The 72,089-nt window shown below is 37.1% G+C and overlaps 1 protein-coding gene across 7 annotated transcripts; it reads right to left on the reverse strand.

Moving 5' to 3' along the window:
* Positions 1 to 13,174: 13,174 nt before the first annotated feature.
* LOC105221799 (probable tubulin polyglutamylase ttll-15) lies at positions 13,175 to 48,334 on the reverse strand. Of its 7 annotated transcripts, none has more exons than XM_049448007.1 (5): positions 43,744 to 43,899; positions 42,512 to 43,692; positions 42,212 to 42,422; positions 16,734 to 16,810; positions 13,175 to 13,774 (listed from the first exon to the last, which is right to left on the reverse strand). In XM_049448007.1, exons 1-4 carry the CDS (start codon positions 43,759 to 43,761, stop codon positions 16,757 to 16,759), a joined length of 1,464 nt encoding a protein of 487 aa, XP_049303964.1. In that variant the 5' UTR covers positions 43,762 to 43,899; the 3' UTR covers positions 13,175 to 13,774; positions 16,734 to 16,756. The 7 variants fall into 7 exon arrangements, 6 of the variants coding, with proteins under 6 accessions (XP_049303964.1, XP_049303963.1, XP_049303966.1 ...); XM_049448008.1 differs by lacking the exon at positions 13,175 to 13,774 and adding an exon at positions 16,283 to 16,386; XM_049448006.1 differs by lacking the exon at positions 16,734 to 16,810 and having other exon boundaries at positions 43,744 to 43,898.
* Between the last annotated feature and the right edge of the window lie 23,755 nt (positions 48,335 to 72,089).

Raw genomic sequence — 72,089 nt, forward strand, 5'->3', positions numbered from 1 at the left:
CCCAGTGAGAATCGTCTTCCAAGTATCCGTGTTTTTTACTCCGGGGAAACCATCAGTACCTTGCTTTTCAACGAGTTTTAGAACTCTGGTTCCATGTTTAATAAATTGGAACTCGGTTATATGTTAATGTTTTTGCGAAATCATCTTGAGCACTTGAAGAATGCTGTCCATGTTGTATCCCGGGAGTTTTAACAACTTCTTGCATGTGTGGAATATGCTCCTTGTCCATTTTCTAAATGAACTGCTAGGTAGACAATTGTGATAAAATCCGCCATACAGCTGCAGATGTATGTATTAATGGTTTTGGGTTGACGTTATTGAATTTTACAACTCTGGGTGTAAAATTACTGCGACAGTGTTGCCTTTGATGTGAAGGCATCACGTTCTACGCGAAAATTCGATCAACACTGCCGAAGTAACACGTTCTGTCGGTAAATTGTTGCTCATCACTAACGTAACAAACGCATTATAAACATTTTGAATGCCCAATAAGATTGAGGAGGAATTGTGTATTAAATATTAATTTTATTTGATATAATATATTAAATGTAATAAAAGATGACATCAAGGTAGAAACCAATACTTTTGAAAATTCGTTTACTTTTATCACTTTTCTTTTTTCCAGTATTCTTTAAACAAGAAACGATTTCATCTACATCTTCTTTTCTTAGTATTTTTCATAAAATTGTCACATCCATTTTCTAACATTTCGTCAGCAATTATATACGTTCAAATTTACATATTTAAAAACAAAACGTTCTGCACGAAATAATTACTGCAGTATTGCAGCAAAGATCAGCTGAGCATCAGCAACAGCGCATGCGGTTTACTCATGTATGGTCTTGTGCGTGTACCGATCAATGTTCGCGAAAATGTTTAATTTTTTACGATCGGTGCGCGCACATGTGGTCGTGTATGGCGTTGTATGCGCACAAAATCTCATTCCTCTCGTGTCGACGAACAGTGAAGATCGCGACGAACAATGGTGAGTGTTAAGGGGGGAAGAAGTGTAAGGGGGAAGCAAGCTGTAGAGGCTTCAAAAAATTGATCTTTTTGAGGATTTTTTTGGGAGGGAAAGAAATAATTGATTCAAGTGAAATTTATAGGCTTTAGAGTTATATATTTGAACATCTTCCACAAATTTTTTGGATACGAAATCTTTGATATTCCACCTTTGGGAAGCAATTGCCAGATGCATTTCGCATGCGCATTTTTCGGACGACAGGCAGGATGCAGGTCGCAATTTCTTTCTGAAACCAAAAATTCAAAGAGATTCATATTTTTTAACAATTTATATTCTAGTTAAACTAAGAAAATTGAAAAAAAGTGTAAAATTTCAAAAATTAAAAATATTGAAAAAGTGGTTTTCGACCAAAAAGTTGTACTTTATGTTGATTCGTTTATTTGTTTGATTGTTAACTTTTATTTTAGTTTAAATAGAAGATATTTTTATGCCAATGATAATTAACTTTGCCCTAATTTCATACGACGTTTAGATTTTTTTCTATCCTGCGCGCCAATTAAGAATAATCGTAAAAATTAAAAATCGAGAAATCGCGCTTCGAAGTATTCGCTTTTTGCCCAAGCACTTATATATCTGTTAGACGTTTGGTCACTATTTCCTTTCTAGCTTCGACAATATTTCGAATTCCAATCTATAACCTTGGGGAAATATTGTTAGATAATTTTTAAAGAGATTTAAGCAAAAAAAAATCGATTGTTTGAAGTTTCTAAAGCATATTGATCTTATAAAAAATGAATTGGCAATTTGGCAAACGAAAAATGACAAATACATTAAAAATAAAATTGAGAAATATAAAAGTTGGAATAACGTATTAACCTACCTGCTACCTTAGAAATAAATTCGAAGAAATGTTCCGCTTGCCTGTCGCACATGTTCACTGTGTGAAGAACGAATGGAAAATGGATTTGTGTGTCGTGTATGGGCGAAACGAAGTCCCACAGATCGAACGCACACGTGTGTCGTGTATGGGCCCTATTAGATACATTTGCTTTGTTTTAAGATAGGGTTGTTGTGGTATTCAAACTCAAGGTTGTTTGTTTAGAATTGTTTGTTGTAGTGATAGTGCATTTCAATTGTTCCAACTCAAGGTTGTTTTCATGTTTCTTATAGGCTAGACAGTGAACAACGCAGAATCGTGCGCAATGTAACTGAACAGTGAAAAACGCTACTCCCTTCTCTCTGACGTGACGATGACGTGAGAATCCGCGACATTTGGATTTTGCCGCCGCAAACGCCGCAGCTGATTGCTCTGTCACAACGCAGGGTTGCCAATATCGATATACTGCAGTAATTATAAACTTTTATAATTCAATCTGTTCAATATGTTTGAAATTTTCTTAAAATAACTCAAAATCAGAGTCGAATGCTTTTATTTATAAATATATAAACTATTTTTAATAGTTTGTTTTTAGTTTTGATATTTTATATTGTAAAAAATGGTAATTGAAAACAAAGATGTGCTCAAAACTATATATGCGTATTGGGCAATGGCAACATTGTTCAAATGAAAACAAAGCAAAGATGGCCGATTTCTGCGTTTTTACCACGTTTTTGACTGTGCACACATTTTGCCGATAAGGAAGGAAAGGGAAGGGAGTAGCGTTTTTCAGTGGCTAGCCTTTTACTATTATAAGGAATACGTTCCTTAACTCGCTTATTACACGCGGCAACAAAAGTTGCGGCAACTCTTGGTTTATTGACGAGGGGGCGACGAGGAGAGGAGAATCGCGCCGAGTTTCCAGTGTTCAGCAACTCGCTTTGTGTTCTTATTCGTAGCAGTTTGCTGCGACGTTTTTCGGCATTCGTGTTCTTTCTTTCGTAGTACATAGTTGCATTTGCGTATATTTTTTTGAAATTAATATTTTGAATATATTTTCAAAATCTAATTTCATCTTTTGGTAAGTAATTTGCAAATATGTATACAGATATACATAATATAATATAAATATTTTAGAAAATGGAGTATGACAAAAAAATCGAATTAATTAAAGATATTGTGAAATGTATGGAGAGAGCCATACAAATTGATTCAGACGATAGTGAAAAGGGTGATATATGTGAAAGTCTGTCATATAATCTTTGTTTTAATTTTGAATTATAAATAAAATGTATTTCTTAATTGACAGAACTGATTAATATACATATGTGATAGAGTGGCCCAAATACCTATAAGGAAAAAGAAACGACAATGGGTTAAAGTAAAGTGAAAGAGAATGAAAAAAACTCGAACAGAGTTGCGCAACACAAGTTGCTCGTGTGAAGGTAATGGGCGACAGCAAAAGAGAATCACCCGAGAATTAGCAACTTTTGTTGCCGCGTCTAATAATGGACTAACTCTCCCCTCTGTTAAAGTGAAGTCTTCTCATTTCAAAACATCTGGGCTTGAAGTCGGCTTATAATAATTAATTGTTGTATGTGATTGACTCACTTTTTATGTTTATAATTAATACCTTTTTATATTATATGGTAAATTATTATTTTTGCATGTTTCTTTTAAAACTTTCTTTTTTTGTATACGTTCCTTAACTTGCACATACCAAATCCATGTTGGGGAAAATGTTTGATTTTTTGCGATCGATATGCACACATGTATGTCGTGTATGGCGAAATGATTTCATGCAATGTTCACACACTACTGATATACTATACGATACTCTTGACTGATTATTCTCTGGCTCTTTGTATTCGATGTCTATCCCTATCTCGGCTGCCTCACGCTCTACTGAATATTCTCTCTCTCTCTCTCTCTCTCTCAGCTCCATACCTATCCCTAAGCTGACTGAATCGAGCCTTACGCTCAACTGACGATTCTCTGTCCCTTTGAACCGTATGCCTATCTCGATCCCTGCCTGACTGAGGCAAGCCTCACGTTCCGCTGACGATTCTTCATCTCTTGCTGAACGTACTTTTCTGGCATTCACTGTACTACGATCTATCTTCAAACGACTACGTCTTCCAGACATGACTAGATAATTTCTTTACAAAATGTACTCAGCTCTTTATGTATGATTACCTATACACAAATTGTAAAAATATCTAAATACTTACCATTTAGAAAGAAATGATAATCAACAATCATACGAGTATCTACCTAGGTAGTACCTACATACCTACTTTATTCAGTTGTTGTTTTTTAACAGAAATAGGTACCTCAACTTAAACTACGATTTTAATTAAATAAAAAATACTTAAAAAATAATTTGCTACTCGTGCGACTAAATACAAAAAATAACCAACAATCATCAAAAACAAAAGAAACCTATTATATTAAGATCTTTTTCTGAACTTACATACCTAACCTTAAATTACAATTTTTGAAAACAATTTCCTTAATATTAAATTGATCTAACTCTAAATTTTAACAAAGTCTTAATAGAAAATTCCTATCCATAAATTATGTTTTTATTTAATCTAATCGTATCTAACCTTATGTACTTATAATTACTATAAACGCGATTTAAAAAATAACCTTAGAATTGAATGTCATTCACAATTTAAAAGTACTATCATACAATTATTTATCGTAACTTACTTATAATAACCGATACGTTGTCGCTCTGAAAAGCATGTTTTTATTAATCTGATCGCTGCTACATTCAAAGTGCTATTTGGAGAACCGCGGCCTCCGACGCGGTATTTTATAGCGCGCTCTCGCCGCCACGGCCGGTACCACCGTCATATGCTGTAAAGAGCCTCATATATATGTATCTACTTAATGTATTTAAGACATTGAATTGGATAAGGATTGATGCTGTATTGCTAAAAATCGATTCGAAAATTAGCCATAATGTATAGTAAAAAGTAAATGACAAAAAAATTTTATTGTGGGATATCCATAAATCTCGTAGGGTTCAGCTTGCGTTTGTTATGTAAGCGGAAAAAATGTAATTTTTTACGACATCACATTAGAAACATAAAAAAATAGTAATTCTTCACTCCACTGTTATTATACATATACACCTTTCTCTTCAATCACGCTAACTATTAAAAAAACGCATCAAGATCCGTTGATATATAGGGTGAGAGAAAGTGACTTTGTTTTATACAATGTAATATCAACAGTTGGGGTATTCACAGCGTGTCATAAAGCATCGTAAAATCATAAATTTTTATGCTAGTGTAAAAAATTTGTTGTTGGATTACATACTAAAATAAGTTTACATATATACAACTCTGAGCTTTATGAGACTATGTGAAACCCCTAAATAACTAAACGTTTTACTACTTATTATCGGAATTAGCAATTTCTTGAAGTTCTTTACTGAGCAACACTCCATGGCTATTTTTTGTCGAGAAACTTTTTATTTTACGTTCACTAAATTACACCTCATCATAATTTGTACAATTTCAATGATGACAGCTCGAATCCAAATCGTATAAATCACTTACCTCACTTTATAAAATTTAGAAAAGAAGATTAATTCTAGAGACATAACCTAAATATATTTATGGTATCATGGATGACGAAGATCGTCACAAAATAGAGTGGATATTAGAAGCAAACACAGTTAACGGCCATAATGCAATTGAACAAATCGATGATCAGAAAAATATTAATGAACAATTTAACTATCAAATTAAAGCTATTAGTGATAATCTAAATGATCTTTAAATGGTATTGGAATACTAACGAAGTTAGCACAGATTAGTTTTGTTAGTTCCAAGTTATCGAAACAAACAGTGTAATATTAATTGTATATAAAAATTTATAGTTTATATACATTCACACTGTAATAATAATAGTAGTCAACGATTACTCTCCTCCCGTCCAACCGACGAGTCATAAAAGGTAAGAGAGTTTTAAGCTTTGCGATCTTAAGCTGCTAAGCTTAAAAATTAGATTAAAGTAAGTTTATTATTTTTAAAGGTTCGTTTAACTCAAAATTTATTCTAAAATATTTTAAAAGTAAAGGTCTAAACTGCCTGGTAGATCGAGCGGGAACGTTAAAATTAATATCAGATAAGAGAGATGGGCTACAGACTGATCCATTCATACGTTTTGCAAGAAATATTATACCTAGCATATTCCTACGTCGGAGATTTATAAGTTTTAAACGGTTAGTATAAGGGAGAAGATTTAACCTGAATCCCAATGCAAATGATTTAAGGCAAAAAGTAAAAACTGTAATACTTAATAGCAGATGATATGTCATTAATAAATAACAAGAACAGAATTGAACCAAGATGACTACGTTGAGAAACGCCTGAAGGGCATTGATTATGTCAGAAAACGTATCGTTAAATATGATTTGTTGAATTCTATTACTAAGATAAGAAGCAATCTATTTTAGAAATATTGGTTTAAAACCAAAAAGATGAAGTTTATTCAAAATAATTGAATGGTTTACTTTATCATAACCTTTACTAAAATCTGTGTAACATCAGTTTACTTATTCTCCCTAAAGCCCGTTGATACATGTGATACAAATTCAAGCAAATTAGTTACTGTAAAATTCCCTTTACGAAGATCGTGCTGAGAACTAGAAATTAGTGAAGAAATCCGAAAGGTTATGTCGTCTGTTATAATTGCTTCAAAAAGTTTAGGTATTGCTATTCCCCTATAGTTTTCAATAGATGACCTAAATCCACTCTTATGTAAAGGAATACTAAATGACTTTTTCCCCATAGATGGAAATAAGCCTTGCTTAAGAGATGAATTAAAATCAATTCCCACGACAACCGGTTCTACGCACCGGAATTGACTCGGATTTCATCCGACCAAGGCTTGTTTTTTCGGCGATCTAACCCCGATTGGATCGGTGAGTACTAATTTGTGTTTGTCGTCATTGGAGCAATGCCTTGCAGCAGGGTTGCTCCGTATCCTCCTGACTCGTCCTGGCATTGAGCCTAACCCGTGCCCAGAGGAATTTTTCTGCTGCGTATGCGCAAAAAGGCTCCATCCAAATTCCACCTCGGTCAGATGTGATACATGCAATGGATGGAGCCATCTTAAGACCACGCGTTACGTGGCCCCATGTATCCTGCGACTGCGACACTAGCCTCCACGCACATAGTTCGCGCGACGCGCCGCCATTCAACCCGAGTGGCCAGCCTCCACGGTCCCCAGGAGCTTAAACAGGCAACATAGCTCCTACTGTGACTTGTCGAAGAGATAGTTGCACTTATGAATCGGGAACGCGTATCGATAGCTGTGGTCCAAGAAACCAAGCTAAACAGCCGCTCAGATCTTCTGAGTTGTGCCGGTTTCAACGTGTTACGGAAAGATCGCGAGCGACATAATGGTGGTGGCCTAGCCTTTTTATTGCGTAACACCATGCAGTATCGTCTAATCGATGAAGACATCGACCGCCGGGATACTATCCTGGAATGTCAGGGTATAGCTATATTATATATACATCCCCCCAGTTACATGTTGCCCTACAGGATATCACCCGAATATCACCTATATTACCGCTACTTCATGCAAAGCGCAAATATAAATTGTTAAGTATGTGAAAATAAGTGTGTGTTGTTTGAAATCGGACTGGCCAGTAGGGTGGGTCGATTCCGGAATTTTTTTGATTCGGTATTTCTAATAGTGCGGAAAAGTTGCCTTAGTACTTTCTGATTCCAATGCAACTTTTTGTTTTGAGATCGGATTGCATCTTCAACCCGAACCTCGGCCTTGAAATTTCGGAAATTCGCCTAAAATCGTGAAATTGTCTACCTAGCACCTGAAATACGCATCTCATGGCAAAATGTATAAAACAAAAGTTATTTGCACGTCATTTGCTACCGAAATGGTATATGTGATCATGGCCGTAGGACGAACCGTTCCCGAGATACGAGCGAAAAGGCGGCGCGTCACAGCGCAAGGTCAAAATTGTTGCAGCTCTCAGCTAACCTGTATTGGTCACCCAGAACCCACCGCGTGGAGGTAGCTGCTCTTCGGGTTCCTCCCAAGCCCAACCCAACCAACCAACCATATGTCAGGCTTGTTTTAGTCTGAATCTGTGTCAAATTTATTGATAAAATAAGATTTTGTACTAAACTTTGGCACTTGTTGCCTAGATTTCAGTGTAGAGCGTATAAAACGGTCACGAGATTGGGGGCCAATAACTTTAGAAGATGCCTCTGTCACCAGTTTGACGGTTTTCTCGACTGCCACAGTGTGAGAGGGGAATTCGCTAAATTTCCATACCTTTGCAGTGTCTCCCGACAGCCCTTTATTAGTTCTTCGTTAGAAACTGAACAAAGAACTGGTGGAACAGTCAAGGTAATAGTCTTCCAGTTAATCATATCGTAATAAGTATTAGCTTTGAAATTCAGCTTTGGCACTTTATTACATCTAACTCTTCCATTTATGGTGTCAGATTCTGCTTCTCTGCCTGCCAGAAGACGGTCAAGGGCCAACTCTCTGACTTCTATCCGTTCGTCAGTCATCATACTAAGGAGAATGTTTTCTGGAAGAGCAAAGAAAGCATTCTGTTGAATGGATGAATCGACAACCTTGCGCAGTTTAGCAGGTAAGTATCTCGACCTTTGAATTGCAGCATAGAGATGGCGCGATCCATCTTTGATTGAACTGTTGAATCTTATTGAGAACCACAAAGGTGAGTAAACTGTAAGTATGTACTTGACCAAAATCTTTATTTCCTTTGTTGGTTTGTCAGTAGAAATGTATAATCTCAGAATTCTATTTGCACAGGTGAGCCAGCGAGATTTGCACATGTTAGCTGGATGCATCGACGCTAAATCTGAGGAACATTGACCGGAAATAACAGCTTCTGATATTTTATAGAGATAAGCTTGGTCTGTGCTAAGTTGGGTCGGATTAATAACCTCAGAAGGTAATTGGCAGGATGGAAAACTTTCAAATTTGACAACAGGCAACTTCTCACAATAAGCGAGCAGTTTACCTATGTCGCCAGAGAATGTATTTGGACTCTTTGAGACACCATCTATGTGTTCGAAAAGAGCACGGAATGGAAGTTCGTTGAAATGTAGAAGACAAACCACTCACTGTAATGGCCTACCTATTCTTTCTTCTAGTTTCCGAATGATTCCACCTTTCCAACCTGTGTTCGTGTTGGTGCCATCAGCACTGACAACTTCTAGATGTTCCACATCAACTGAATTGTCTTGTAAATGTTGCCATATAGCTTGCGTCTCATCTTCAGTTGACCCGGAAGGAGAAGTGACGTGGCCAAAGTAATGACAACCAGGTTCCGCTATAAGAGAAACATGTTCCTCTTTGACAGTGTCGCGGTAGTACTTTTCACCTTCGCTGACTTGTGTAAGTGTATTGTCTTTGCGGCCGTCAAAATACAGCCCATATACGGAGTCAATACTTTCGGTGTTCTGGAGCTTAACTCCAACACTTATTTTTGCTCGACTAATCTTGCATTTGTCAGTGACAAAGCTAGCCTGATCCTCTGTTATCAAACCTGCTTTTGGCATCCAGAAAAGCCGATGAAACAATCAAGGCCGCTGCTCTATCACTTACTCCAAATCTTTGGGCAGCTAAAGCAGTGTGTTGTAATACTAGTGTGTTTTGTTTGGTTTTAGAGGATGGAAGAGAAAATTCATCATCAGCATCGTTTTTCGAAGAATCAATGTGCGACGCGCCTACATTGTTGTCGTCTGTATGAGAGTCTGGCTGATCTGAATGGCCACGTGTTCTAGCTGATACTTTTCTGGTAAGTGTTGATGTTGAATGATGTTTTGAAAGCTTTTCTTTACGTTCATTTTTCTTTGTAATCTTTTTTGTTTCAGGTAGATCAACACTTCCAATGCGACCAATTCTTGTGGTCCTATGGTCCAAGAGAAATGGTTGTTCATTGATAGGAACTTTCCTTTCCTTTGGACAAGTGCAAGAAGAAAAATAAATGCATTTACAAGCAGCGATGTCAAATAATTTTCCGGCAGAAGAGACAAAGTCGTCTCTTTTAGAGCTCAAACCTATTGGGTTCCTTAAAAACATTTTTTTAAGAGTCAGAAATTTCTTATGGTATGTGGTGAGCATTTGTACAACTCTGGTGTGTGAAACTATCGGAATAGATGACTTTTTGAAAGTATTTTCAACCTTTTTTGCAACTATTTCTGTAACCTCTTTACTCCTAGGTTCATAGTTGTCGCCTCGGAGTCGCCCTATACCAAATCTTTCAAACTGATAACACAAAAGAACATCCTGGTAAGTAGGTAACTGGGACTCAGAGAGATTGTACGGATATATGCCAAACACAGGACATTTCTGTCTAAATTTAAATTTAGATACAGACATTTTGAGTTCTGTGTTTTGTTGAGAGAATATAAGTGATAGCACCTGGCGAAATCAACGACAAGAGTGAAGGAACTCGATGAAAAAATATTTATGTGGAGACCAGTCCGAACGTGTCGTATGGCGCAGGGAAATGAATGTAAGTGATAGAACTCGGCGAAATCACCGACAAGAGTGAAGGAACTCGATGAAAAAATATTTGTGTGGAGACCTATCCGAACGTGTCCTTTGGCGTAGGTGAATGAATGTGAGTGATAGCACTCGGCGAAATCAACGTCAAGAAGTGTGGCCGCAAGCCGATTTTCACCTTGCGCTGTGGCGCGCCGCATTTTCGCTCGTATCTCGGGAATGGTTCGTCCTACGGCCATGATCACATATACCATTTCGGTAGCAAATGACGTGACAAATAACTTTTCAGGCGCTAGGTAGACAATTTCACGATTTTAGGCGAATTTCCGAAATTTCAAGGCCGAGGTTCGGGTTGAAGATGCAATCCGATCTCAAAACAAAAAGTTGCATTGGAATCAGGAAGCACTAAGGCAACTTTTCCGCACTATTAGAAATACCGAATCGAAAAAATTCCGGAATCGACCCACCCTACTGGCCAGTCCAACATAATATGCAAAAATAAATACATACATACATATGTATATATTTTATGCGTTTAAGGCGGCCTGCACAATCCAATATAATATGTGGAAAAAATTTTTGTTTTATATTTTAAATTATCAGATAATATTAAAATTTCTTTCAAATATTATTATCATTTTTCTATAAATAATCTTTCTTTCAGAGACAATTCTATTTGTATTTAATATATTTTTTTTCAGATAATATTAATCTTTTCTTTCAGATATTATTATGATTTTTATATTCAAGGTCTGTCGCAAAAGAAACAGGACTGTTAGAAAAAAACAACAAAAAATTAATATTTTTCAAAATTTATATTTTTTATTCAAAGTAGTTTCCTTGTACTTCGATACAGCATTAAGCCCGGTCAATTAGCATTTGAAATGAGTGTTTAAGATCATTTTTCGGAATGCTGTTGAGAACATCGGTCGTCGCGCCTTTTGGATAGCTGAAATGTCCTGAAAACAGTGTCCTTTCATGGGCAAATGAAGTTTTCCAAATAGGTAAAAATCACAGGGTGCCAGATCATATGAGTAGGGTGAGTGATTAATGGTTAATATGGAGTTTTTTGTCAAAAAATCAGTGACAAGCGTCGACCGATGACACGGCGCATATCGTGCAACAGGCGCCAGGACCCTGCCTCACGAAGGTAAAACACAGTATTGATCGTTTGGCCAGGTGGAACGAACTCTAGGTGTACAATACCCTCGGAATCGTAAAAACAAATCAGCATTGTCATTATTTTTGACTTCTGAAGACTACTTTTTTTTGGTGATGGCTCTCGTCCTCATGACCTTCTTGGAATCGCTTAAACCACTCATGCTCATTACTATGGGATAGCCACTGATCACCATAAAATTTTTTCATCATTTGAAATGTTTCAGTAAACGTTTTCCCAAGTTTAAAACAAAATTTAATATTTGCTCTTTGTTCAAAATGCATTTTACGACCGATGACCAAAAGGTGCTGTCTCTTTGATCAATAACAACGATTGTAGTTATCCAATGGTCTTAAAATTTTTACGAAATGTCAACAAGAGATCAAACTTTTTATTTCATATACCCACCAATAGGTGGCGCCACCAGAAACAGTTATATTTAGAAAGTTCTGTTTCTTTTGCGACAGACCTTGTAATTAATCTTCCTTTTAGACATTATTATCATTGTATATAATTAATCTTTCACTTTGTTTTAGATATTATATTTAAATTTTATATAATTATATTTAATTATTCTTTACTATTTGCAGATGTTAATATTTTTTTATTGAATATAGTTGTTATTCTGTAAAAATTGCTTATCAATAAAGAAAAATAAACAAATTTAAATTTAAAATATTTGTTTAGAGTTCTACAACAAATTTAAAACTAGGGATCAAAAAATGCAACCCTGCATCAGCTGACGATTAGGGTAATTAGAGCAGTTCAGCTATATTCTTACATAAATCATTTCTTTGACACTGCTGAATGAGCGCAATACTTTTTTAAAACCTACTGTTTCTCTCATTCTTTCACCACTTTTGGCTGGCAGGGATGCTGATCTTTTATATACATATATAGTACATACATATGTATGGCCACTCTCAAGTGAATGGCCATCAGAGAACTTTCCTCACTTGCGCGAACTTCTACACATGACTCCATCCTCCTTTTATTAGTCTATTTACATGATATTTACAATAACGCTGAAAAACTCTTTTGACCTGACGTTGGTAGAGTAATTAATGCCCATATACGAGGTGTGTTCAAAAAGTATCGCGAATCGTAACTGACAGTTTTTTTCGATTGCAGAGGCGTGGTGCATCATGAGTTCTTGCCACAGGGAAGAACGGTCAATAAGGAATATTACCTGCAAGTTATGCGCAATTTGCGCGAAGCAATCCGCCAGAAACGCCCGGATTTGTGGAAGAACAAAAATTGGCTTTTGCACCACGATAACGCCCCTGCTCACACACACCGTTGCTTGTGCGCGACTTTTTGGCCAAAAACAACACACTAATGATGCCGCAGCCACCGTATACCCCACATCTGGCAACCTGTGACTTTTTCTTGTTCCCAAAACTGAAGAGGCCCATGAAAGGTTGGCACAAGTGTATAATATCTCATGGGGATTACTTTGAAGGGGACAAAATAGATATTCATGAATAAATAAATAATTTTTGAACACAAAATTCGCGATATTTTTTTTCTCACAATATCAAGGCCTTGTGCTGAAGCTGTCATTTTGTTTTATACGTAACAATCAGTCGTTAGCTGGATAAAATAGCGGAGTAGCAATATAAAATCAAAATAAGGGCAGAAATTAACATATGTAAAAAATAAAAAATTATTATTTATTATAAAACTGAATCCCTTGAATAAATATCAGAGATTATGAATAATACCAAATAAATACAAAGCACTTGCACTATTACTATGCCGCGATTATCATCTTTGTGGTGGGGTTGTTAACCCAAGTTTTATCTGATTTACGCTTTTTATGCATTTTTATTTTGTTAGTTTTTAAAATGTTTCGGCAAAAAATAATATCTTAAATTTTTTCAATTTTAAAATTTATCTTACAAAGAGTAATTGATTCATTTCTTCGAGCACTTAACAAAATAGCGTTTCATTTTTATAAAGATAATACCTGATATTCATCAAACTTTGTGAGACATGTAAATCATGTTTAATATGTTGTGTGTGTTAGTAAATAACTGCAAAATATTCGACATATGTATTCTAGCTAAACCATTTAAGTATTTTAAAACGAAATAAAATTTTCTAATGACTAGCTGAAATCTCTTAACTAACACCAACTCCGCTCATCTTTACATTTTTTATAGAACCATCGAGTGAGCCACCCATCTCGTGTTGAAAGATTCTGTATTTCTACTTGTAGGTTGAAGTAGTCTGGGCTAACCTAAAAAAAATAGAAGGAAAACATATTTTACTCGATCAAGATCAGCGACAAATTTTAAATACAGATTAATAGTATACATATACACGATATTTTGAAGAGGTTTTAACCAGGGGTTTCATTTACTACTCCGTAGCAGCAAAATTTATACAATTACTGCTATGCTATCGCTACCGCTCTCACTATGTCGGGAGCCTTAGCATAACAATGTAGTAGTATGTTCTACTCTGCTCCGAGTTTGGTTAGGTAAAAAACTATAGCTGTAGAGAGAGCAAAAAATTAAATGCTGCGCTATGCTCTGGCGTAGCAGCAACAAAAAATTGGGAGCGGTAGCAGAGCAGAGCTAATGAAAATTTTCATGTGCTACAGCTCCCGCATGTGTTTGTTGTTTTTTTGCTCTTTTCTGTTACCATCTATCTACATACTTATGTATATAGTATATAAAAGAAAGTCGTATTAAATAGTTAGAACATTTATAACTTATGAACTGCTTGGCTGAAAATTGAAAATTGGTGGGGAGGTAGATTAGAAGAAGGTTATGGATATAATATACTTTTTATCTCTTTATGTTAAAATTCAATACAACTCATAAATACAAAAATTATATTTCAAATCATAAGCATTGCTTCAAAATTCATTTAAGAATCATTTGATAATTTTAGTAATTAAAAAAATAGAAAGAAATAGGTAAAATTTTTCATATCCATACGAATTACTGAGAACGTGCCTGTGCCTAAGCGAATTTAAAAGATGCCGGTTAAGAAAATGTCCTTTCGCGATAATGGTTTTTGTACAATAGAATTCTTAATTACCAGAATTTCATGTTTTAGCCTAAAAACTTAACCTAACATATTCAACTAGTGGTATGTAAAATATACGAGGGCTGTCCGATAAATAACCGACCTCAACGTGAAGCTAGCGGCACATCTGAAAAAAAAGTTTCTACTTCAAATTGTGCATATTATAATAGCTACTCGCCAAAATTTCAGAAATTTATCTTGCGCAATTATCTGTTGACAATCGTTTTTGTGAGTCTATTTCGGTGATTTCCCCAAAATGGAAAAAATTGAATATCGAGCTTTAATTAAATTTTTATTTTTGAAAGGCAATACGCCTTCACAATTCAAAGATGAGTTGGACTCTGTGTATGGTGACTCTGCACCATCGTTTACCACCGTAAAATTTTGGGCAGCTGAATTTAAACGTGGTCGCAGGAGCTTGGAAGATGATGAACGTCCTGGGCGTCCAAAAACTGTAACCACTAACGATAACATCGCTAAAGTTCATCAATTGGTACTAGACGACCGCCGGATTAAAGTTAGGGAAATATCTGAGATTATGAAGATGTCAAAAGAAACTGTTTGTCACATATTAAACCAAGATTTGGGCATGAGAAAGCTGTCCGCGCGTTGGGTGCCGCGTTTGCTTACTCTGTTGGCTCAGTTTAGAGGCAATAAGACCGAGTTTTGGCGCCGATTGATAACTGTAGACGAAACTTGGATTCATCATTATACGCCCGAAACAAAAATCCAATCTAAACAGTGGATTGAAAAGGGGGAACCAGCCCCAAAGAAACCTAAAGCTGTGTATTCGGCTGGGAAAGTGATGGCGAGTGTTTTTTGGGACAACCATGGAATTATTTTTATCGACTATCTTGAAAAAGGAAAAACTATAACAGGAGCATACTACGCATCATTATTGGACAAGCTAAAGGAAGAAATTTCGAAAAATCGGCCACATTTGTAAAAAAAGAAAGTCTTGTTCTACCAAGACAACGCACCATCTCACACCTCAGCAGTCGCCATGGCGAAAATCCACGAATTGCGGTTCGAACTGCTTGACCATCCACCTTATTCACCGGATCTAGCACCAAGCGACTTTTTTTGTTTCCTCAACTTAAAACTGCGCTTGGCGGCCAGAGATTTTCGTCAAATGAGGAGGCATTCTCTTTCGTGAACTCGTATTTTGCAGACAAAGACGCCAAGTACTATTTGGAAGGGTTGCAGAGATGGGAGCATCGCTGGGAAAAGTGTGTGGAGTTACAAGGAGACTATGTAGAAAAAAAAAAAAAAAGTTTTGAAAAAGTCGCGTCCATCATGGTTAGGTCGGTTATTTATCGGACAGCCCTCGTATTTATTAAAAACCAAAAAAAAAATGTCATTGCAAACTTAAAAATAAAGTGAAGCCAAAGCTTCAACACAAAAATTCCACTTCTCAAACAATGACGAAACTAATTTTGCTTACACGTTATATGGAAAAAAGGGCAACACCTTTAACAGGAAAAATTATTAAAAATAAACAAGAGTACCGCAACTGCTTAAGGTGCATTCTTATTTGAATCTAATTTGTTTTTTTTTTTAAGATTTCTAATTGCATTAGCTCATTTTTCAATTTAAGCGCAATTAATTCTTGCTCATGTTTTTCCTGAGCCCGGGTATTTTCATCTGCAAAAAATTGTTGTTGTAAAACTGTCAACTTAATTTTTTCTTCCTCCAAATTTCTCTTGCGGGTCCAGGACGGTCAATCAAAAGTTTGGACGAATTTTTACTTCTCAGTGCGTTAGGTGTCCAAGAAGACCACTGTTCTTCTTCGTGATCAACATTCTTCACATTTTCCTATGAAATTAAAAATTAAATTTGTATATACAGCTGGGGTCACATAATTTACACTATATGAATACCGTAAAAATACAAATAGTGTAAATTATGTGACCTCAGCTGTATATGTTCATATGTATGTATAAGTATTCCAAATATATACAGTCATTTTTTTGCAAAATTCAATCACAATGTGATTTATCTAAATATTAATCATTCTACAAGAAACAATATAAATTAAAACTTCAAACTTTGTACAAAATTTAAAAATGTAATTTATATCACATACGTACATACATATGTAAGAGAATGAACTATATGAAATGTTAGCGAATTCATAAACATTAAAATACATATATACTTGCCTGGTTGAGCTCGTCGGCATCAGTTATATCTTCAGCGTGGACAATGAATTTTTCCCTTTCCGGAGTACTAGTATCAACTATAATGAAAAACATTTATTTTGAAAACATTCATATTTACTCGTAAGAGAATGCAGTGTATTTTGGCGCGTAGCTAGTGCCAACAGTTTTGCCAGTGCCACTGTATCGCTAGTATAAAGAGTTTTGCAAGTGCCGCTGTAACACAGGTGTGTTCCACTAGTGCCATGTATCATCAATGAAGGTCTTCGGCAGCGCTTCAAAGACACTCAATTTAGGAAATATGAAACAACGAAATTACTTACTTGCATCACCATCAAAGGTATTTTTCAATCCAGTGGCCGACTCCCCCAAAATAGCAGCAACTTTTTGCGTTACCATGCTGCTACTTTCTACAGCAGCCGAACCGCCACCTGTCCGATAACGCTCTCGGTTGCCATTTCTGCCTTGGACTTTCGTTTCGGGCTTTCGAACTTATCCCGTAAAGTCCTCCACTCTCGATTAGTCCCAATCCTAGCTGTGAAACAATCCGCCAACTTTTCCCAGGCCTCCTCCTTCTGGTGCCATGTGACAGCATCGAATCTTTTATTCTCCAGAATATGTCGTTGTTCATCCACCAACTCCACTAATGCATCCTCTTCTGGGGGAGTGAAGTTCTTTCCTCTTTTTCTTTTTAGCAGTGGTCTTTCCATCATAATTTTTTAATTAACAGCTGATTTTGTTTACGTTTTGCTTGCATGACATTGCCAACATGCCAATTTTATAGGCAATTGTTGGATTTTAATTTTGGCCTTGCCATAATTTCGAAATAACAAATATATTTTTACAGGCAAGATGAGAAAACGAAATAACTTAAATCGCGCTTTTAAGTGAGGAACAATTTATCCTCCCAGTTAGTAAAGGGAGCTTTATTGCTTACATAAGAAAACGGCCCTTAGAATACATAATAAACTCGGGCCTGATAGAAGGATTTTTTTTTTAAATGTCGATTTTTAAGGACAAATTAACTGTTAATTTTTTCCCAAAAATTTAGAAAAAAAATTTCCTGGGGCTGCCATTTTGTTAATTTTTGAAAAAAAAAATAAAATCCTTAGATCAGGCCCAGGATTATCTAAATATTTATAAAACTATTTTTTTTTCTCCGATTGATTTTGAATGACTCTCCAAGGTTCAATGGTTATCACCGCAACTACCTTTTTCTGGAACTGGGTCAACACAAACATTTTTTTTTGAAATTTTGGTGACTTCAAGTCAACACATTTTATAATAATGCCACATTACTACTTTTGTAAAATAACATTATTTAATAGCAGAAAAAAAAAATACTGAAAATTCTCATTTTTCGTGCCTCTGACTACCCCTAACCCCTTAAGCCTACAGGCTCTAAGTAATTCCCATCGAAAACCTTTTCACCGTAAACTCGATACACAGTTCGAGCAAAGTATCTAGTAAGTGCCTTATGAAAATTTGTGGCCAAATCTCCTTAAACTTAACTCATTTGATGCAATTATAGAATTCGACTGGTTAACACAAGCAGAAGTAAGGTTGAACTTACGTAACAACACAATTAATACTGTTACGAATTTACTCTTGCTAGTTTACTTTGTTAGGTTCGTATCTCTGGATTGACAAATAAAATCAACACTGTTTAATTTAATTCAACAACTCTTTATTTCACAACTCGTCTACACTATAGCAGTTTACTCTTAGCACTGATTGATTACGTTGGCGCTGCCACGGCTTATATAGCCACGCACTTCTCGCTGATGGCGACGTGTCCTTCTAGAATATCGCGTCTGGAAATTACCAGAACATACGGCTATAGCCACGCACTTCTCGCTGATGCCGACGTGTCCTTCTAGAATATCGCGTCTGGAAATTACCAGAACATACGGCTATACGGCGCCAGACGCAAGCAGACAGTCGCGGCGCCAGACTCAGCAATTGTTTAACTAGACGAGCAGACAGTGTGGCGCCAGATGTCTACAACAAGACAAATGCTATTCCATATACCTACAGCTATTGTTCATAATCAGGGATGCATATAGTAATACAAATACAACTTAATACTACTTTTTGTAACACTGCCCTCCACTAAAGCCTAATCGTCCCGATTAGGCACAAATCCTCTTGAACCAAATGGGGCGAGCCTCTCCAAATGTACTACTTTCATTTTACATCGTGCTTTTCCATTTCTTTGTATGCGGTATACCACGTCATTCAGTCGTTTCATCACCATATAGGGTCCTTCCCAGGCTGCCTGCAGTTTCGGGGACAAGCCTTTCTTTCGAAGTGGATTGTACAACAGGACCAGATCACCTTCTTCAAAACCTTTTGAATTTGCCGCTTGATCGAACCGGTCCTTCATCTTATTGCTCATCAGATGCGTATGCTGTCTTACCATTAGATGCAATTCATTCATTTCTTCCTTTAAGGCAGAACAATAATCTCCATCATTTCTTACAGCTGTAGGATTCGTTCCAAACCTAAGATCAGCAGGGAGTCGCAGATCAGATCCGAAAATAATCTTTGCTGGCGTGTAACCAGTTGTCTCGTGCTTCGCTGAACGATACGCCAGCAGGAACATCTGGATGCACTTGTCCCAATTCCGTTGATCTTTATCAACGATTTTCCGCAGATGTTCTTCGAGCGTTCGGTTGAATCTCTCCACCATTCCATCTGATTGTGGATGTAACGCTGTTGTCCGTGTCTTGTGGATGCCTAATAATGTACAGACTTCTTGGAAAATGGAAGATTCGAAATTCCTGCCTTGATCTGAGTGTAATTCGACGGGCACTCCGAACCTTGTTATCCAATTTTCTACAAACGCTTCGGCTACTGTCTTCGCTTCTTGGTTTGGTAAGGCATATACTTCTGGCCATTTACTGAAATAGTCCATGACAACCAGTAGATATTTGTTTCCGGCCGTACTGGTTGGAAACGGACCTGCAACATCCATTGCGACTCGTTCAAATGGTGATCCCACGTTGTACTGTTGTAGCCTACCGCGACTTTTGGCTTTAGGACCTTTAGCTGCCATGCACTCTACGCAATTACTTATCCATTCTGCTATGGAATCTCGACAGCCGATCCAGTAGAACCGTTGTTTAATCTTCTCTATAGTTTTTGTAATTCCAAGGTGCCCTCCACTAGGTCCATTGTGATATTCTTTCAATACTTTCGGGATCATGGACTTCGGTACTATGATCAGCAGACGAGAATGTTTGCCATCTTCGCTTTCCCAGGTACGATGAAGGTATCCATTAACGAGGTTTATGCTGTTCCATTGGGCCCAATATGCTTTTGCAGTTGGACTCTCGCTACTTATTTGTTCCTTTGGTGGTCGTACCCCATTTTCTTTGGCCATTACCAGCTTCGCAAGATCAGGGTCCTCCAGCTGATTGATTCTGATGCGGTGAGGAGTCCAATCATCTTCAGGTTCTATATTCAGTAATCGCACGTCGATTATACCTTCTTTTCCTTCTGATTTAGAGCAATGTTTACATTCCAGTGGACAAGGGCGACGTGATAATGCATCCGCATTTTTGTGGTGAATCCCCTTTCGATGTTCCGTTTCGAAGTCGTAATTCTGTAATCTTTCGATCCATCGTGCAATTTGGCCTTCCGGATTCTTAAACTGTAATAACCATTTTAATGCTGCATGATCAGTCCTCAGCAAGAATCGTTGTCCATACAAATACTTGTGGAAATGTTTTACACATTCCACCACAGCTAGTAGTTCTTTTCGCGTCACACAGTAGTTTTTCTCTGGTTTCCCGAGCACTCTGCTGTAATACCCAATTACTCTTTCTTGCCCGTCGATGAGCTGAGACAGGACACCTCCAATTCCATAAGCGCTCGCATCTGTATCCAGGATGAATTTCTTTCCAGGTATTGGATAAGCCAACATCGGCGCCGTACAAAGTAGTTCTTTAAGCTGCTCAAACGCTTTTTCTTGTTCCAACTGCCATACAAACGGGCGATTCTTCTTTGTTAAATCATGTAAACTTCTAGCCACGTTCGCAAATCCAGGTACAAAACGGCGGTAATACGTGCATAAGCCGAGGAAGCTGCGGAGTTCATGTATGTTGGTGGGTTGAGGCCAATCTTTAACTGCTTTTATTTTTCCCTCCTCGGTGTGAATCCCCTCAGTTGACACTTTATGTCCGAGATATGTGACCTGCTTCTTCCATAATGAACACTTTTTGGGATTCAAGCGTAATCCGGCTGATGCTATTCGCAGAAAGACTTCCTCTAGATTTTTCAGATGATCATCAAAACTTTTTCCCATGATAATAATGTCATCAAGATACACCAAACATGTCTTCCAGTTGAGTCCTTTTAACACATGTTCCATCAGTCGCTCGAACGTTGCAGGCGCATTACATAACCCAAATGGCATCACAGAGAATTCCCATAGCCCGTCGCCCATACTGAAAGCGGTCTTTTCACGGTCACGTTCATCAATCTCGACTTGCCAATATCCACTTTGTAGATCTAATGTAGAAAACCATTTCGCTCCAGACAAGGTGTCTAGGGTATCGTCGATTCTTGGTAGAGGATAACTGTCTTTCTTTGTGACATCATTCAACTTCCTATAATCTACGCAGAAACGGGTGCTACCATCTTTCTTTTTAACTAAGACGATAGGTGAGCTCCATGGACTTATTGAAGGTTCGATTACACCGTTTTTGTGCATGTCTTCAATAATTTTGTTAGCATCCTCACGTTTTGCTAGTGGAACCCTACGCGGAGCTTGTCGGATTGGTTTAGCGTCTCCAGTATTTATGCGATGTTTGACAATGCCGGTTCTTCCTGTGTTTCCTTCGTTTGCAAATATGGATGCGTATTTTTCTAATAGTTTTTCTGCTTTTAATTTTTCATTTCCATGCAGTTCGTTCAGTAAATTATTTAGGAATGTAGGACTTATCTGCTGTGGCTCAATAGTAGGCTTCTGTTCTGACCGTTCGCATCGTGCTATTGCACTTATATTCTGGCACTGTCCAATTACTGCTCCTTTCTTCAGCCTTATAGGCGTGTTGAATTCATTCACTACTCTGACCGGAATGGTGGCGTCTTCTCTAGTTTTCACAAGCGTTCTTCCTACCAATATGGGTGTATCTATTTTTGTTGGTTCCACAATCCACAACTCTTCAGTCCCACCTCCTCCATTCACTTTAGCCCATACAATCGCCTCAGATTTTGGTGGAATACTCTGATTATCATCAACAATCACCCTCTTACTTTCAACGTTGGTCACATATCCGGTGTTTATAGGCATCTCCATGTTCTGGCAAAACAGCATTTGCTTGTTTAAATCCAAAGTAACCCCGTGATCAATCATGAAATCTACTCCCATTATAATTTCATCCGTGATTTCTGCTACGATGAAGGTGTGATTAACTTCCAGGGTACCAATCATCACTTCGCAAAACACTTTTCCCGCGACAGCTGCTTCCTCTCCGGTGGCCGTTCGAAGCTTGCAACCGACTAATGGTTCAACCGTTCCTCTTACCACATCCGGTCGGATAATTGAATGTGTGGCACCAGTATCCAAAGTAAGCGTTGACAGTCGTCCATTTACGATACCGTTGATAGTAAGATTGTTGTCATGGCGACCTATTTGTGATATCGAGATGGTGGGGCAAATAGTTGTGGGAACCAGCTCACGCCCCTTTGAACTGTTCCGTTTTAGTTTAACGACTTGTGAGATGTAGATGCCCCGTCCTCGTTATCTGTTGGTTGTTTCCGTTTTGATGGGTTTACTTTTATATTGCAACTTCGGGCAAAGTGACCCGCTTTTCCACAGTTGAAACATCTGCCTGTTGTATTTACTCGCGGTGCAGCAATTGTCTTCAGAGTCTTCAATATTTCCTCCATCAGCGCCGGTTGTTCCATTTCAACCCTTTGTACTTTGGGTGCTGGTTTACTTAGTAGGGAAGCTGTTTCCTGTGTGAGGGCGTGCGAAACCGTTTCAGCAAACGTTCTTTTTGGCATTGCATATGTGGCGCGTTTGGTGTCCACATCACGAATTCCATTTATGAAACATTGAATTTTTACCCTCTCAATGTAATCCACAGGTGCATCTGCATTTGCCAAATGAGCCAGTCGTTCTATTTCAGTTGCGAACTCTTGCAACGACTCGTTCATCTTCTGACCCCTATTTTGCAGTTCGATCTGGTATATTTGTTTCCGGTGCTCACTACCATAACGTCTTTCTATCGCACTCATCAATGCCTCATAGTTGTCCCGTTCACAGTCTGGAATAGTCTGAAGGATTTCTGCTGCCGGTCCTTTCAATGATACAAACAAGGACGCCACTTTGTCCGCTGCATTCCAGTTATTGGCCGTTGCTGTCTTTTCAAACTGAAGTTTGAAAATTTGAAATGGAATACTTCCATCGAATGTGGGTGCCTTCAATCTTTGATTATTTGTTGATGGTGCAGGGCCATGCAGTTGCAGTTCTCGCACACGATTACTTAATTGAAGAACTTCTGCTTTTAAATTTTCTTCGTCGTTTTTTATTGTGCTTAATTCGTCTTCAAATTTTGAAAATTTCTCTTGCACTTGTGTATTATTTTCTGTAATCTGTTGTACCAAACGCTTTTCTAACTGCGTATTATTTTCAGTTATTTGTTGTGTAAGGCGAGACTCTAACTGTGATGTATTTTCAGCTATTTGCGTTATTTGCTGTGCCAGACGATTTTCTGCCTGCACTGCATTTTCTGCATTTTCGGCTATTTGCTGTGCCAGACGATTTTCTGTTTGCACTGCATTTTCTGCCATTTGCTGTGCCAGACGATTTTCTGTTTGCACTACATTTTCTGCCATTTGCTTAATAGCCACTAACAACGTGTTCATGTCTACACTTGATGATGTTCGTTGTTCTTCTACTTTCTCTTCTACCTTTGTAGAAGTTTCTGGCCCAACAAATTCGAACTCGTCCACATTAATTCCATCCGCTTCCATTGCTTCACGTAATCGTGCCTGCAGATCCGCCTTTTGCCCGCTTATCGGCAAATTACGCTCCTCCAGTTCCTTTTTTAATTGCTGAATTCTCAATTCTCCGAATTTAACCATCTTGAATTTGGATTATTTGACAATCCCACTTCTGACACCAATTGTTACGAATTTACTCTTGCTAGTTTACTTTGTTAGGTTCGTATCTCTGGATTGACAAATAAAATCAACACTGTTTAATTTAATTCAACAACTCTTTATTTCACAACTCGTCTACACTATAGCAGTTTACTCTTAGCACTGATTGATTACGTTGGCGCTGCCACGGCTTATATAGCCACGCACTTCTCGCTGATGGCGACGTGTCCTTCTAGAATATCGCGTCTGGAAATTACCAGAACATACGGCTATAGCCACGCACTTCTCGCTGATGCCGACGTGTCCTTCTAGAATATCGCGTCTGGAAATTACCAGAACATACGGCTATACGGCGCCAGACGCAAGCAGACAGTCGCGGCGCCAGACTCAGCAATTGTTTAACTAGACGAGCAGACAGTGTGGCGCCAGATGTCTACAACAAGACAAATGCTATTCCATATACCTACAGCTATTGTTCATAATCAGGGATGCATATAGTAATACAAATACAACTTAATACTACTTTTTGTAACAATACAATGACAAATCCGAGCAATTACAGCATCATTACTGTGACAGGGTAAACTTCACAGATGTGGATGACATCCATCACAAAGGAATTCAAAAGCATGGTACAACGAAATCAGAGTTATTTAAAGATGGTATCATTAGACCAACAAAGCCCTGTATGGGTTGTTGACAAAAAAGGCCTTGACAGCAATGGAAACCGAAATAAACGATTGGTAATCGACTTTATGTAGGAAACTAAATGAACGAACTATAGCCGGCCTATATCCAATATCCCTAGCGAACCTAGGAAAGGCAGAATTTTTTATGACTCCGGGTATCACCAAATTTATCTAACGGAACAATATCGCGAGAAAACGTAATTCGCTGTGAACGGCGGGAAATATGCCTTTTGGCTTGAAAGACGCGGGAAGCAATTTTCAAAGAGCCATCGATGATATCCTGAGATATGTATGTTATGTCGATAAATTGACGTAATAATCTTTTCTAAAAACGACACTGCCCATGTGCAACATGCAAAAATGAGAGTAGCACACGATAAAGTATTTGAGTATTTGATATTTGATTTGATTGATATCTTTTCAACTGGCAAAAAAGTCTTTCTTACTTGCATTGGCGTACCTCAAAATTCGCCAAAGTACAACCACTGGCATCTCGCACAATAACGCATATAAGACCGCCCATTATTCAGCTTTTGAATTTATTCCCACAAGCCAAGACAATTTACTGCGTTTAACGAAGCTACTTTTAATTCAGCTACAAAACTGTCAGGGCCCTGTTGAAAAAGGGTACGACGTCGACATTATGAACGCACCACCACTACACAGTTGCTCAAACGGCCAATTGGAACGCTTTCACAGCACACTCGCAGACATAACCATAGCGTTTCGCCTATAAAAAATTTCTGACGATACAGTTGAATTCATACTATTCGGTCACAAACCAAACACCCATCGACATAATACATGCAGCGTCCAGCGAGCTTAGGCAAGCCATCAAAATAAAATTGCGAAAGCCCAGCACGATAACATTGAAAGATCCAACCCGAATAGTCAAAACAGGGTATTTGAGGTAGGCGAAACAGTTTTTGTAAAGAATAAGATTAAGAAATAAGCTAACTCCCCTTTGCACAGAAGAAATATGTAGAATATATTTAATAGTTTAAGCGCACAAAAATGTTCATTCTTCGTTCCTTTTATTTTTACAGGATTGGACTTGCAATCCTATTAGTATTAGGGGTGTCCGCGATCCCAATCTGGCGCAAAATTGTATCGCGACGCGCTGCTCTTGATTTCGTTTTTCCATTTTCGTGACGAGCACTACAAACACACGTCTACTAGGATGGGTCGATTCCGGAATTTTTTCGATTCGGGATTTCTAATGGTGCGGAAAAGTTGCCTTAGTACTTCCTGATTCCAATGCAACTTTTTGTTTTGAGATCGGATTTCATCTTCAACCCCAACTCCGGCCTGAAATTTCGGAAATTCGCCTAAAATCGTGAAATTGTGTACCTAGCGCCTGAAATACGCATCTCATGGCAAAATGTATCAAACAAAAGTTATTTGTCACGTCATTTGCTACCGAAATGGTATATGTGATTATGGCCGTAGGACGAACCGTTCCCGAGATACGAGCGAAAAGGCGGCGCGCCACAGCGCCAGATGAAAATTGTTGCAGCTCTCAGCTAACCTGTATTGGTCACCCAGAACCCACCGCGTGAAGGTGGCTGCTCTTCGGGGTCCTCCCAAGCTCAACCCAACCAACCGACCATATGTCAGGCTTGTTTTAGTCTGAATCTGTGTCAAATTTATTGATAAAATCAGATTTTGTACTAAACTTTGGCACTTGTTGCCTAGATTTCAGTGTAGAGCGTATAAAACGGTCACGAGATTGGGGGCCAATAACTTTATAAGATGCATCTGTCACCAGTTTGACGGTTCTCTCGACTACCACGGTGTGAGAGGGGAATTCACTAAATTTCCATACCTCTGCAGTGTCTCCCTTTTATGAGTTCTTCGTTAGAAACTGAACAAAGAACTGGTGGAACAGTCAAGGTAATAGTCTTCCAGTTAATCATATCGTAATAATTATTAGCTTTGAAATTCAGCTTTGGCACTTTATTATATCTAACCCTTCCATTTACAGTGTCAGACTCTGCTTCTCTGGCTGCCAGAAGACGGTCAAGGGCCAACTTTCTGACTTCTATCCGTTCGTCAGTCATTATACTAAGGAGAGTGTTTTCTGGAAGAGCAAAGAAAGCATTCTGTTGAATGGATGAATCGACAACCTTGCGCAGTTTAGCAGGTAAGTATCTCGATCTTTGAATTGCAGCATAGAGATGGCGCGAGCCATTTTTGATTGAACTGTTGAATCTTATTGAGAACCACAAAGGTGAGTAAACTGTAAGTATGTACTTGACCAAAATCTTTATTTCCTTTGGTGGTTTGTCAGTAGAAATGTATAATCTCAGAATTCTATTTGCACAGGTGAGCCAGCGAGATTTGCACATGTTAGCTGGATGCATCGACGCTAAATCTGAGGAACATTGACCGGAAATAACAGCTTCTGATATTTTATAGAGATAAGCTTGGTCTGTGCTAAGTTGGGTCGGATTAATAACCTCAGAAGGTAATTGGCAGGATGCAGAACTTTCAAATTTGACAACAGGCAACTTCTCACAATCAGGGAGCAGTTTACCTATGTCGCCAGAGAATGTATTTGAACTCTTGGAGACACCATCTATGTGTTCGAAAAGAGCACGAAATGGAAGTTCGTTGAAATGTAGAAGACAAACAACCCACTGTAATGGCCTACCTATTCTTTCTTCTAGTTTCCGAATGATTCCACCTTTCCAACCTGTGTTCGTGTTGGTGCCATCAGCACTGACAACTTCTAGATGTTCCACATCAACTGAATTGTCTTGTAAATGTTGCCATATAGCTTGCGTCTCATCCTCAGCTGACCCGGAAGGAGAGGTGACGTGGCCAAAGTAATGACAACCAGGTTCCGCTATAAGAGAAATATGTTCCTCTTTAACAGTGTCGCGGTAGTACTTTTCACCTTCGCTGACTTGTGTAAGTGTATTGTCTTTGCGGCCGTCAAAATACAGCCCATATACAGAGTCAATACTTTCGGTGTTTTGGAGCTTAACTCCAACACTTTTTTTGCTCGACTAATCTTGCATTTGTCAGTGACAAAGATAGCCTGATCCTCTGTTACCAAACCTGCTTTTTTGGCATCCAGAAAAGCAGATGAAACAATCAAGGCCGCTGCTCTATCACTTACTCCAAATCTTTGGGCAGCTAAAGCAGTATGTTCTAATACTAGTGTGTTTTATTTGGTTTCAGAGGATGGAAGAGAAAATTCATCATCAGCATCGTTTTTGGAAAAATCCATGTGCGACGCACCTACATTGTTGTCGTCTGTATGAGAGTCTGGCTGATCTGAATGGTCACGTGTTCTAGCTGATACTTTTCTGGTAAGTGTTGATGTTGAATGATGTTTTGAAAGCTTTTCTTTACGTTCATTTTTCTTTGTAATCTTCTTTGTTTCCGGTAACAACACTTCCAATGCGACCAATTCTTCTGGTTCTCTGGTCCAAGAGAAATGGTTGTTCATTGATAGGAACTTTCCTTTCCTTTGGACAAGTGCAAGAAGAAAAATAAATGCATTTACAAGCAGCGATGTCAAATAATTTTCCGGCAGAAGAGACAAATTCGTCTCTTTTAGAGCTCAAACCTATTGGGTTCCTTAAAAACATTTGTTTAAGAGTCAGAAATTTCTTGTGGTATGTGGTGGGCATTTGTACAACTCTGGTGTGTGAAACTATCGGAATAGATGACTTTTCGAAAGTATTTTCAACCTTTTTTGCAACTATTTCTGTAATCTCTTTACTCCTAGGTTCATAGTTGTCGCTTTGGAGTCGCCCTATACGAAATCTTTCAAACTGATAACACAAAAGAACATCCTGGTAAGTAGGTAACTGGGACTCAGAGAGATTGTACGGATATATGCCAAACACAGGACATTTCTGTCTAAATTTAAATTTAGATACAGACATTTTGAGTTTTGTGTGAGAATGTAAGTGATAGAACTCGGCGAAATCAACGACAAGAGTGAAGGAACTCGATGAAAAAATATTTATGTGGAGACTAGTCGAACGTGTCGTATGGAGCAGGGAAATGAATGTAAGTGATAGAACTCGGCGAAATCACCGACAAGAGTGAAGGAATTCGATGAAAAAATATTTGTGTGGAGACCTATCCGAACGTGTCCTTTGGCTTAGGTGAATGAATGTGAGTGATAGCGCTCGGCGAAATCAACGTCAAGAAGTGTGGCCGCAAGCCGATTTTCACCTTGCGCTGTGGCGTGCCGCATTTTCGTTCGTATCTCGGGAACGGTTCGTCCTACGGCCATGATCACATATACCATTTCGGTAGCAAATGACGTGACAAATAACTTTTGTTTTATACATTTTGCCATGAGATGCGTATTTCAGGCGCTAGGTAGACCATTTCACGATTTTAGGCGAACTTCCGAAATTTCAAGGCCGGAGTTGGGGTTGAAGATGCAATCCGATCTCAAAACAAAAAGTTGCATTGGAATCAGGAAGTACTAAGGCAACTTTTCCGCACTATTAGACATCCCGAATCGAAAAAAGTCCGGAATCGACCCACCCTAACGTCTACTCAACTTGACGCAGCAGGCGAACTAAACAAGCTAGATCGATGGTACATATATCAATGGAGAGGGGAGGGATGCCAGGAAAAGAGAAAGGGAATTTCAAGGTCACGGGTTTACCACAAGCGCGCAATAAAAACAGTCTCATTACTTAATTGTCAAACCTCGTAGTTTCTAATATATTGTTGCGATTTTACTCAGGGTTCTCATTTACTACTCCGTAGCAGCAAAATTTCTAGAATTATTGCTGTGCTATCGCTACCGCTCTCACTTTTCCGGGAGCCACAGCATAGTCTTAGCATAACAATGTAAAAGAAGTGCTCTACTCTGCTCCGAGTTTTGTTAGGTAAAAAACTATAGCTGGAGCGGTAGCAAAAAATTAAATTCCGCGCTATGCTCTGGCTGCGGTAGCACAGCAGAGCTAATGAAAATTTTCATGTGCTACAACTATTTTCTGTCGTAATATTTGAATTAATTGAATAATTCAAACAAAAAAATGTTATGCAAATCATTTTGGCACTTGTTGCGTCAAGTGTCTTTATAAATCTAAAATCAAATATTTTAAGAAATATATTAATAAAGTCAATTAGATAATAATTGAATAAATTATATATATTTTTTTATTATGTAAAATATTTACCATTTTTATATTACCAAAAACATCATCTATTCCAAATGTATTACAATACTCAATTACTATGAATTTTCGAAATTAATTTTAACTACATTCCTTTCGCTTTTTTTATATACATTAGGGTGTTTTTTTTAACTATTAATTTTTTTCAGTCCCGTCACAAAATTTCCTTGGAAATACCATACAAAAACTTCCTTGAAATGTTTAGCCCTAAATATTAACATTAAAAACTGGACCAAGGCATGTAAAATTGTCCATAGAAAATACACGACAATCCTGATTTTTTATCTTTAAATTCCTACAGATCAGAGGTATTTTAAGGCATCGCTTGACTTTAGACGCATGTTTCTCAGAATTGTTCACTCTACAAAAGTGGCCAGAGCATCAAAGTCGAAACTCACATCGGCGAGGTATTACGGGGCTCTAAACTTGTTTTTTGCAAGAAATTCGCATTCGCTCGAAATGTGAAGAAGAAGTGTGAACAATTCTGAGAAACATGCGTCTAAAGTCAAGCGATGCCTTAAAATACCTCTGATCTGTAGGAATTTAAAGATAAAAAATCAGGATTGTCGTGTATTTTCCATGGACAATTTTACATGCCTTGGTCCAGTTTTTAATGTTAATATTTAGGGCTAAACATTTCAAGGAAGTTTTTGTATGGTATTTCCAAGGAAATTTTGTGACGGGACTGAAAAAAATTAATAGTTAAAAAAAAAACACCCTAATGTATATAAAAAAGGCGAAAGGAATGTAGTTAAAATTAATTTCGAAAATTCATAGTAATTGAGTATTGTAATACATTTGGAATAGATGATGTTTTTGGTAATATAAAAATGGTAAATATTTTACATAATAAAAAAATATATATAATTTATTCAATTATTATCTAATTGACTTTATTAATATATTTCTTAAAATATTTGATTTTAGATTTATAAAGACACTTGACGCAACAAGTGCCAAAATGATTTGCATAACATTTTTTTGTTTGAATTATTCAATTAATTCAAATATTACGACAGAAAATAGTAAAGAAAAGAAAAAAAAACAACAAACACATGCGGGAGTTGTAGCACATGAAAATTTTCATTAGCTCTGCTGTCCTACCGCTCCCAATTTTTTGCTACCGCTACGCCAGAGCATAGCGCAGAATTTAATTTTTTGCTCCCGCTCCAACTATAGTTTTTTACCTAACAAAACTCGGAGCAGAGTAGAGCACTTCTTTTATATTATTATGCTAAGGCTATGCTGTGGCTCCCGACAAAGTGAGAGCGGTAGCAAGAGTAAAATAAAATGCTACGGGAGTAGCGTAGTTTTTCAAACGCTGAGTTTACTGCTTGCTAGTTTACTTTGCTAGGTTCGTATCTCTGGATTGACAAATAAAACCAAAAACTGTTTAATTCAATTCAATAACTCTTTATTTCGCAATTTGCCTTCACTATAACAGTTTACTCTTAGCACTGGATTATTACGTTGGCGCTGCCACGGCTTATATAGCCACGCACTCTTTGCTGAAGCCGAAGTGTCCTTCTAGAATATTGCGTCTGGCAATTATAAGAACATAATGCTCTACGGCGCCAAATGCAGCTATTGTTTAAGTAGACAAACGCGGCGCCCAATGTTTATAATAAGGGATGCATACAGCAAAACAAATACCAAACTTAATACTACTTTTGTAACAATATAAACACAGACAGAAAATAATAAACTTACGGACACGGCGAACAAAATAATTAAAGCTAAAAAAAATGAATTTATTGACGCACTGCATTTGTATGAAACACTATTAGGGAGAAATATAATATAATAAATCAAAAATCGAACCTATACTCACAATTACACTAGCTAGTAAATGAATGCGTAACGGCAACCTATACCGCCGTCTGCAAATTGGCAGCGCAACACAACTGTGTACGAGCATTGCACGCCGGAGACACAACCCTTTGCCGCACTTAGCCAAGTCATCTAAGCCAAGCGGCATTATTATTATCAACGAGAGCACTGCGAAAGATAGCACAGTTGATGTTCCGGAAATTACTACAAACGGGACACATCTCTCCTTTCTCTCTTCAGCCACAATCAACGGTACAAGATATCTAAATCTACGCGAGTGTTAAATAGATCACCAGGGGAAGTGGCGACATCATCAGCCACGATCCAGTGCTAAGCATGCCACTACTTCAGAGGATGAACAACTACAATCTACGCGTCATTCAAAATTTGAGCTGGAAGCCGTCGGTTCAAACAAGGTTTGGTTTGTAGCAGGCAACATGATCTGTTTATTATTATTTATTGAATCAGCTTTTTTTTTAAGCTTAACAATAAGTTTTAAAATCTTAAATCTATTTAAAAACTTTATCATCGTTTGACAAATTATATAGAGAAAACAAACATCAAAGGATATACGGTCATTAACAACTAACTAAACGAGAACCGTCAGGAGCTTGGGGGAGTAGTTAACACATTAGAATTGCACTTTTCGTTTATGTCATAAGAATACACTTTTTGTTTATGAATGGAAGAATGATGCAATGCACTTTGTTTACATTGCAACATTCTGCTGACGCATAAGTACGTTGCCGTCATTGCGGCCAGCAGCTGTACGAGGCTCTTACCTATGTCGCAAGCGATTGTGTTGGCGTATGTTGATTCGAATTGCCGGATAAGCAGCATACATCTATGCGCCCAACTTTTTGGTTAAATAACAGTTCAATAATATTTCTCAGTTCAGTTGGTATTTTAACAATAATAAATGTACTTTCTCCGCCCTCGCCGTTACAAATTAGCCTTCTGAATGACTGTGAAAGGACAAAACATAATTTGCTCCGACCTCACCGTTACAACATTGCTTTCTTATTGGACGTGAAAGGACACAATATAATTTGACACAATTCCGATTTCATTGCGACGCGATTTGAAGTACCGTTGGAAAGAGGAAATCCCCCTGATTAAAAAATAGGTTATAGGTACCTCAAACGGTTAGTTTACGAGATATTCGACTTTAAAGTTCAAAAATTCCCAAAATTTTAACATTTCAACAAGCTATTTCACTACATTTAACACACTTTATACACATTTTTCACTTCAAAATCATTTATTTAAACCGTAAACATTTCAACAATTTCACAATTTACAGGTTTTATAAGCAAGAAATGTATATTTTAAAAATTACTTTTTACACTCGTCGTTAAAAATGTTGAAAAGAATTTTTTATAGTTAAAAAAGGAAATAGAATCAAGCGAAAATACAAACAAAGAAAAATCTTTGAAAATCCTACATATTTCGTGTTTCAGATGTGGCAACGCTCGTTTTTTTCTTTTCAAAGATGAGCGTGCTAAGTGATTTTCAAGTTAATAAATTTAACTAAAATATAACAAAATAAAAGTGAAATGTGAACTTATTTCAATGAGTTTAGCGTGTATATTTAAATATACAAAATTTGAAAACATTTAGTGAAACATTGTGAAATACTATGTTTTTAATACAAATTTTTGAATTTTATATATTTTTTAAATCTTCTTCTTTACTGGCGTAGACACCGCTTACGCGATTATAGCCGAGTCAACAACAGCGCGCCAATCGTTTCTTCTCTTCGCTACGTGGCGCCAATTGGATATTCCAAGCGAGGCCAGGTCCTTCTCCACTTGGTCCTTCCACCGGAGTGGAGGTCTTCCTCTTCCTCTGCTTCCCGCGGCGGGTACTGCGTCGAATACTTTCAGAGCTGGAGTGTTTTCATCCATCCGGACAACATGACCTAGCCAGCGTAGCCGCTGTCTTTTAATTCGCTGAACTATGTCGATGTCGTCGTATATCTCGTACAGCTCATCGTTCCATCGGATGCGGTATTCGCCGTGGCCAACGCGCAAAGGACCATAAATCTTCCGCAGAACTTTTCTCTCGAAAACTCGCAACGTCGACTCATCGGTTGTTGTCATCGTCCAAGCCTCTGCACCATATAGCAGGACGGGAATTATGAGCGACTTATAGAGTTTGGTTTTTGTTCGTCGAGAGAGGACTTTACTTTTCAATTGCCTACTCAGTCCGAAGTAGCACCTGTTGGCAAGAGTAATCCTGCGTTGGATTTCTAGGCTGACATTGTTGGTGGTGTTAATGCTGGTTCCTAAATAGACGAAATTATCTACAACTTCAAAGTTATGACTGTCAACAGTGACGTGAGTGCCAAGTCGCGAGTGCGACGACTGTTTGTTTGATGACAGGAGATATTTCGTCTTGCCCTCGTTCACTGCCAGACCCATTTGCGTTGCTTCCTTGTTCAGTCTGGAGAAAGCAGAACTAACGGCGCGGGTGTTGAGACCGATGATATCAATATCATCGGCATACGCCAGCAGCTGTACACTCTTATAAAAGATTGTACCTGCTCGGTTCAGTTCTGCAGCTCTAATAATTTTCTCCAGCAGCAGATTGAAAAAGTCGCACGATAGGGAGTCGCCTTGTCTGAAACCTCGTTTGGTATCGAACGGCTCGGAGAGGTCCTTCCCGATCCTGACGGAGCTTTTAGTGTTGCTCAACGTCAGTTTACACAGCCGTATTAGTTTTGCGGGGATACCAAATTCAGACATTGCGGCATAAAGGCAGCTCCTTTTCGTACTGTCGAAAGCAGCTTTGAAATCGACGAATAGGTGGTGAGTGTCGATTCTCCTTTCACGGGTCTTTTCCAAGATTTGGCGCATGGTGAATATCTGGTCGGTTGTTGATTTTCCAGGTCTGAAGCCACACTGATAAGGTCCAATCAGTTTGTTGACGGTGGGCTTTAATCTTTCACACAATACGCTCGATAGAACCTTGTACGCGATGTTGAGGAGGCTAATCCCACGGTAGTTGGCGCAGATTGTGGGGTCTCCTTTTTTATGGATTGGGCATTGCACACTTAAATTCCAATCGTTGGGCATGCTCTCATCCGACCATATTTTGCAAAGAAGCTGATGCATGCTCCTTATCAGTTCTTCGCCGCCGTGTTTGAATAGCTCGGCCGGCAATCCGTCGGCCCCTGCCGCTTTGTTGTTCTTCAGGCGGGCAACTGCTATTCGAACTTCGTCATGGTCGGGCAATGGAACGTCTGCTCCATCGTCATCGATTGGGGAATCGGGTTCGCCTTCTCCTGGTGCTATGTGTTCACTGCCATTCAGCAGGCTGGAGAAGTGTTCCCTCCATAATCTAAGTATGCTCTGGGCATCGGTGGCTAGATCACCTTTGGGGGTTCTACAGGAGTATGCTCCGGTCTTGAAACCTTCTGTAAGTCGCCGCATTTTTTCGTAGAATTTTCGAGCATTACCCCTGTCGGCCAGCTTATCAAGCGATTCATACTCACGCATTTCGGCCTCTTTCTTCTTCTGTCTGCAAATGCGTCTCGCTTCCCTCTTCAACTCTCGGTATCTATCCCATCCCGCACGTGTTGTGGTCGATCGTAACGTTGCGAGGTAGGCAGCCTGTTTTCTCTCCGCTGCGACACGGCACTCCTCATCGTACCAGCTGTTCTTTTGCACTTTCCGAAAACCAATGGTTTCGGTTGCAGCTGTACGTAAGGAGTTTGAAATGCCGTCCCACAGTTCCCTTATACCGAGTTGTTGACGAGTGCTCTCAGAGAGCAGGAGTGCAAGCCGAGTAGAAAATCGTTCGGCTGTCTGTTGTGATTGCAGCTTCTCGACGTCGAACCTTCCTTGTGTTTGTTGGCGTGCGTTTTTTGCTGCACAGAGGCGGGTGCGAATCTTGGCTGCAACAAGATAGTGGTCCGAGTCGATGTTAGGACCTCGGAGCGCACGCACATCTAAAACACTGGAGACGTGTCTTCCGTCTATCACAACATGATCGATCTGGTTGGTGGTTTTTCGATCCGGAGACAGCCAGGTAGCTTGATGTATCTTCTTATGCTGGAATCTAGTACTACAGATAACCATATTTCGGGCCCCGGCGAAGTCGATCAGCCTCAACCCATTTGGGGACGTTTCCTCGTGGAGGCTGAATTTACCGACCGTAGTGCCAAAGATACCTTCTTTTCCCACCCTGGCGTTGAAGTCGCCAAGCACGATTTTGACATCGTGGCGGGGGCATCTCTCATAAGTGCGCTCCAAGCACTCATAAAAAGCATCTTTGGTCACATCGTCCTTCTCTTCCGTCGGGGCGTGGGCGCAAATCAGCGATATGTTGAAGAACCTCGCTTTGATGCGGATTGTGGCTAGACGTTCATTCTCCGGAGTGAATGATAGTACTCGGCGACGGAGTCTCTCTCCCACCACGAATCCAACACCAAACTTGCGCTCCTTTATATGGCCACTGTAGTAAATGTCACAAGGACCTACTCGTCTCTGTCCTTGTCCCGTCCATCGCATTTCTTGGACGGCGGTGATGTCAGCCTTTATCTTTACGAGGACATCTACCAGCTGGGCAGCGGCACCTTCCCAATTAAGGGACCGGACATTCCAGGTGCATGCCCTCAAATCATAGTCCTTATTTCGTTTGCCATGGTCGTCATCAAAAGGGGGGTCTCTCATCCGAGGCTGTGTTTTCTTTTTCATTGGGGGTGTTTTTTTTACGTGGCGGGTCCCAAACCCAGCGCACAACCCTAAGTAGGGGATATTTCGCCTTCTCACTTTAGCTCGCCTTCAAACGGATGTTCTTAGGCTACCCAGAGGATACTTGGTCAAAGACCGGAAGTCGTGAGCTGCTTGATTCCCGATTAATATTTAAAAAATATATATGTACGTGTTAGCAACATTGGCACAATTCCGATTTATTTGGCGCCGTGATTTTATGGTACCCTTGGAAAGAGGAAGTCCCCCTGATTAAAAAATATATAGCGTTAAAGGTACCGCAAACGCTTAGTTTACGAGATATCAATAAGGTTCAAAAATTCGCAAAATATGAACATTTCAAGAAGCTATTTCGCCACATTAAGCAAACTTTATTCACACGCTTCACTTCAAATTAAATTCACTTCAAATTAAATTACACTATAAACTTTTAAATAAATCAACATTTTACACTTTTAGCAGGGTTTTTAACTAAAAAATCTTTATTTTATAAATTACAGTTTTTTCAGCGCTGCCAGTGATGATAAGTCAATTCACTGAAATTCCTCTTTTTCGCAAAAATTCCTCTATCCATTCATATGGATATTTTCTTTTTTAAATTTGGGGAATGTTTAGTTTAGTATCTCATTTTGAAGACGTTTTGCGCAAAGGGGGAGGGGGCGGGGGGCTTGCCCCCCCTCATTTGAAAGGTAATGAATGGAACTTTTGAATAATACCACCCTTCCCCCCCTAGGACCCCGGGGGGCTCTAGGGCAGCCTCCTGAAAATGGCGTAAAATCGTAGTTTTCCCATACAATTTTCTCTAATTATTATAAAATTTGTGTATTTTTACCCATAGAGTGACTCTATGTTTATTATTTTTATTATTTCAATGAATTAAAGTGGAAATCCACTTTATTTAAATAATAAAAACACTGAAAATTAAAAATTGTATATGCATCGGTAATAATGCATACAAGTAGTTGAAGTACATATATTTTCAGCATAATATATTACATTGAAACAATCGCCGCAGTATATAAGACCTACCATTTTGATTCGTTGGGTTATTACTATCTTCCTTTTGTGCTTATTTTCTTCGTCGTTTGACAGTTCATATTCAGTAATTTTGCTTACATTTCAAGGAACAATATAACACGTAATTGAAAGCTGTTTTATTTATTAAATTGTACATAAAATTGCAACTTAAAATCCATAATTTATCATTAATTCATATAAATATATTTCAAAGAATGTGTGTGTGTTAAATTGGTTAAATTTTTTGCAAGCAGTGCAACAAAAACTTCAAAAGAAGAGAGCTATTGTTTGAGCAAATGTGAAAATGTGCGTTTTTGCGTACTTATATCTAAAAAACAAATTAACATTTAACAATAAATTTACATTTAAACAAAAGTTTAATTCATTGGCTATCCGTGCTATACAAATTTAAAAAAATCCGTGAACGCATTTAAGAGGAATAAGCAGTGAAAATGAGATACTAAACTAAACCCAACCCTTAAATTTATTAAGCTAATAAGTAATATTATATACATACATGTATTAGTAATATTATATAATAATATTACGTAATAAAGTGTAAAGTATACAGTACAGTACGAAAACTCAAATTTTGTTTCAATATGAGTGCACGGTAACCAAAAAATATAACATTATATCTAAAATTCATATTTTAAATATAATAATATATATATCGTCACCTAAAATACAAAACAATGTATCATCAAAACTAAATGGGGGTTGGGTTTAGTATCGCGCCGGTTAATTTTGGCTCACTGTAGCTAAACGAGAGAACCAAATTGAAAATTTTAAACACACATGTATGCTTAAATTATCGAACTTTATTTTAAAACATATTTTATAAAAATCGGTTCACAAATTTTTCCACAAATTCACTTTAAAAAATGCTATTTTTTGCAAATTTCTCAATATATGCTAGTGTATTTTCCTCTGTTGTGCATTGTACCAAACCAATTATGGATACATTTTCACGCACATATATTACTTATGAATTATAAAAACCACTAGTAATGTTTTTTATTACTTTTGATTGTTAATTTCTTTGTAAATCTTTAAATAAAATACACCTTTTTCTGCATTGAGTTCAATAATGCGAAAAACCAAAATGACTGCCTAATTTGAACTGTCAAATTGCCGAGAAAGCACGAACAAAAGGGAATAAATTAAACCCAGTTAGCAACAAATGTGGGAAGTGAACGCGAAAAGGTGTTCAGTGCTAAAATACTGTGGATGGCGTAGCCGGTGTTGGACCGGCCAGGGTTATTTTTTTAAAGCGCGGCCGAAGGCCGCCCACGCAAAAAGGAGTTCTAAGCGAAAAAAATTTGATACACCCCGGTGTTGGACCGACCAGGGTTATTTTTTTTGAAGCGCGGCCGAAGGCCGCCAACGCAGAAAGGAGTACTACACGAAAGTACATCGGTCACCCCGGGTATTCGCTCGACCAGGGTTATTTTTTTTGAAGCGCGGCCGAAGGCCGCCCACGCAAAAAGGAGTTCTATGCGAAAAAAATTTGATACACCCCGGTGTTGGACCGACCAGGGTTATTTTTTTTGAAGCGCGGCCGAAGGCCGCCAACGCAGAAAGGAGTACTACACGAAAGTACTTCGGTCACCCCGGATCCCTTTGTATCATTCTTTATTTTGATTTCTTGTCCATACAAAAATGTTGGCTGGGTTGCATTGCTTTCAGTTTGTATGGAAAAATGAGCAAAAACACTGATTTTTGGTCATTTTCAAAGGGCTCCCTACAGGTCTATAGGGGCTCTAGGGGGTCGAGGGGGGGTTTATTAAAAAGTTCGATCCTTCCCCTTTCCAATGAGGGGGCGTGAGGGGGGGTAGCCCCCCCCTATTTTTCTCCATAAACGATACTAAACCGGCGCGATACTAAACATTTCCCTTAAATGGAAATCGCTGACAGATGTAATAACCAAAATTTATTCATTTTATAACGAAAACTCAAATTTTGTTTCAATATGAGTCCATGATAACCAAAAAATATAACCACTTTATAATAAAAAGTCAATATATTTTTTTTTTATTTTTAACGCAGAAAGGAGTACTACGCGAAAGTACTTCAGTCACCCCGAGTATTCGCTCGGCGAGGGTTATTTTTTTTAAGTTTAAAGGGAAGGATAGTATAAAATTGTAATATGTATTTAAAAATGTTATATTACAATCATAAATATTATCACACGATTTGACTTATCTGTGTTTATTAAATATAAATCACATATTATTCACATTTTAGATCTTCCAGATAGATTTTAAGTAGTTTTAAGAAGTTTAAGGGGTTAGGCCACTCTAGAGGGTCACAAAATATGCCGTTTTTGAGATTTTTTTTCGGGAAAACTATTAAATAAATTTGGTTTTTAACAAAAGAGATTTATTATACATATAATTAAATGCTTATAACTATTTTTGAAAATAGCACTAGCTACAGAAGTACGTAGGATTTTTTCGATATATGCATTTTTGACAAAATGGCGGGCCTTTAAAGGGACAAGTAACATTTTGGCCTAAACGATTGTTCGAAATTTGTTAATAAAAAACAAACTATGCAAGATAAAAAAAAAAAATCCTACGTACTTCTGTAGATAATGTATTTCTGTAGATGTTGTCAAAATTTCAAGTGAATCGGTTGATAATTGTTTGAGTTGATGTTTCCGGCCAACTTGAAAAAAAACAGTTTTGAGATAAACGCGTTTAAAGTTTTGAGTGGGCTCCCTGCCGAACGAACGGCTTTCGACTAGATAACGAAAATGGGTCATTTAGAATTTTTTCCGTCATAATCTTTCGGGATAACATTTATGCGACGATAATAGGGGTATTCTCTTGCTCTTGCAAAACCCGGTGCACGGTGCAAGCATTGCAAATTTACAACGGCACAACAACAAACACATGCAGAAAAATATTTGCAAGGGCTGTGAAATACATATGTCAGACCAAAACCCATGTATATTTGCGTGCAATGTCACGCAAAAATAAAATTGCAACCCTGTTGTAGTTGCCATTTTACACAAAGACATATTACGTCGTTAAATTGTTGAGAAAGGTAAATTTTAATTAGATTTTATAATTTCTATTTAAATTATAAAGTTTTGTTACAGTTTTTTTTGTTAAATGTGTATGCAGAAGGTGCGCCAATTCACAATAGCCATGCACAATAGTCATTTACAATAAATTGACTAAATCAGTCGCTCATATATCACTAGATTCTGCAATGGGTGCTCTCGTGCCCTTGTATATTTCGGTGTAGTATTTTTGCAATCTGCAATCTTGCAAGAGCAAGAGAATACCCCTAATGTATAATTTGAAAAAAAATCAATTTTCCGAAAATTCTAGAGTGGCATCACAAAATGAAATAATTTAAGAATATATTGATTGGTCTCAATGGAGAACAATCAATTGTCACTATTAATGTATTTAAGAAATTTGCTGATTGTCAATTGATAGATTGCAAATAAGTATATACATTATGGAAAAGTGTTCACATATTCAATTTTAGACTGAAAAATCTTCTTTATAGTTTTTTTATAGTTAATAAAGAAAAAAGAATCACTCGAAAGTACAGACAAAGAAAACGCTGTGAAACGCTGAAAAATCCTTCACTTTTGGTTTTTAAGGTGTGGCAAAACTGGTTTTCCTCGTAATTATAAACACTAAAGGCCTAACTATAATATGCATAAGCTGCCGTATGTTACTGTCAAAAAATGAACGAAAAGCCTGTCAAATGCATAACGAATGGAGAGTAGACTTTTGAATGACTATAATGTGCTTAAATGCATAAGAAGAAAGTGTCAAAAACAACTTGTGTTTTGGTTTTGTTTAGTTTGCATTTTGCAAAAATGAACAGAATATTAAAATATTTAAAAACAATTAAAATGCTTACTTCTGTTTTAGAAGGAATACGCATATTGACAGAAATTAGTGAAATTAAAAAATAGAGTTCGGTCATGTTCAGTGAGGGAAATAAACAGGAAGAGAAAGTAGGATAGTTTTTTTATACGATTCCTAGAAATGAAGAGGACTGATCATATAGATTTTTTTATATACACCCGATTGAAAGAAAAGGCATATTGTTTGTCGTAAAAACATTTCCTTTTTCAATATTTTCCATTAAATTTTGTATAAAACATTCGTCGTTCTCCATCTTCAAATTCAAAACGATGTATCTGTTGACAAAAAGAGAAAACAGCTGATTCCGTACGGAACATGCGATCAGTTTCGCATTTTGCTTAAGCAAATGACGTTTGACAAAACTTAACGAAACTTGATGTTAAGCACATTATAGTTGCAACATACAATTTGTGTGTATCCGGACAGTTGCTTACGCTGGCTTAAGCTAGCTTATTCACATTATAGTTAGGCCTTAAACTTTTCAGCCATAAATTTGATTAGTGATTTTTAAATTACTAAATTTAGCTGAAAAATTACAAAATAAATGTGAAATGTGGGCTTATTTCAATGCTTGGAGTTTATATTTAAATATAGAGTAAAAAACGTGAAAAAAATTAGTGAAACATAGAGAAATACCATATGTTCTTAGTGTAAATTTTTGAACTCTGTAACGCGAATATTTTAAAAAAATATCAGTTATTTTTATAATTTTTTTTGGATATTCCTCCTCTGGAGGAGCTCCCCTATCCGCACATACCCCATTTATGCGGAAATGCGGTTTTTTTACCCTCCGCCAAAGTAATCGGAATCGTGCCGCAATATTATTTTCATATTCCTCCTTTGGAGAAGCTCCCCTATCCGTGCATAGCCCATTTATAACGAAATTCTCTTTTTTACCCGACCGCCAAAGTAATCGGAATCGTGCCCATAATTTACATACACATTTATGTGCATGCATACATACATACATATGTACATATGTACATATGTATGTATACTAATGCGTAGCGGCCAATCATGGCATTCTGCATTTGAACCGATTCATATTCATCTTTAACTTACCATTGCTTTTGGAAATATTCTCTTCATTTCCATTTTATGTAAATGTTCATAATGTGCAGTTTTTAATATACTAACTTCCGAAGCTTTCAAGCAGGATAAACATAGATCACATTCAGATTTATTACAGGACTTATGACAGGCATATTTAGCACAATCGTTCAGATTTACCGCAATACTTTTATCCGAAGTAATTTTTTCATAATCAAAAAACCTAAAAAGATAGAAATAAACATCTCAACATACGTTCATGCCTATGTATATGTATGTAAATTTTCATATAAACGTTAAGAAAGAAATTACCTTTTATCAATACGAAGAGGTGATCCAACACCAACTAAATTTAAAACATTGTATAAAACTTGTTGGTATAACAATGCATTAGGTTTGAAATGTGCCGATGAAAGATTAGGAGACATGTTAACCTCCATGAGATAAACTTGTAACTTATCATCAACAATTAAATCAAATCGTAGGAGTTCGAAATACTTTCCATTTTTAAAGGGTTGCATTGCTTTTAAAATATTATTTTTTTTGGATAATATGGTCTGACGTATAATTTCTTCAACTTGCACCCAAATTACAGATGGGTCTAAAAATTGATCTCGTACGTATGCATCGAAAGAAGAGCGCATACTTCCCCCAAATCTTTCAAAATATTTGATCAAAGAAGGAACTTCCCACGTTGGTAAATAGTCATTTCCAATGACGTATTTATTAATATTTTCAGCATCAAATGGATAATATTTTTCCGGACAGTAACGGAACAAAATGTCTCCTCCATACATATATACTGTTAATGGTTCAATCGACGTCAGTACAACATAAACTCCTACATCAAATTTGTGTCCATCTACCAAAAAAGGGTTTTGAACATATTCTTGCAAGAAACAGTCAGTCGCGTTCAAGTTTATAGAATTCAAAGGAAGAATTTTAATGGATCTGTGTTTGTTGTTTTTCTCCACAAATATGGAATCGGGATTATCGATTGCAAATTTTAAAAATTCTGCTTGCTGTTCTGGCAAACGAAAAGCTTTAGGCATGAATGGAAATGCAGCAGTGGATAGATCAACCTTGCTTGTAATGAATCCTATACCAGGAAAATGATTAACAATTTGACGTGGTAAAATATTTCTTATCCTTGTTCCCATTTTGAGAAAAGGGTATTCATGTGCCCAGAGTAAATTCCAATTTTCATTATTCATAGAAGTTTGTTTATATCCCATTTGTCCTAATATTTCTATTACATGATGAAGATGTTTATCTGATGGTTTGAAAGGAGGATATATTGCAAATTTGTAATAATTAATTTCTGATGCTTCCGAAGGCTGTACTTCAATAATTTTTCCAGTTTTCCATAATCTGCTATCCGGAATCCCAAATTCTAACAACACAGCAGTAACAATAGTTATTAAAAGAAACACCAAGATTATCCGAACTGGGACATTCTTAGTCGATTTCGGTTCATTCCCAGATTTCATGTCCTAAATGAATTTCTATTTACAACGAAAAATATCACATATTCAAAATAATACCTTGTTTTCTAGCTGCATAGTGTGATTAAATTAACATTGGAAAAACAAAAAACTGCAATAAAAAGAAAAGCTTCCCTTATGCTGGAGTAACACGATCAAGAACTTGCCCATAGACATAGATAAATTGATCAGAATCTCTTTTCTTGCTTTCTCGCTTGTCAGCTGGCAGCGAACCCTGATCTGTTTTCTGAGTTGGCAACAAAACACGATCAGGGTGCTGTCAACCAGCAGTCTGTCAAAAAGGTGGGATGCCAGAAGAGCAGCGCTATAATTACTTGACGAAATTAATATGAAATGAAATTTCATTGAACTGTGCGAACATATTTTGGCAAAATAAATGTTCATGTAAATTAAGTAATGATTTTGCATTTTAGCATTTATATATGTATGCATTTTCAAAGTGTTTAATTTAGTGTTTTGTATAATTTATTAGATACCCAATCTAATATTTTTCAGCAGTGGCATTATTGGCAAATGTTATAAGAAATGCGAGTTTTGACAGCTCTCTCTCGAACCAAAGAGTCTCGTATCAAGTTATCTATGCCATAGATAACTTGATCAGAATCGCTTTTCTTGCTCTTGATCTTTTTTCTGAGCTGCCAACAACAATCAGGGACCCGTCAATCAGCAGTTATACTATGTTCGGACCGATAATGAAAATATGTTTTGGTAAATGTTCAGGAGAGCGGCCATTTCCGAAAACGTGCAGTAATTTTCACGGGATATGTCTTAAAATACTCGTTTTTAATTCTACTTTACGAATATGTATGGCGCGTGTCTTTAAAAACAATATTTCCTTTGTTTTAATAGAAAAACATTGTTTTTCCCGAAATTAAAAATTCTCTTTTGCATTTAAAACGTTTTTAGATGTTAAAAATATATTTTCTATTAATTACATACACGTAATTATTGATGTTGTTTAGTTAATCAATAAGAGAAAATGGTTTTTCTGTTACTTTTATAAAAATATGAAAAACTTTACAATCACTTCACTTCAACGAAAATGGCAAGGTTATGTTCCAAATTACGGCATAACTGTTGTAAATTCGAATGGTCACTATTAATTCATGCACTGATCGTTTTCGAATTATCGATACTCTCGATATTCGAGACTGAACAAGAATTGATAAAAATGAAAAATACTTAATAGAAAAATTTATTCATTATTATTGCAGAAAGAAGAAGAAGTTGGACACAGAAGAATTATGAACGAGGGGGAGTTGGACCGACCAGGGTTATTTCTTTCGAGCGCTCGCTTCAATAATAATGAATTATAAATTTTTCTATTATGTATTTTTCATTTTTATCAATTCTCGTTCAGTCTCGAATATCGATATTTTAATTTCTTTTTATTTTTCCAATTATTATTATTTTTCTATTATATATTTCTTATTTTTACCAATTCTCTCGTCTGAAACTCGAATATTGAGAATATCGATATTTAAATCACTTTTTATTATTTTTCTATTATGGATCTCTCATTTTTATCAATTCTTGTTTAGTCTCGTATATCGAGAGAATCGATATTTCGAACCCGATGACTGCTTATGTCACTAGTGCGCAATTGAATTTCGAACAGTGATGCCATTTATAGCGTGAACATCGTGCAAAATTATAATATTTATTATTGTTTTTATTACAAAAAACAATAAAAATATACAACGCGCCATATATATTAGTGAATCGGAATTAAAAACGAATATTTTAAGACAGATTCCTCAACCCACAAATGTGTTTCAAAATGTTTTCAATGTCGGTCAGAACATAGTATTAGTAAAAAAGGCGGGATGCCAGAAGATCAGCGCTAAAACGAATTGCCAAAATTAGTGCGTTGTTGAAATTTTGTAAATTTAGATGTCAGTAGTTTGTAAAATTATTATATATATGGATGATAATGGCTTACTGGGGAACCGAGCACTCAAAAATTATATGGTTAACGCGTCATTTGAGAACCTCAGAGGTATTGTCGAAAATTCAAAATACCCAAAAGTTATTTTTAAAATGCACAATCTAATATTTTTTAGTAGTGGCATCATTAGCAAATAATATAATAAATGGGAGTTTTGACGGCTCTCTCTCGAATCAAAGAGCCTCGTATTAATTTATCTATTCACACAATATTCACACAACTTGTACATATGCAAGCTTATTTAACAATATTTTAAATTAATTCATTAAGAACTATTAATTTTGAGTAATTTAAATATATCATCGAAATTCGGCTTTGGCTGATTGGTCAAGTTTCACCTATGATTTTTGAGTTTATGGTTGCCGTAATGGATCCATTATTCATCAGCGTTTGGTTTGAAAAATGCTCCTGGAATATTCCAAGGACCAATGGACAACATTTTAGAGGACTGTATTGAAATATTTTGCCATGTCTATATTGACGATACTGTAGTATTTTCAAAAAATTTCAATGAGAATAAAATTCATCTAAATCAGTTGAAAAATCGAAATTGTGTAAAGAAGAAGTAGAGTTTTTAGGTTATGCTGTGGCAAAAAATATTTTTTTTTCGTTTTTTTTTATTGAAACGTAATAAAGTTTTGGTTTTACATTTCACTGAAATTGCAACTAGTGACAAATGTAAATGGATGATGGAGTACAAAGCGGCGGGGCCGATGGATTGCCGGCCGATCTATTCAAACACGGTGCTCTGCCTAATCCACAAAAAGGGCGACCTCACAATCTGCGCCAACTACCGTGGGATAAGCCGTCTCAACATCGCGTATAAGGTTCTATCGAGCGTATTGTGTGGAAGATTAAAGCCCACCGTCAACAAACTGATTGGACCTAAACAGTGTGGCTTTAGACCTCGCAATCAACAACCGACGAGATATACACCATGCGCCAAATTTTGGAAAAAAAACCTGTGAAAGGAGAATCGACACACACCACCTCTTCGTCGATTTCAAAGTTGCTTTCGACAGCATGAAAAGGAGCTGCCTTTATGCCGCAATGTCTGAATTTGGTATCCCCGCAAAACTAATATGGCTATGTAACAGCAAAAGCTCCGTCAAGATCGGGAAGGACCTCTCAGAGCCTTTAAATCCCAAACGAGGTTTCAGACAAGGCGATTCCGTATCGTCCCTCCCTACGACTTCTTCAATCTTTTGCTGGAGAAAATAATTCGAGCTGCAGATCTTAATCGAGCACTTACAATCTTTTATAAGAGTGTACTGCTGCTGGCGTATGCCGATGATATTTATGGTCCATTACGCGTTGGCTACGACGAATATCACATTCGATGAAATAATGAGCTATATGAGATATACGACGACATTGACATAGTTCAGCGAATTAATAAACAGTGGCTACTCTGGTTAGATCATGTTGTCCGAATGGACGAAAATCCCCCAGCTCTGAAAGTATTCGACGCAGTACCCGCCGGGGGAAGCAGAAGAAGTGGAAGACCTCCACTACGTTGGAAGGACCAAGTGGAGAAGGATCTGGCTTCGCTTGGAATATCAAATTGACGCCAAGTAGCGAAAAGAAGAAACGACTGGCACACTGTTGCTAACTCGGCTATAATCGCGTAAGCGGTGTCTACGCCAGTAAAGACAACAAATGTAAACTAGCAAGCAACATTTTTCCCAATTTTTAAAGTAAAACAGTAAAAGTTGTAATGAGAAGTTTTTTTAAAAAAACTAAACCTTGTTTTAAAAACTAAATATTATGATATTTTATTATTTTCTTAGATTTTTATAAGGTCATGAAACGTTGTTCGTTTTAGTTTGCGTCTGCTATTTCTAGTCTCTCCTAGCTGTCGCGCTTCAGCGATTACGTGATTTTGTGAACTTATGTCATGTTTCGATGCCGTTTCCCGAATGACTTCCCAAACCATTTTTATATGAAGATTAAGATGTACCACGGGGCATTTACAATCTTTCGCAGAGCTTTCCTTTGAAATCTTTACACCGCTTCGATGTATGACGGTGCAAAAATGGGTTTCAACGTTTGATTGTAGACTAGGATTTTATTTGATGTTGTTAACGTAGATGTGATTTCTGCCTTTATGCCGATTAACCAGTATACTTTGTTGTATTTTAGATTTAATTCTATATTTTTTTTTTGTATATGCTCCCTCCGCTTCAACTTTACATCCAGCGTCATACCAAGATATTTCGCCGAGGTGGAGTATAGCATTACTTCATTAGAATTGATAAATTAGTATAAGGCCCTTTTCTTCAAGTATGTTCTACTCGTATAGTTTTCTTATGATTACAGCTTCAAGTAATTTGGACCAAATGGTCAACAGTGAGATTGGACAATATAAATATCCATGAGAATGGGACGTATCTGAGATTTAAGCAAGCGTTTGTTATTGACGGACGCTTTCATAATGCTTTTCGCGTTAGATTTTTTAGTACATCAGCAGTCACCAAGTCAGTTTAAATTTTATTGCTGGTTGGATTTCATCTACATATTGCGATCCTTCCAGCGGGAGTAAAGTACCATGGAACATAAAAGATATAAGCTTTTAATTAGTCTCTTTGAAAAAACTTCCGCTTTTTCTTCATTGCTTTTGGTTCAGGATCCGTTTGGCTTTCTGAGGGGTGTATTCGACAGTACTGGTTCCCTAACATTTTTTACAGCTTTTCAAAAGGAATAATCTGTTTGGGTTTAATTTCTCAATATAATTAGAAATTTTTTGATTTTTAATTAACTGTATTTTTGTGACAATCTCAGTTGAATTGTTTAATTCTGTGTCTTATTGAGGAAATCGTGTGACTTGCCATTTTTTATGTAGTTTTCTCTTTCCTTTATGAGATCTATAATATCGGATGAATACGTAGTATATAGTTTTTTTTTTTTGTTTATGAACAGGAGTACTTTTCCAAGCTGATTCTTGAATAGTTTTTGTAAATGTATGAACTTTAACTTCTAAGTTTTTTGAGTTGTTAGTAAGATAAGGTGGTCCGAATTTAAGTCCAATCCATATTTGTCGAGTGATGAAACCCTTGATCAGGTCAGGTAATTTTCTTGTGCCGGAAGGCCAGTAAGTAGGCTTGCCAGTAGATATGAAGTCGCATTCAGTGGCCATGGTAGATTTATATACAGCTGGAACAGTTAAAAAACTATAAGATATCTCTTTTAACAAAAAAAAAAAATTTTACCATAAAAGCCATAACAGTAAGTGGAACAAATCACAAAAAAAAATCATTGTTTAACTAATTTCAATAAATTATAAATATATGAAAAAAATTATGAGAAATTTCGGCCTTCAAAAACTTAGTAGTGTAACAAATTAAACTCGAAATTTCGACAAAAAGGTAGTAATTTTTTTTTTTTTTTACTTTTTATCAATTTGGATTTTGTCTTAGACTCCTTTATGTTCTTCACAGCCTCCCATAGTTGCGTGGTCGATGTCGACTTACATACATCGAGTTACTGTCTCTTTGACATTCACTTACTGTTAGTACACAAATTCCGGTTGATGTCAGTGGACTATGGCGGCCATTCTATTAACTTGACATTCGTTTCCTCAAATAACCTTTAGCAACTTTATTTGTGTTCTTGGGATCGTTGTCCCTCTGGAATGTACAAACAAGCGGAATATCTTTACTGGCATACGGCAGCATGGTTTTCTGGAGTATTTCGACACACGGATCATCACTCATGTTTTCCTTGATCTAATAAATGGGTTCTACACCTTGCCAAAATAAGCATGCCCAAACTATGATACTCCCTCTATGTTTTAGCGTTGTTGTTGTATATTTCGGCTGATAAAATGGGGTTTGGGCGGACGTCTTACATATTGACGCAATCCTTTTCCGCCATATTTAACAATCTTCGAATTGTCCGACCATGAAATGTTCCGCCATTTTGTCGAAGACCAATTAAAATTTCCTTTAGTGAATCGAAGTCTTTGTTCAACATGTGTTCTAGGCAATAACTGCAGTTTTTATGGATCGGGGGCCACCAAGTCATGATCACACAAACGCCGGCTTATAATTTCAATACTTCTAGGTACACTAAAGGCGCCTTTTACCTCTATAGCAGCCGGAAATGGAATCTGCCTTGGGTATCTGACAATGGAATTAATTTCTCTTACATTTGGCTTGCATCCACGTTTTTTATTACTTGAATGATACTTGATAGCATTATAGTAGGGGAGCCCGGAGTGCTAAATTTGCAGTTACTGGAGTGTCATGGAGACTTACTAGATTGTCAAGATAACGTTTAAAAAAAAAGAAAGTCTAGGTGAAGTTTTCCATTTTAGTGGGGAGAAGAGCGGGTAATTATTTTCAAAAATGTAAAAAACAAAACGCATTGTATTTCTGATAGTCGATATATATTAATCTGACAATCAATTCAAGGTTGAAGGCCGTAATTAGAGGTTAAAAAAAAAATAAGTTACTCGAGCGCGTCAGATTTTCTAAGCGAATGTTAATGAACCTCTAAAAAGTGTACCATTTAAATTTCTGACAATTTCGACGTGGACAAAAGTCATTTATTGATTTTAAAACTTGTAAAAAAAAGGTGACCTTGAGATACTCAAGCGCGTCAGATTTTTATGCAGGGGGATGAACTTCATGTCAGAGTCTTCCCAAAAGATAATCTGACAATTATATAGAGGCATGTCGTTAATCTGATGATTTAAAAGTGGAAGAATTCTGTTTGGTTCTTGTTTTTGTTTCAGGATGTAATAAATAAATATATAAATATAGTATAATTTATATATATATATATATATATATATACGTTTATAATATAATATTTATATATTCTCATATATTTTTTAAATAGAATTATTGAAACGTTAATATAATCAGAACATTTTTTTTATTATAAGAATTGAAAGGAATAATTTTTTTCAACATCACAATTTAATACAATATAATAAATAATCTATTACATTAACCCTTTCGCTACAAGTTTTTACTCAGTTGCAAAAAAATCCAATTTTTTGAGTGTTTATTATAGTTGGCCCTAACAACAACAATCAATGCTCGATTTGAAAAAAATATTATCACAAATGTGTTTTTTGGACTGTATCCATATGGATACATACTTCGCTTATGGTAAAGAAAAATGCTTATTATATAATCAGAAGTAAACAATGCTAGTGTGTTTTTTGTAAGTTTTTATTTATTTCAGAAGTTATAAAACTTAAAATTCATTTATTACAATAAAAGCAAATACTGAGAAAGCTTACATACTTAAATTATTACAATATAAAAAGAGGCTAAAAGTTACAAAAATATTTTTTAAAATTAGTTCTAATGAAACCTTTTCTAAAACCCGGTTGCATTGAACAGGTTCTGGAAAAGATTCTATTGGAATTGATTGAAAAAATTTTTTTAACATGCATATAATCTAAAGGAAGTAATAATATCTTACTAATAATACATATATTTCATAAATAATGATATTCTTTGAAGCAATTTCTTGATCCGTTGAGAATGCACAACAAAACATTCAGTGGCGTAACTATAGGGTGGCAAGTCGGCAAAATGCCACGGGCCCCCAGCCCAAAGGGGCCCCCGGTCAGAGGAAATCTCAATTCCCAACATTTATTATTACACAAACACATTACTTAAGTAAAAAAAAGGTTTGTCTTTAATTTATTTGTTACCTTCTTAGTTGCATACACAACTAAAAAAAAATATACCTAGGTATTAAACTTTCAATGCATTAGTAAAAAAAAATTTAACCCAGTTTTAGAAAGAATGGTCAAAATTCAATTACTCGTAATAATTTCGGAAACATGTGTGGACAAACATACCTCAAAAATGTGTATATTGGTTTACATTTATATTCACTGGGCATGTCTCAGGGTGTCTCGCTGAGACTAGGTATACTGCCGGCATTAAAATTAGTGTTGCCGTTTTAGCGCATTTCGCGCTAGATAACGCAATTCTAGACTCTTCAGCGCTTTTTTTCTCAATACAATGCGCTAAAAAATATTTTTCGGAATCTAGTAGAAAATTGTAAAAATTATTGACGATCGTAAATTTAAGCCAATAAGTTAATTGTCAGAGCCGTAAAACGTTAGGAAAATAACGAGCTGGGAATTCCCCAAAGGATTTAGTATTCCCCGACCACAATGTTATTGATGCGTTTTTAAAATTTTGTCTCTTTTTTACATTAAAGTGTTATGTTATGACTGTCTCTGATTTTACTAACAGAGTTCAATTATAATGATACGTCATCAGTTGAAAGTTCTTAAGAAAAATTGCCACACTTTTATGTTGCCTGAACTCGGTTTGCAGAAAATGACTAAAACTGTAAAAAAAGAAACGGCATCTGGTGAAGGCACACCAACCGCACCCGAACGTAATGATGACCAGAAAGATATTCAGTTATTTAATTTAGTTGATTTTGATAAATGTAATAATGGTTAAATAAATTCACATAAAAACACATCTTCTCTTATTGCCATTAAAATTTCACAGCTAAAATTTAGCGCAATTTTGAAATGAGTTTGGTGTATTTTTTTCTTTCTCAAACGGCAACACTGCTTAAAATTTATGTTGGTAATACTTGCTGATGCTTGGGGAATCCCCGATTCGAGTTTGTATATATGAAAAACTCCACTATTGTATAGGGTGATTTTTTAAGAGCTTGATAACTTTTTTAAAAAAAAAAACGCATAAAATTTGCAAAATCTCATCGGTTCTTTATTTGAAACGTTAGATTGGTTCATGACATTTACTTTTTGAAGATAATTTCATTTAAATGTTGACCGCGGCTGCGTCTTAGGTGGTCCATTCGGAAAGTCCAATTTTGGGCAACTTTTTCGAGCATTTCGGCCGGAATAGCCCGAATTTCTTCGGAAATGTTGTCTTCCAAAGCTGGAATAGTTGCTGGCTTATTTCTGTAGACTTTAGACTTGACGTAGCCCCACAAAAAATAGTCTAAAGGCGTTAAATCGCATGATCTTGGTGGCCAACTTACGGGTCCATTTCTTGAGATGAATTGTTGTCCGAAGTTTTCCCTCAAAATGGCCATAGAATCGCGAGCTGTGTGGCATGTAGCGCCATCTTGTTGAAACCACATGTCAACCAAGTTCAGTTCTTCCATTTTTGGCAACAAAAAGTTTGTTAGCATCGAACGATAGCGATCGCCATTCACCGTAACGTTGCGTCCAACAGCATCTTTGAAAAAATACGGTCCAATGATTCCACCAGCGTACAAACCACACCAAACAGTGCATTTTTCGGGATGCATGGGCAGTTCTTGAACGGCTTCTGGTTGCTCTTCACCCCAAATGCGGCAATTTTGCTTATTTACGTAGCCATTCAACCAGAAATGAGCCTCATCGCTGAACAAAATTTGTCGATAAACACATTTCGAACCGAACACTGATTTTGGTAATAAAATTCAATGATTTGCAAGCGTTGCTCGTTAGTAAGTCTATTCATGATGAAATGTCAAAGCATACTGAGCATCTTTCTCTTTGACACCATGTCTGAAATCCCACGTGATCTGTCAAATACTAATGCATGAAAATCCTAACCTCAAAAAAATCACCCGTTATTACGCAAGAACTCACCAAGCAATTAGCAGTTTATTGTCGTAAGAATTGGTTGTTTGTTGCAAGTGAGGATATTGTTACAAAAGTAGTATTAAGTTGTATTTGTATTGCTATATGCATCCCTTATTATGAACAATAGCTGTAGGTATATGGAATAGCATTTGTTTTGTTGTAGACATCAGGCGCCGCGGCTGTCTGCTTGTCGAAACAATAGACATCTGGCGCCGCAGCTGTCTGCTTGTCTGCTTGAACAAATGCTGAGTCTGGCGCCGCGGCTGTCTGCTTGTCTGTATTTGGCGCCGTATAGCATTATGTTCTTGTAATTTCCAGACGCAATATTCTAGAAGGACACGTCGGCATCAGCGAGAAGTGCGTGGCTATATAAGCCGTGGCAGCGCCAACGTAATCAACCAGTGCTAAGAGTAAACTGATATAGTGTAGACGAGTTGTAAAATAAAGAGATTTTGTTGAAGTGAATTAAACAGCTTTTGGTTTTATTTGTCAGAAAATCGTCTGGCACAGCAAATAGCTGAAAATATATCACAAATAACAGAAAATGTAGTGCAAACAGAAAATCGTCTTGCACAGCAAATGACGCAACTAGCTGAAAATACATCACAGTTAGAGTCTCGCCTTACACAACAAATGACTGAAAATAATACGCAGTTAGAAAAGCGTTTGGTACAACAGATTACAGAAAATAATACACAAGTGCAAGAGAAATTTTCAAAATTTGAAGACGAATTAAGCACAATAAAAAATGACGAAGAAAATTTAAGATCAGAATTTCTTCAACTGAGTAATCGTATGCGAGAACTGCAACTGCATGGCCCTGCACCATCAACAAATGATCCAAGATTGAAGGCACCCACATTCGATGGAAGTATTCCATTTCAAATTTTCAAACTTCAGTTTGAAAAGACAGCAATGGCCAATAACTGGAATGCAGCGGACAAAATAGCGTCCTTGTTTGTATCATTGAAAGGACATGCGGCAGAAATCCTTCAGACTATTCCAGACTGTGAACGGGACAACTATGAGGCATTGATGAGTGCGATAGAAAGACGATATGGTAGTGAGCACCGGAAACAAATATACCAGATCGAACTGCAAAATAGGGGTCAGAAGATGAACGAGTCATTGCAAGAGTTCGCAACTGAAATAGAACGACTAGCTCATTTGGCAAATGCAGATTACATTGAGAGGGTAAAAATTCAATGTTTCATAAATGGAATTCGTGATGTGGACACCAAACGCGCCACATATGCATTGCCAAAAATAACGTTTGCTGAAACGGTTTCGCACGACCTCACACAGGAAACAACTTCCCTACTAAGTAAACCAGCACACAAAGTACAAAGGGTTGAAATGGAACAACCGGCGCTGATGGAAGAAATATTGAAGACTCTGAAGACAATTGCTGCACCGCGAGTAAATACAACAGGAAGACGTTTCAATTGTGGAAAAGTGGGTCACTATGCCCGAAATTGCAATATAAAAGTAAACCCATCAAAACGGAAACAACCAACAGATAACGAGGACGGAGCATCCACATCTCACAAGTCGTTAAACTAAAACGGAACAGTTCAAAGGGGCGTGAGCTGGTTCCCACAACTATTTGCCCCGCCATCTCGATATCACAAATAGGTCGCCATGACAACAATCTTACTATCAACGGCATCGTAAATGGACGACTGTCAACGCTTACTTTGGATACTGGTGCCACACATTCAATTATCCGACCGGATGTGGTAAGAGGAACGGTTGAACCATTAGTCGGTTGCAAGCTTCGAACGGCCACCGGGGAGGAAGCAGCTGTCGCGGGAAAAGTGTTTTGCGAAGTGATGATTGGTACCCTGGAAGTTAATCACACCTTCATCGTAGCAGAAATCACGGGTGAAATTATAATGGGAGTAGATTTCATGATTGATCACGGGGTTACTTTGGATTTAAACAAGCAAATGCTGTTTTGCCAGAACATGGAGATGCCTATAAACACCGAATATGTGACCGACGTTGAAAGTAAGAGGGTGATTGTTGATGATAATCAGAGTATTCCACCAAAATCTGAGGCGATTGTTTGGGCTAAAGTGAATGGAGGAGGTGGGACTGAAGAATTGTGGATAGGTAGGAAGAACGCTTGTGAAAACTAGAGAAGACGCCACCATTCCGGTCAGAGTAGTGAATAAATTCAACACGCCTATAAGTCTGAAGAAAGGAGCAGTAATTGGGCAGTGCCAGAATATAAGTGCAATAGCACGATGCGAACGGTCACAACAGAAACAGCATTGTCAAACATCGCATAAATACCGGAGACGCTAAACCAATCCGACAAGCTCCGCGTAGGGTTCCACTAGCAAAACGTGAGGATGCTAACAAAATTATTGAAGACATGCACAAAAACGGTGTAATCGAACCTTCAATAAGTCCATGGAGCTCACCTATCGTCTTAGTTAAAAAGAAAGATGGTAGCACCCGTTTCTGCGTAGATTATAGGAAGTTGAATGATGTCACAAAGAAAGACAGTTATCCTCTACCGAGAATCGACGATACATTAGACACCTTGTCTGGAGCGAAATGGTTTTCTACATTAGATCTACAAAGTGGATATTGGCAATTCGAGATTGATGAACGTGACCGTGAAAAGACCGCTTTCAGTATGGGCGACGGGCTATGGGAATTCTCTGTGATGCCATTTGGGTTATGTAATGCGCCTGCAACGTTCGAGCGACTGATGGAACATGTGTTAAAAGGACTCAACTGGAAGACATGTTTGGTGTATCTTGATGACATTAAAGCAGTCAAAGATTGGCCTCGACCCACCAACATACATGAACTCCGCAGCTTCCTTGGCTTATGCACGTATTACCGCCGTTTTGTACCTGGATTTGCGAACGTGGCTAGAAGTTTACATGATTTAACAAAGAAGAATCGCCCGTTTGTATGGCAGTTGGAACAAGAAAAAGCGTTTGAGCAGCTGAAAGAACTACTTTGTACGGGGCCGATGTTAGCTTATCCAATACCTGGAAAGAAATTTATCCTGGATACAGATGCGAGCGCTTATGGAATTGGAGGTGTCCTGTCTCAGCTCATCGACGGACAAGAAAGAGTAATTGGGTATTACAGCAGAGTGCTCGGGAAACCAGAGAAAAACTACTGTGTGACGCGAAAAGAACTACTAGCTGTGGTGGAATGTGTAAAACATTTCCACAAGTATTTGTATGGACAACGATTCTTGCTGAGGACTGATCATGCAGCATTAAAATGGTTATTATTTAAGAATCCGGAAGGCCAAATTGCACGATGGATCGAAAGATTACAGAATTACGACTTCGAAACGGAACATCGAAAGGGGATTCACCACAAAAATGTGGATGCATTATCACGTCGCCCTTGTCCACTGGAATGTAAACATTGCTCCAAATCAGAAGGAAAAGAAGGTATAATCGACGTGCGATTACTGAATATAGAACCTGAAGATGATTGGACTCCTCACCGCATCATAATCAATCGTACGACCACCAAAGGAGCAAATAAGTAGCGAGAGTCCAACTGCAAAAGCATATTGGGTCCAATGGAACAGCATAAACCTCGTTAATGGATACCTTCATCGTACCTGGGAAAGCGTCCATGATCCCGAAAGTATTGAAAGAATATCACAATGGGCCTAGTGGAGGGCACCTTGGAATTACAAAAACTATAGAGAAGATTAAACAACGGTTCTACTGGATCGATTGTCGAGATTCCATAGCAAAATGGATAAGTAATTGCGTAGAGTGTATGGCAGCTAAAGGTCCTAAAGCCAAAAGTCGCGGTAGGCTAGAACAGTACAACGTGGGATCACCATTTGAACGAGTCGCAATGGATGTTGCAGGTCCGTTCCCAACCAGTACGGCCGGAAACAAATATCTACTGGTTGTCATGGACTATTTCAGTAAATGGCCAGAATTATATGCCTTACCAAACCAGGAAGCGAAGACAGTAGCTGAAGCGTTTGTAGAAAATTGGATAACAAGGTTCGGAGTGCCCGTCGAATTACACTCAGATCAAGGCAGGAATTTCGAATCTTCCATTTTCCAAGAAGTCTGTACATTATTGGGCATCCACAAGACACGGACAACAGCGTTACATCCACAATCAGATGGAATGGTGGAGAGATTCAACCGAACGCTCGAAGAACATCTGCGGAAAATCGTTGATAAAGATCAACGGAATTGGGACAAGTGCATCCAGATGTTCCTGCTGGCGTATCGTTCAGCGAAGCACGAGACAACTGGTTACACGCCAACAAAGATTATTTTCGGATCTGATTTGCGACTCCCTGCTGATTTTAAGTTTGGAACGAATCCTACAGCTGTAAGAAATGATGGAGATTATTGTTCTGCCTTAAAGGAAGAAGTGAATGAATTGCATCTAAGGGTAAGACAGCATACGCATCTGATGAGCAATAAGATGAAGAACCGGTTCGATCAAGCGGCAAATTCAAAAGATTTTGAAGAAGGTGATCTGGTCCTGTTGTACAATCCACTTCGAAAGAAAGGCTTGTCCCCGAAACTGCAGACAGCCTGGGAAGGACCCTATATGGTGATGAAACGACTTAATGACGTGGTATACCGCATACAAAGAAATGGAAAGGCACGATGTAAAATGAAAGTAGTACATTTGGAGAGGCTCGCCCCATTTGGTTCAAGAGGATTTGTGCCTAATCGGGATGATTAGGCTTTAGTGGAGGGCAGTGTTACAAAAGTAGTATTAAGTTGTATTTGTATTGCTATATGCATCCCTTATTATGAACAATAGCTGTAGGTATATGGAATAGCATTTGTTTTGTTGTTGACATCTGGCGCCGCGGCTGTCTGCTTGTCGAAACAATAGACATCTGGCGCCGCAGCTGTCTTTTTGTCTGCTTGAACAAATGCTGAGTCTGGCGCCGCGGCTGTCTGCTTGTCTGCATTTGGCGCCGTATAGCATTGTGTTCTTGTAATTTCCAGACGCAATATTCTAGAAGGACACGTCGGCATCAGCGAGAAGTGCGTGGCTATATAAGCCGTGGCAGCGCCAACGTAATCAACCAGTGCTAAGAGTAAACTGATATAGTGTAGACGAGTTGTAAAATAAAGAGATTTTGTTGAAGTGAATTAAACGGCTTTTGGTTTTATTTGTCAGTCCAGAGATACGAACCTAGTAAAGTGAAACTAGCAAGGAGTAAATTCGCAACAATATATTTAATTAGTTAATTGTGAAAATAGGTTGACAATGTCTACTCGATAAGAATTTTATTCTAATATTTAAAATAATTTATACTATTACAATTATTTTAATTTTTAATCTACCCATAACATTAATCATTTACATCGTCGGTAGGTATCGGTAGTAAAGTTTGAAATCACAAGTTACGAAATTATTATTTAAAATAATGATTCTCATCGCGCATTTCAAAATCAATTCACTATTTTGACATTCGTAACCACCAAAACTATTTCGGTACCTATGTTCATCGTTCTTTCACACTTGATTTGAACTTTGAACAATCGGTGGACTTTCGTTATAAACATTTTTACGGTCGCTTTTTTGGCATTTGTTAGCAATTAAGTAGATTTTTCAATAAATAAAAACTATAGTATTATTACAAACTTTTTGCGGTTTAGTTCTAGAAAGTATCAGAGTGGAAGCGAAAAACGAAAGCGAAAGAAGGAGTCTGAAGAACAAAATAAAAAGTTACCTAAAATAAGTCAGTACTTTAATAATCAAGATAGTATACAAGAAGAATCAAATGAACAGCGCGACGGAAAGGCAGAAAATGATGACATAAGTGTCAATATCGCAGGGCCCGATAACAGTGAGTATTTAGATTCAGAGCAACCACAACCAGGTACGAGCAAATCTTTAAATGAATCATGTTTGGATATAGAAAAATTAAAATCTTTACCGCATGTTACTGCTAAAGATAACTTTAAAGAACTCAATGATCAAGTAAAACGGTTTGTGATCGAAAACGGACACTGTAAACCAAAAGGCCCCTTTTTAAGGGATAGTAACAATAGATCTTTCTTAGATAAATATTATTACACTGTTTCTAAATCTGGCGTAAAGTTAGAACGCACATGGCTGTCCTATTCTCTATTGCTTCAAAAAGCATATTGTGAACCATGTTGGTTATTCGCAAATAGGGCATCTAAAAATATACAAAATATTTGGATGGAAGGCTATGATGATTGGAAACATATTGTGGAAGCCATAGAAAGACATGAGACATCGAAAGAACATTTGCATTCATGTTTTGTACATCGACAGTGGCAGTTACATGGAACACTAGATGAAGAGCAAGAGCCCATTATCAAGAGAGTAACATTTTTTTGGCGCCAGGTACTCACTAGACTCCTTGATGTTACTCTGACACTTTGAACCTGTAATTTAGCTTTTCGTGGCCATAAAGAAATGGTATATGGCAACGATTCTGGTCCAAAAGGAAATTTTTTGAGTATTGTTGAGTTATTAGCCAAATACGATCCTATTTTACAAGAGTTGCTAAGCAAACCTAAGGGCCAGATTAAATACTTAAGTCCAAAAATACAAAATGAGCTCATTGCTGTTCTGGTTCAAAAAGTGGAAAATGCTCTGGTAAATGAAATAGTCACCGCACCGTTTTATTCCATTTTGTTTGATACTACTCAAGATATTTCCAAACCAGATCAATTATGAGAACTTTACCGTTACTGTGTAATCGAGAAAGATGAAAATGGAACTCCAAAGGCGCTCGTAATTAAAGTCATTTTTAGGATTTCATGAGGTTAAGGATCAAACTGCCTTAGCAATATCCAAGCAGATAATAAAATCCATAAATGACAAAAGTATTTCTCTGAATAAGTGCCGTGGTACCATGGAGCTAATACCATGAAAGGTACTTATGACGGAGTTCAAAAACTCATACGAGATATAGAGCCAAATGCAGTGTATGTCCATTGTGCTGCTCATAATTTAAACTTGGTAGTAAATGATGCAGTAAAAGAGGTCATAGAAATACAAACATTATTCGAAACTGTGCAACAAATTTATAATTTTTTTGGCCATAGTATTAGACGATGGAATATATTATCTAGTTTTATATCTGACAACAAAAAAGGAGAAAACGTTGTATCATCAAATTCAGTAACATTAAAAACAATGAATCCAACTAGATAGGCAGGACGCTTTGATGCCATGTTTGCTTTAAAGGTTCGATTTGCTGATGTTCAAAAAGCGCTAACAAAAAGCATTTTATCAAATTTCAAATCCGATGAGAGAAATGAAGCTATCTTGCTAAAGAAGAAGGTAGAGAACTACAATTTTATTATGTTGCTGGTTTTCCATTGCAAAGTCTTACAAACCATAGACGCGGCTTCTAAAGCACTTCAATCTAAAGCCATCGATCTTTCAAATGCTTCAAAGCGTTTGCAAGTCTGTCTAGAAGAACTTGAAAAGTATCGACATGAATTTGAAGATTTAAAAACGGAAGCAAATAGTATTGCAGTTAAATGGTCTATAAACCCCGAATTTCCTAAAACTCGTCAGAGAAAAGTGAAACGTCATTTTGATGAAATTTGTGAGGATGAACGTCTCCAAGATCCTGAAAGCTTGTTTAAAGTGAACGTATTCTATCGTGTATAAGACATCATCATTAACTTATTTAAGAAATTCTATGGGACAAGAAAGGTTAAGCAATTTGGCTATTCTATCCATCGAAAATTCTATGGCCCGAAATTTGAACTTTGATGATGTCATTAACACTTTTGCTGAACAGAAAATCCGAAGAAAAGAATTTTAATAATTAAAATTGTGTACTTAAAATAAAATTGTGATTTTAGTTCAATATGTACTTTAAATTAGGTACCTTTAATTAAAAGTGAATAATTAGAAAATCAAGAAATTATAATTATAAAGTTTGTATGTACCTACTTCACGTAGTGATTTATTAGTTAACTCTTACAAATAAAAGTGTATAAATAAATATTATAAAATAAAAAATACTATTGTTGTTGGTTCAGCTTCTTTATATATTGGGGAAGTGGGAGGGCAGGGGGCCCATTCGATGAATTTGCCACGGGCCTCAAACGGTATAGTTACGCCACTGAAAACATTACACTTTGAGCATCTGTATCTTGTTTGACCCTTACATCCTTTCATTTTGCATCTTCCCTTGTCTGTTGTGTGTTCCGGCCAATGCTGATTTCCGTCATATCGTGAAGAAGTTGAGGCAGTAGTAATACGCTTTTTGTTTGTGGTCGTGGGAGTAATAGGAATATGTTGATTTAGGCTTGACGTTGGGCGTCCTCTTTTACGGAAACATGCCTGTTGATTGAACCGAGCTAAAAGCCCATTTGCTATATCGTTGCGAAAGCTCTATAGGTCCATATACTTATTCTTCGGGTTGTTATTTTCGTGGTCCATTCGATACTCTAACCACGAGTTACACACCGCCAAATCAATGAAATGTTCAAAAATCTTAAGAGTCCACTTCCTAGATCTTATCGAAATTCTGTATAAAGAAAGGAGGAAATCCATTTTATCTACTCCTCCCATATTGATATTGTACTCTGATACAATACTTGGTTGTATTATTTCAATATTTTTCTTTTTTTCAGAAGAAAATCGCTAGACTTTACTCAAGTTGTACAATGCCCCCATCTAACCATCTGAGAAGAAAAATATTATCTGCTCTTTCGACACGATAGTCAAAACTTCCACGGCCTTCTTCAGTTCTTTTTCAGATTTTAAATTAATTTTTCCGAATCTATTTCCTCTTATAGTACCTGTAGCTCTAATTCCTTTTTGTCTTAAATGTAATACTAAATTCAAAGAAGTAAAATAATTATCAAAAAATAGCTTATGATTTTTTTTCTCAGGAATAGTTTTTGCTAGATGAATCACTATATCAGAACAAAATCCCAGCTTTGAACCACTCAAAATTGTCCCTTTTCCCTGATATATTTCAAAATCGTAAACTATGCCTTTTGAGCTGCAAAGACAAAATATCTTCATTCCCCATTTGATGGGCTTGTTGGGCATATACTGTCTCAGACAGGTCCTACCTTTAAAGGGGACCATCATTTCATCTACACAAAGATTTTCATCTTTTGGAATAACGCACGCTTTTTTTTTAAACATGTTTATAATAGGGCGAATTTTGTAAAGTTTGTCTCACTCTTGTGGGTCTGTTGCAAACTTTAAATTATTTCGTACAAAATGGAATCTTTGCCTGGACATATTTTCCGGGAATGACGGTATTACGGTACCAATTATCCAATACATTTCCAAACGCGGATAACTAATGGTACCAATCATTATTTGTAGACCTAGATATTTCAGAAGTTCTTATTTAATTAAATTAACGCCTTTTCCATTTATAATAATTGAGGCCTGGTTTCTTGTAAATATCACTTGTTGAAGAAATTCTTCTGCAAAGTACTCTAAAAAATACTCCATAAGTAATTTTGTATTTTTCTTTGGGTATGTTCCAGAAAAAGATGATTCTGGATTAGTCCAGGATGCTCTTTTCCAACGAAATTCTTGAACTTTTTTAAATGGAACCTGTGTGGTGTTAAAAATTATTGGACTCTTCTGAACTGCCCCATCAACTACGTTACTGTCTACTATATCAAAAATCCTATCATCTTCATCGTTATTGTCTACATCAATATCTTCTATGTTGATCTCATATGGACCTTCCCTAGAAAGCTCTTCTAGTATAAAGCTGTTATTTCTATCGAGTGCACCAAATAAATTGTTAATAACTTCAGATTCTTCTGATTCGTCCAAATCAGAAACATCGGAATTGACAAAATTAGTTAAATTTTTTTCAATTTCAGCGTCCTTTAATTTTCTTGGCATTTGTTAATTAAATAGATGATATCAAAGCTAAAACAAGAACGTCTGTATCATAGCAGCATCATACGTAAAATGATTTTATTTGTATTGTGTGGTATCATTTACAACCACAACTTGAGCTTTTTTTTGTTTAAACCATAAATTTAATGATGCGAAAAGTTAAAATAAGTACTTTTCTTTATGTTGAGTGTATTTTTCTTTTAAAAAAATGAAATTATATGAATGTTATTTTTAAAATAAAAAAAATATTTACCCCCCCCCCCCAAAAAAAAAAAAAAAAAAAACAAACAATAAGTCAATTTTTAAAAATGCTATATTATTCTCAGTTTTATAAATATCCCAATATTTTTTATGTAGAATGATTCATAAAGTCTTAAAAAACGGTATAATGTCGAAATGTAAGTCAATTCTTTGACTTGGCGTATTTTTAAATCCTTGCAAAGTTGAGTGTATCCATATGGATACAATATAGCGAAAGGGTTAATTGTATCAACAGCCCCTATTTTTCTACTAACAACAACCACGCTATGGTGATCAGTACACTTGACCTTTTGTCGACGATTTTATCTGTATCGCCCCACGAAAATTGTCAGATTATATGATTTTCGTGGTTCTGACAGAATTACCTTTAAAATGAAAAAAAAAAATCTATCGCGGTCGAGTATTTCAAGTTTTTTTTTTTACAGATTTGGCACCCTGCTATTTCTCTAAGCCACCCTCAAACTGTCAGAATATTGAAATATGCACTCGTCTTCATGCATTTAATTTACCATCTCTTAATCTTACGCGCTCGAGTTTCCCGAAGGATCGATTTTTTTTCTCTAATCTGACGAACTCCCCCCAACGCACGCCTCCATATTAAGGGCTCATATTTGGTAGGGGTACATAAAAAGGTGCAATGTTTCTCCCCATAAAGTTTTCTGACACGCTTAAGTAACTGCAAAAATCCCCTCTTGGGCTCCCCTACTATTACGTACCATTGGGGGTGAAGTAAAATTTTAATACTAAAACCGAAAGCTTCAATAAATGAATTTCACCGTTATTTTTAAATTTACACAAAAAATTTCAGATAATTTTAAATTTTCAAACAGTTCTTTCACGCACTACTAAGATTTTGACTGACAGAAAACGCTTTGCAAATAAAAAGTACTGCAATTGTAACAAAAACAATAAACCAAGCGCAATAAGTTGTTGATTGTTTTCATGTCAACATCTGATGCTAACTCATTTTGAAATGCATCCCAACAAAAAAGTATGGTTACATATGTTAAATGAATGCCTAGCACTACTAAGAATTTGACCGCAACTGTAGCTGTCTCCCCTTTGGTGTCGTAATTCATGAACTCCATTGGGAGTGCTTTGCGTTAAAGTCACCACCCATGGTGTTTTAGTATAAGTTCTGTGTACTAGTCCATTTTGATATTGTGTCTTATTTATATTGCAGTAATACTTATTTTTCGGAAACTATATTCAACGGATATGGCCATTTAAGTTCCAGATCATAATTTTTGTGGATTTCATTTGTGTGTCTTGTTTGGTTTGCATACATATGATGTTGAACTTGATTAGTATCTTTAGTTATGCTGGCAAATGAGGGTTTTACATATTGCTGACTTGTTCGTCGTTGATGGTAACTTCGTACCCTGGCGTAAGTAATATGTCTGATAGAGGTTTAGCTAATCGTGCATATCCTTCAATAAAACGCCTAAAATATGACGTTAACCCTAAATAATGCTGCACAGATTTACGGTCATGTGGCAGAGGAAAGTTTTTTACTGCTCAAACTTTAGCTTCCGATGGCCTAATCGTACCCTTCTCTATAATGTGATGTATGTATATCTATGTAAATTAAATTCTGCTGCTCGCCCTAGAACACGGCGTAACTTATGGATTTCTTCCTTTTGTACTCTCTGAAAAGTGCAAAAATAAATCTCGAAAAAACCACTGGAGAGTTTGATATCCCAAATGGAACAAAACGAAACTCGTGCGAGTATTGACAAATATTTTTTTTTCAATATTATTTTATTTATTGAATCTGCTTTTTTTTAAGCAATAAGTTTTAAAATCTTAAATCTATTTAAAAACTAGACAGGCTCAAGCAAGTGATTGAGCTGGTTTGGTGATAGGCTGCTCTTTAATACGCAGGCATGTATCTTCTTTTAAGGCGTGTTTGATCGCAGGAATGTACCAAAGCATTAGCCAAAGGGTTTGGGTGATCTCGGAGTATAGATATACTTATATTTAATTCTGCTATCTTCTGCTTCTTTCTTACCATAGGAATACCAAGGTCTTTATGGATATTATCGTTACGCATGTACCATGGTCAACACGTAACTGTTCTAAGCATTTTCGAACCTTTGTAATATATCAATATTAGTTGCACAGGTCGTACCCCACAGTTGACTGCCATACATCCAAATCGGCTTTAGGACCGCATTATATAAAAGCACTTTATTGTCTAGGCTAAGTTTAGAGTTTTTATTTAAAAGCCAATTTAAATTTGCAGCTCTAATCTTCATACATGTTATTTTACTAGAGATGTGTTTTCTCCACGTAAGCCTTCTATCTAAGTGAATACCAAGATATGTTACTTCGTTCGCTTGGGGTACAAAAATATTGTTTATTTTTACTGCCGGGCATATTTTTGATCTAAGCGAAAATGTAACATGCTTACACTTCTGTTCATTAACATTTATTCGCCAGTTCGCTAGCCATTCTTCGACAGAACTTAAATGCTCCGCTAACATTCTTGATGCTAAAATGTGGCATTTGTTACGGCTCACTGTATCTGTGTCATCCGCAAAAGTTGAAGCATGGTATAGAGGAGTAGGGAAAGTCCCATTCACCATAGAAAAAGAGCCATTCACAGTACTTAAGCTACCCCTCAAGTGTACTTTTACAATAACAACATCATGGCCACCTCTGGTGAATAAGGGTGGCGAGAGGTTAAAACGGGTTGCAGAAAGCGAAAATGCTATAATATTAAATTATAAATTTATAGTACTATATTTGTACATTTATAAATACTATTTTCAATTTTTGTTATAGAGTAAAGATTTTAGCTGTTATAACAAAAATTAATTATACCTTCATGATATAGATAAATATGCTATTTATTTTTAAGCGTTTTAGTTAACCTATTCATGGACAAAATGGAAATTATATTTGATAATGAGTGGACCATAAGAGATAACTATTGTGAAAAATTTGATATTACGTACCATAACAATTCGTCTGAACAGTAAAACACATTTTTTATTGTAAGATAAATCAAGAGATAATTATAATAGCCATGTTTTCTATATTTTAATTATAAATTTTTGTAATCACAAACTACGTACACGTTTTAAATGGCAGAATTTAGCTATACGCCAGCGATCAGGAATCCTACTCATTCCCAAATGGAGTGTTTGATTATCCCAACAGATTTACCACACTATTTTTTAGTTCTAAGCTAAGTTTTTAAATAAAAAGGATTCTTAAAGAAATTATTTTTTGAATTTGCAATATCTATATAGTAGTAAAAAGTAGTTTAAATTAGCTCACGCAACACTATTTTGCCATGTTCAGTAGCGATACCGGCATAGTATTTAAAAAAATAAATGATTGTTCGAAATATATTCCGTTTGAAGTTATTCAAATCGATAATAACTTGTTTGGCCCAATTAAAAATACAACTAAAATTCCTTAACTTTTAATAGCGGCTCATTATTAGCCAAATTACATTTATTTGTTTTTTTAAGTTTAAATATCAACTTCCACACCATTCATAATCGACCATAATTCACTAGATGTAAAGACGAATTGTAATTCGCGTAGATGCAAATGTTTCTTTTTCAAATTGCTGCTTAGTCACCAACGCTGCCAACTTTCATTTGATGAGTGTTGTTTATTATTTGCGTAGTTCATCCCGATGTTCTATCGGTTTTGGTGGAGCTGGTTCCCCCCACTCCCCAATTCGGCATCACAATATTGCGCAGCACGATATGGTCATAATTCTCATGGTACTTGCTCTTCCATTGATTGTACACCAAAATTCTTCAACCACGGTATGTTGGAGGGAACGACATCGGTAATACATTCGTGAACTTGGCTTTCAATAAGAAGGTAGGATCACAACACATGTCTTAATGACGGTATCTCCACCATTTTTCATCTTTGCGCATAACACGATGAAACCAGTCAATTAATTCGCTCAACTGATAACGCTTTGGTCTGCAAGGTGGGTGTTTAGCTATTAGAAAGTATGTAAATTCAATTTTGCTCAAAACCTACCCAACAGCCTGATAAACCTGACCAGCAGTACCGGGATTCTAAGCGCAATTTACAATAGGTTATGCAACATCCAAATGTGCTCACCGTAGTATTTGCTCTTCAAAAAGTTGCTTCCACCCTCAAGCACAAAGCTCATTGGTTTGGGACTAGCGTTCTACACCAGCTCCTTTGCTGATTCTATAAAGAATTTATAAAATACATGGTAAATCTTTTGATATAAAGTTTAATTTAAGCTTACCTAGCAATGCAATCTCTTACACGAGAACGCCATTGAATTTAAAATTTTGTCTCGAATTCACGACCAACTAATTTGATAACTACATTTGAGTATCTCTTAAATCATAAAATTGTAACAGCACCAGACCCATTACGCAGCAATATTAACGTGGCCATGTTTGGTTATTTCGTACTTTTATTGGAATAAAATCGCAGCCGATCTGATGTTTATCGTCCCATGAAAATTGTAAACACTTTTTATAGATTAAAATAACTAAATAAACCATCGCAAAGGATTTAACCATGAAATAAACTAAAACAAATTGTCTTTGCAAAAACCTTCGTTACGATGGCAAAAATGTAAATATGGCTGTGAATGAGCATAATCTAGACCCCACTATTCCGCATGGTTGCTTATTTGTTCGTAACATTTTTCTGTGGTGAACATTTATTAACTTACCACAGTTAAAAAGAGGCATAAATAAAAAACTTAATTTTTCATGTATTTGTTCATATTGTTCTCATCTTTAAGAATATATATTAAAATAAAACGATTTTCTTTTGAAAATATATTAAACTTTTACATATAACCAATATTTTTGGGACAACTTTTCCATAAATTTTAAGAAAATAACACAATGCAACCATTTTCCGGTTAAAAGTCGGCCATCTTGGTTAAAAGTCGGCCATCTTGGATTCAAATAGAAACTCAACCCCGTACTACACTTGGCGTTTCTACAGTGGCACCTCTCAGCTGTGCCTTTGTTTACATAACATCAGCTGATAGTGACCTTACTCCTCCTCTACCTTGGTTGAAGTTAATACATTGTTATAAGCTAGCCAGTCAAAAACGCAGAATCGTGGGTCGTGTCAGCTGGCACGACCTATCTTATGGGCACGCAATGTAACTTCACAGTGAAAAACGCTACTCCCTTCTCTCTTTGACGTGGGATGACGTGAGAATCCGCGACATTTGGATTTTTGCCGTCGCAAACGTCGCAGCTGATTGCTCTCTCACAACGCAGGGTTGCCAATATCGATATACTGCAGTAATTATCAACTTTTAAAATTTCTTAAAACTTTAAATTTTCTTAAAATAACTCAAAATCAGAGTCGAATGCTATTATTTATACATACATATATAAACTATTTTTGATAATTTGTTTTCAGTTTTGATATTTTATATTGTAAAAAATTGTGATTGAAAACAAAGATGTGCTCAAAACTATATATGCGCATTGAGCAATGGCAACAATGTTCAAATGTAAACAAGCGCCGTTAAAACAAACGTCAAATGAAAAGTTTATTGGATTGAATCAAGTAGTAAAATACGTGTGTGCAAAATACAATATATACTTGTTAATATGGAAGACGAAAAATTGATTGCTCTAGTTGAAGCTAAAACCGAACTATACAACAAGAGCAGTCCATTCTATAAGCTGCAATCAAGGAAAGATGCCTTATGGAGTGAAATCGGAAGGGAGTTGAACGCAAGTGGTAAGTTGTAATGTTATTTACAACTGTTTATGTTGTTAATAATAATTAATTATTTTTATAAAGGAGAAATGTGTCGCCGAAGATGGTACACCAGCCCTTATCTGTCTTTCATCCGATATGAAATCTCCTACTTTCACCATAAATTGTCTACTGTTTAAATAAGACTCCAATGTTTTATACAATTCTACACGTAAGATTTTTTAATCTTATATAAAAGACCTTTGTGCCACACCTTATCAAACGCCTGAGCTACATCTAGAAATATTGCTGAACAGTACTCCCTGTGCTCAAATGCTTTCCTTATTTCGTTAGTAATTCTATTTACTTGCTCTATTGCCATGCTTCACACGAAATCAAAATTAATGCATTGGTATTGTATTATTTTCGTGGAGGAAAGGAGACATCTTTGATAATAATACTTTTTCAAATACTTTAGAAAGACAGGGTAGAAGACTGAATGGTCTGTATGAAAGCGGCTGTGTTAAATCTTTCCCAGGTTTATCTATCAAGATAATCTGCGAGCATGTTGGAGTCAGTTGGTGGCTTCATGGTCTTTTGGGCTTTCCAGAGGGAGTTTTGCTTGTTGGGATTTTGACACAGCTTCTTTATATACATTTCGGTGTTCAATTCTTCTTCACTGTTAACGTTTGGCACTGGTATACTTACGTGGTACAGTATACGTATGAGATCGAAAATATAAACGCTGATTGTCACAATCGTTATAAACTTTATTAGGTTTAATTTCACAATATATGAATAGCATATATCCTATGCATATAGGAATGTGTATTCAGGCTTTCTGCGGAACCCACTGTTGCACACGGTTGACGAACTCGGCGATTCACTTCACTCCCGTCACTTGGCGGTTTTAATAAAAAGGAAATTGTGTTGATTATTGCGGTTGATAAAAATTAATAGAACTCAATATCACGGACGACTTTCTCGCTGTGCGGATGAAACGGTAAGAAGAAAATCCCGGTCGGGTCAATCCCTTTTGATGGTTTGGGTGGTGAATATTGGCTAACATTACGAGTCGTCTCGTTGATGATCGTATGGTTGTTGTGTTGCAGTGTTGTAGTAGTGATCGGTGTTTGATGCGTGTGTTTGTATTGGGGTATGCTGTGAGCTGTTGTGTGATGAGGTGTTGTGACGTGTTATGATGTGATGTGTGGTGATGTGTGGTGATGTGATGTGGGATGCTGCAGAACGCTCATAGCTCATGTGAACATCCCGGCCCCCCTAGGCGAATTAATCGGCTAGGAGCCGTTGCAGCTGTTGTAGTGTACTGAGTACAGCGCTCAACCCTGTTGAGCGTCGTTGGTGCTGACGATGAGCGTGGCGTGGCGGAGATGGCCGTGTACGCGTTGTGGTTGATTGGCTGCTTCGTCGACACCGGATAGCATCACTGCGTGGTCTGGTACGTGTGTTGGTGCTACTTTCCGACGGATTGGCTCGGCGCGGAAAACGATGGAATAGAATGTGATGGGGCCTCTGGCAATATTGACAGGCGCCGTCGGCCCAGCACTCTATGGTGGCGTGGTCATCTGCCAGGCAGGTCATGCAATGCCCATGGGCTCTTGCAACCTGTTTTCGTTGAGCGGGCTTCATGCTCTTAAAAATGGAGCATCGTTTCAGGGCGTGTGGGCGATGGCACAGGCTGCAACATGGAGGCCCCTGTGGCTCCAATAGCTGCTCTTCTCTCATCTCCCTGACTGCTTCGGCGGATGGCGGTGGTCGCATAACCCTGGTCCTTGGAGCGGCAACGGGTGCAGCCGACGCTTTGGGTATAGCGATTTCGGACCTTACGGTGTTGGAGGCGGTTTGGGTCTCCTCTACGTCCATTTCTATGGGAATATAAAATTGTAATTAAATTGATTTTGTTTATAATATTAGAATGTAGTTGTTGTAGCTACATATCTATACATATGTATATGTATAATAAGTACGCGCTTGTTTGAATTTATTTTTTGTTTGTGTACGGATTATAACGCGTGTTAATTTCGAATTAGCGGAATTGATTTATTATTTTTCGATTAATTTTGCGAGTTATTTTGCGGTTTAGTTTGAAGGTGTTCTTCGCTGTTTGGAAGAAAACACAGTTTGGTGACTGGTCGAGTTAATATGCCGGTTTGTGTTCGCACATCGACTACTCTTATGTGACCATCTGATCCTCGATGAACCTTTTCAATGCGGCCTAGTCGCCATTCTGTTGGAGGAAGGCATTCGTCCTGTATGATTACGCATTCTCCTGCCATGGCTTCCTTCTGGGCCGTTTTCCAGCGATATCTCTTATGGAGATCTTTGAGATAGTCTTCCTTCCATCTGTGGCTGAATTCGTGATGGAGAATCTTGATTCTTTCCCATCGATTTATTAAACTGAGTGAGTCTCCTTCTGTCTCAGGTATAGCGAGAAGAGGAGCTCCTCTGAGGAAATGACCTGGTGTAAGAGCTGTGAAATCGGAGGGATCTTGCGAGAGGGGTGATATGGGTCTTGAATTTAATACGGCTTCAATACGAGTGAGTAGTGTAGTAAACTCCTCATAATTGAATTTATGATTACCAGCCGTTTTCTTTAAATGGGACTTAAAGCTTTTTACTGCTGATTCCCAAAGTCCGCCCATGTGTGGAGAACATGGAGGTATAAATTGCCAATCGATCCCTTGGGGTGCATATTTATTAACTATTTCAGGGGAGACTTCTTTCATGAAGTTTATAAACTCCTTCTCGGTTGCTCTTTGGGCTCCGACAAAGTTTTTCCCATTATCGCTCATTATTTTTGAAGGAAATCCGCGTCGTCCGACAAAGCGTGCAAATGTTGCAAGAAAAGCCGCAGTAGTCAGATCTGAACAAAGCTCAAGGTGTACTGCCTTTGTCGTAAAACATACAAAGACAGCCACATACCCTTTTCTAAATGAAGAAGACCTTAATATGGAGGCCTTTATCTGGAAAGGTCCAGCAAAATCAACCCCAGTGATGGTAAAGGGTAGAGCATAGTTGCAGCGCTCAGGTGGT

Source organism: Bactrocera dorsalis, chromosome 2 (assembly GCF_023373825.1).
Source record: "Bactrocera dorsalis isolate Fly_Bdor chromosome 2, ASM2337382v1, whole genome shotgun sequence".
Classification (NCBI taxonomy): Eukaryota; Metazoa; Arthropoda; class Insecta; order Diptera; family Tephritidae; genus Bactrocera; species Bactrocera dorsalis.

What these genes read in the sequence shown, in the direction of transcription:
- LOC105221799 (XM_049448004.1), bottom strand. Translation starts at nt 22,170, where the DNA reads ATGATTGGTACCCTGGAAGTTAATCACACCTTCATCGTAGCAGAAATC.